Raw genomic sequence first — 68,423 nt, 5'->3', positions numbered from 1 at the left:
AGTGTCTACTAACTACTCCAATGTTTTGTGAGACATGTGAGATAAATAAGAGAGAAAAAATAGGAAATATAAGAGGAGATTAGGAGAGAATAAATAGGAATGAAAATATGAAAAAATAAATAGGGAGAAAATCATAGATCGTTAGTTAGTTTTTAATTAGGATTTAATTTTTTATTCCTTAAAACTGGGGATTAATGGTAACCATCAGATAATGATTAAGAATGACATCTATACCCATCATCTTTATTTCACATGTGAAGTGAGATAAACAAGGAGAAAATGTAAGACAAATCTAAATTTAAAAAATGGGGCGGGGGGCATGGCCCCAGCCCCAATGTGGCTTCGCCACTGCCTAGGAACAACACTATTCCTAGGTAAAGCAAAGTCCAAAGAGCTTGTGGGAATCATCAACAAGATGAGGTCTAGATTGGCAACTTGGAAAGCCTCAACACTCACCTTTTTTTGACGATGAATTCTACTCCAAGCTATGTCCTTGTATAAGACATAGGGCTTCAAATTCCTAAGGTTTTGCAGGAAAAATTGACTCTCTATGCCAGAAGTTCTAGTTAGGGAGTCCGCTCAAAGCCAGACAAGCAACCTTGATCTTGTGGGATAGATGTTGCAAGCCAAAACGTACGGGAGGCTTGGGTTTCAAGAGGATGGATTAATACAACACAACTGATCTATTATTAAAATAGGGTTAGAGGCTTTTGAATCAACAAGTTTCACTTTGGGTTCAAACCATTACAACAAAATATTTTCCGAAGAAATCAATCTTTGACCCTAAAGTGAAGGAAAAACCTGGATCCTTAACATGGAATAGCCTACAGAGCACTCTGCCCCTACTCGAAAAGATGGTATTTAGAAGTGTCGAAAATGCCCTACAAGAAAAGACACAATTAGCGAACCTTTTAATTTTTAAATAGTGTTGGTATTCAAAAAACCATCACTAATAAACCATAGATAGTGACAGTTTTATGTAAATCATCATGAATAGATAGAATCTCACGAAACAAATCCTGATATGATACTATAAAACAGAATACAATATTTGTTTACTTAAATTGCGTCTAAGTATAGGTTTATTAAAGCGCAATCAACTGTTGAAGTTTAGTGGCGGCTTTTTTTATTTCGCCGCCTTAATATATTTCGTATTGAACTGAATGAAGGGGGCCTGTCTCTTGGATTAGTAGCGGCGGTTTCTTGTAAACCACCGCCAAATAGAAAGAAAAGGTAGCGGTTTTTTCTAAAACGCTTCAAAATGTTGATGTTTATTGGTGTTTTTTTGTTACCACCCTATATGTATTGAAACCATACACTCCCACCCAACCTTGCCGCCCATTTGTCACTAGGAAGACGAAGCACTCTCTCTTGTTTTGAACTCATCACTTTCCCCAAATTGTTTCTGTCCCTTTCTTTTCTTCTTCTGATGAAATCCCTTCCATTTCTTATGGTACTACTCAATTGCTCTCTCATTTCATGGAGAAATGCCGAACGCCGTAAAAGATCAATCTGGAGTTTGAGCCGTTGCAGGTTTTGGTGATTATGCAGTGGAATTGATACCGCTTCTCTTGTCAATTGTTCTGGTTTGAAGGCTTTTGGCTTAGGAGAAAATATATTTTCACTAAAGAGTAGAGGCAAACCTAAATACTTTTGTGAAAAGCGCAATCTGGTTTGGCAATTTTTCCTTTCTCCTTCTTCAACTCCATTTTTTTTTTCTATTTATGTATAAACAATGGGTCCTCAGATTGAAATTATTAGGGCTTTGCTTCATTCTGCTAAGTTTTCACTTTCCCTGTCTCCATTGCTATGTTGTGCAGGTAAGTTATATTGCTCCCACATTTTTTCATTTTTCATTTTTTTTTTTAATCTTCTCTATCTGTTGTTTCTTCAGTTTTAGTTGTAGCCGGTCCTCAACTCCATCAGATTAGTTGTGCAAATGGCTTATTTACCTATTATATAGTTAAATTAGTTGGACATTGATTTTGTTTACTCTTTCATTGATCCCAATCCCAATGTTTGTTTTCTGTTGGATCCACCAAGATTTATATTATTTATATAGTAATTAAAGCTTGTGTTATGAATATAATCACAAAAGCATAGATAAATACCTGTCGTGTGTTCTTGTTGTAGATCCTCTTTTTTACTCTCCTTGATTCTTCCGAAGCTTTTCACTATTTGGAATCCTCCGCTTGAGAGTGTGTGGAAACAATCTAAAACCCAAATATTTCATGTGATGGTTACGGGACCCAAAAAGCTATTTATAATATAAAACCCTAACTTTTAACCACTCCCACAATAATAAAGTTCAGTAATACCCTTGACTTAATAACTTGAATGAATATGAACTTAGATAAAAGACCAGTGTTAGTTAAGCTCATAGCCCAACATCCCGTTTTATAGGAAGATTTGTGGCAAGTTGCATTTCCTATAGAGACAGAGGTCTGACTGGAACTTTCCTTCTACAACCCCACCGCCCACTAGACTCTCTCTTGCAATCTCTCTTCCTACCCTTTTTTGCTTAGACTGTACTTGATGGCTGAGGCTTCTCCTCGAAGAGAAGTTGCTCGTCTCTCTCTATGAAGCTGTGAGGGTCGCCCTCGCCTCAGTCTCCTTCAATCAAACTTTCAAATCTGTGAAGGTTTGTGATACTCTTTGGTCATCCTCTATTCCCTTTCCCTCTATTCAATGTCTTGTTCTCCATCAGTCTCTATCTCTATCTTACATTTTATTTTTGTTGTTGTCATTATCCTAGTTGTTGGAATTTATTAATTTGATTAATAAATTAAATGCCCAAGGGCAATATTGGAAACTCACTATTAGGGCGGTTACAAAATAGGGTTATATATTTTGGTAACCACCACATTAGTGAGTAAGTAACTGAGTGATTCATTCGCACGAGCGAATCTCTGAGAAACGGCGGCTTCATCTCTCTCTCCCTCTCTCTTAGAATCGCAGGCTTAGAAATTCTTCTTTCCTAGTATTTGATCTTCATTCCATTAATCCACGGCATTTGGGTTGTGGATATTATTCTCTTTCCCTATGATTGTGGAATCTCGCCGGTAAATCTTTGGTGGTGGAACGAGAACGTGGATCTAGACTTCCGCTGCGAATACTTCAAGTAAGGGAAAGCGAATCAAAGTAAGGAATTTTTTCCCCATCAATTAATTGAATTGAATTACTTTTGATGTATTACCAACATTGGCATCAGAGCCATTGGTTCCCACGTTTATTGTTCATCCCCATTGTTTAATTTTATTGTATGGATCCAATGGGAGGATCAAGGGTTTAATACGAAACCCATGGGAGAATTGATAGGGTTTTTGGAAACCTTTAATTTTGATTCGGATCCGAGTGGGAGATCCTTGTGGATTTCCCTAATGAAGATTTGCATGAATTGATAATCCATGATGATAATTTTTTGTTTAAAAATTTTTTGTTGGATTTTTTTTCATGTGTTTTTGGATGATTTTTTGAGTGAAAAAACGTGTTTTACCGTTTTTTTTCGCTCAAGAAAAATTGAAAAATCGCCGTTTTTGGTCACTGTGGACCAGACGGACGACCGTCTGACTAGACGGTCGTCCGTCTATTATCAGAGTGGTCACAGTGACCCAGACGGAAATTCCGTCTGGGAGACGGTCATCCGTCTGGACCAGACGGTCGACCGTCTGGTCACAGAATGCCAGACGGAATTTCCGTCTAGGCAGACGGCAGTCCGTCTGGGAGATGGATTTTTTTGGATATTGGTCTGTCCAGTTCAGAATGTGTTTCTAACTTACTGGACACCAATGGCCCGACAATCTGTGTGATGTTTGGGCATTGAGGGTCTATTGGGGCCTAGTGGGAGCTAATGAGGTAGAAGTGTTCTGTGTGAACCACCTCATAGTTTTAACATGATTGCATGTTTTATTTAATAAAACTATTTTTTATTTATGGGTCTATCAATCATGTTTCTTGCACAGAATGAAGCTAGTATATAAGTCTTTGTGGGTTTGCATGAGAATTTGATTGAATGTTTTTTTAGCATCTCTTTTGGTTTAAGTGCTTATCCCATAGGTTGACTATGCTAGTGTGATTTTGTTGCATGAGTTGTGTTTTATGCTAGATTTATTGAACTCATTCTTGTATGTAATATCTCTAGAAAAATGGCTGCTACCAAGAGCATTGTTGCTGACCTCACTAAAGGAGATAAGCTGAATGAGAGGAATTATGACCTCTGGCACCGAAAGGTGCAATATCTCCTGGAAGAGCAGGATATGCTGGAGACCATAAACCAGACCATGAACCCACCTGAGGAAGGTACCACTGCACAGCATCGCAGGGACCTTGATATATACAATGCTTGGAAGAGGAAAGACGGGTAGCCGGGATTACAATCCCGAGATCCATGAGGGATGACCTGATGCTTCGTTATGAGAAGCATAGGACTGCAAAGTCTTTGTGGGAGGCTGTGAAGTTCCAGTATGGAGGGACTTCCACCATAAGAGGCCGCCAGCTCGGACTCACTTTTGACGGTTATAAGATGCGTCAGGGTCACACCATGAGGCAGCATATAACCATCATGTCTAACATGATCGGTGAGTTGAGCGCATGTGGGCGCCGAAGACCGATGAGGAGCAAGTCTCCGCAGTCATCGGTCATTGCCAAAGACTTGGGAGCATATGAAGATCTTCTTGACTCATGCTAATGAGGTCAAGACTTTCGATCAAGCTGCCAAGCACCTTGAGCTTGATGAGGATCGGATGTTGGCCGACACCCCTCAAATTGATGTATTTGCTGCTGAAGCTAGCACTAGTAAGGGTGCAGGCTTCAAGCGCAAGAGAGAGAAAGCTCAACCTCAGCGGTCCAAGCAAAGTAACCGGGGTGGGAACAAAAACAAGAGTGGGCCTAAGCGTTCAAGGGGGACTAGTGCTTGGCAAGAAGAAATCAGCTTTGATTTGCTTCAAGTGCCGAAAGCTCCGGTCATTTTGCTCGTGATTGCACCGAGCAAGAGGTATGTCTTGTGTGTTATACCTCATCTTGTTATGTAACAAGTTCTACTATGCTTGCTGAACTAAGTGGATTGTTGATTCAGGTGCGACAGAACACATAACAAGGGAACGCTTGAGCTTCGTGGAATACCGTCGTATTCCAAGAGGAAGCAAAAGAATAACGATGGGGAACAGCTCAAGCGTGGAGGTTCATGGCATAGGCACATGCAAATTAGTTTTGCGAGGTGGCCAGACGTTGTTACTCCATGATGTGCTGTATGCTCCAGACATTCGGCGAAATCTTGTTTCTGTTATTTATCTTTTAAGACATGGTTTTAGAGTTGTATTTGAAAACAATTCTTTTGTTTTGTATCTGGGTGATACAGTTTATGGTTATGGTTTTCTTGATAATGGTTTCATTGTATTGGATACAATTGATTATTCATTTAATTCTAGTAATGCTTTTGTTTGCCAAAATACTGTGTGTATTGATTCTAATTTGTGGCATGCTAGACTAGGACATATTGGCTTAGATAGGATGAACAGGTTGGCAAGAGAAGGTCTCTTAGGCCAAGGTTCACTATCTGATTTGCCAACCTGTGAATCATGTCTAGCAGGAAAAGCAACTAGAAAACCATTTAAAAAGGCTTTGAGAGCCTCTCTTCCTTTAGAACTTATCCATTCAGATGTGTGTGGACCCATGAATGTGCATACTAGAAAAGGACAGTCTTATTTCATCACATTCATAGATGACTATACAAGGTATGGTCACATTTATCTAATTTCTCATAAGTCAGAAGCTCTGGAATGTGAAACCCAGCCCTAACCTTGACCCGGAAACCTTGTTATGTGTAGGTCCGATGACCCGAAGTAAAGTAAGAAGTCAGCTTTGGGCCATCCCAGTAGAGGACTTGGTGTCTGGCTTTGAATCCATGAAGGTTGATGATGAGGTTCTATTTATGGAAACAGAATCCTGATGAAGATCTAATTAGTTGATGGACTTGGAGTGCTCTCTATCTTGGTTTGAAGGCATTTCTACCTACTAGGTAAGTCACTTGACTTGTGTGCAAAACCCCTTTAGGTTTGGATGTGATCTGGGCCTTCAATTCCCTGTTTTGGCCTTGCTGTCTGCATTGGTCGACTGATTGGTCGATGGGCCAGTCGACCAATCCACTCGACCAATGGGTCTTGTCTTTGGCAATTAGGTTGATTCTTGCTCTATTTAAGTCTAACCTCGAGTCCACTTCGTATTTGCTGCCTCCAAACCCTCCCGGAGCGAACCAAAGACCTCTCGCAAGTCATCTCTCTTGCATCCTTGGAGTTTTCTTGGCGGATCTTCGTCGGAACTCTTCTTTTTGCATCAAAAGGTATGTCTACTCTCTCTTCTTCTCCTCCATCTTTGTTTTTCTTTCCTTTTTGAGTTGAGACAGTAGAAGAGATGCTGCATCCTCTGTTGCAAACATCTCGAACATGTTCTCATGATCATCCTAAGGATTTAAGGCTAGAACAATGATCTTAACCATGATCATTGCAAGCTTTTGAAGGATTCATGATCAAACCATGATTTAATCTCTGTTAATTTCCTAATCTGAATTCCGATCTCTTTGGATCTTCTTTCATTGATCATGTTAGTGGTTAATGGTTGTGTTTTCTTTCTATGATCCATAATCCATAGAATTCTAGTTGTTCTCTTCTACCTTACTATGTGTTCTTCATGATGCATGATAGTACATATATGGTAGGTTTTATTTCCTTATTTAGATTTATGCTTCTAAGCCTTATTCTATGAAGACCTATGCATGTTTTCATGTTTTCATTACCGAAAGCAATGATCCATCCTCCTATAGTTCTTGTCCTTGTTTTCTATTTCAAAATTCATCAAGATCCATGTTTGATTTATTTATGGTAACTTTTTGTTTCCTAATTTGGATCTTGATACCTTGATTTGATTAGTGTTTTGAGGTCCCCTATATGCTAGAATACTACTGATGTAGTCTACCCCTTGATTAGTACCCTTTTGAACCACCAAATTCGGATTTCATATCTCAAAACTACGATTTTATAGGCTATCGTCTGCATTGGTCGACCGATTGGTCGACTGGACCACTCGACCAATCCACTCGACCAATGAGTACAAGCAACTCCATTGGTCTGTTTTGAGATGCTTTGCTATATTTTCTGTTAGGGATCTTTCCTAATATGTTGTATATACTTGTTTAGGACCTTCTTCTCAAGTTTGCCAAGATCTTACTTGATTTCTTAGGATTCTTTCGAAGTTATAAAAGGTAAGGATGGTTATTTCCTTAATTACATAGATAGCATGAATCTAGTTTCTATATTTGAATATCATTAATATGTTTCCTAAATTAGATTCTTACAATGATATTCTACTGTTGCATAACTTTGATTACAGTAGCATTACTTATTCATATTGAATTGATTCATGTATGATTTACTTACCAATGTTATACAAATGATTGTAAATATTGATTTCTTTCCATATATGGAGTTACCATATATGTGATGATATGAATTGATGCATGTGTATGCTTACGTATGGTTTGGAAAGGAGAGGTGTCCTTTTGACATTTCTGTCCTTGGACTACTACGGGAATATTATGGGATGTTTCCGGAGATGCCCTCTGGACACCTTCCTAAACCGTTGGATGACATATATAGGATTGTCTAGTAGTGTTTGGCTAGGATGTCCTGTTATGTCGACCCTAATCGGAGGGGTATTGAGACCGAACGACCCGTGGTAGCAATGGGGATTCATGGGCGCTCAAGACCGGTAACCAACCCGTGAGAGGACAGGAATCACATTGTGGGGGCCATTTATTGGTAGGGTTGCATATGGTTAGACTTGGGCTCACGGGCGCTTAAGACCGGTAACCAACCCGTGAAAGGACGTGAGAGCTTCCCGTTTACCATATGTGGATAACCAATAGGGTTGATGAGTCCGTAGTCCGAGTTGGTCGGTGCCATAGGATACGCCGACTCTAGTGTGAAGGATACCGGAAAGGATCGTCGGGGACGAGGAATGGAAGTATCCGGATCCGACTTGATGTAACCAAGTAGAAGACTTGCATTTGGCTAGGTATTACCCCGACATGCGCCAGTACTTATACCAAATGGTTGTGAGAGAGTGTGTTGACTTAACCCCCCGCCAAGGTTTGTCCCGAGGGATGAAGGACCCATTACCAAACGGCTGCTCAAGACCGGTGAAATGATCCAGTGAGAGAATCCAAGATATCTTAAATGGTTGAGGATGTGAGTGGACTTTCCTAAAGAAGTACGGTGCTATGACTTAAAGCATGTCTGCCAATAGAGACCAGCATACATAGAGTTAGAAACATTCATTCATTGTTTGTCTCATATCATATTGCATTTATGTTTGTTCGGAATTCGCCATTTATGTTATTATGGATTTTAATCGCCTTACCGAGTTTCTTTGAAACTCATTCCTTTATTGTACAATGTTGTTAGACTATCCTGCAGTACGGAATACTATGACGGTCCCTATGAAGAAGCGCAAGGCGAAGAGGCATATCTCCGGGAAGGTGATTGCGGTTACCACAATTACTCGAAGATTCCACGGGTGGTTATGCTCCGTACGATGCTTAGTCCGACCATTGAGTGGAAGCGTCCTTGTGCTATTTATGAGATCTACACCTACAAGGATGTCGTCTACAAAGTGGAGAATAATTTAGTTACCCAATGTACTTGCTACTGGGATTAGCTTTTATCTAGTTTATTCTTTCGAGCTACTTTTCCGCTGGATGTAAAGTGGGATTTTTGCTTCACTTTACTTATCCGTTTGACACTCGATTATATCTATTATTCCATTTCGTTTATGATTCATTCTTTCATTATTGGATCTATGATTTATCTTCCGCACTCTTGTTATGGTTGTTCATGATTATGTTATTGTTTATGTGGGAGGTTGATCACTCGATACCCGATCTTCGGGCTGTGAATCACACTCTCGGGTATGCCGGATAGGGTACCGGGCCGGGAGGGCGGATGATTGGTATCGGAGCCCAAGGTTCGAGGAGATCCTAACCACAAAAGGCAACAAACTGAACATTCCCGAGTCATTGATCTGAAGTGACTCTTCTACTCTTAGAAGTGAATAATAGAACACCGAATTAGAAACTTGAACTTTGAGGCATAACAGAACATTTCGAATAACATACCATAATTATACTTGAACAAATGACACTAATGCAAGGAAAAGAAAAGTGCATAACATACAATAATTAAAGAGAAACAAAATGAACTTCATTAATTTCAAAAGTTTTTACAATGATTACATCTGAAATGCATAAATGGGAAATCCTAAAGTACGGTCTATCTAGGTGATCTACTCGATCTCTATATGCTCGAACTCCTCTCGCTAGCCGAGTCACCCGACGCTCTATCTCGTCTCGTCGAGACTCCATCCTCTCGTACATCTGCTCTGTCCGACCTCCATCCTCTCTAGCATGGAAGTCATCGATCTCATCTCGTGCACCAAGATCTGAAGTCTCGGAACCGCATGTGAAGGGCCACCCGCCTCGAAGAAGTTGGAAGAAACGAGAGAAGGAAAGGGCGTGGGGGGGTGGCGGGGGGCGGGGAGGGAGGTTGGGGGGGGGGGGGGAAGGAGGGTGGGGGGGGGGGGGACCCACCCCCCCCCCCCCCCCTGGTGGGTGGGGGGGGGGGGGGGGGGGGGGGGGGGGGGGGGGGGGGGGGGCGGGGGGGGGGAGGGGGGGGGGGGACCCCCCCCCCCCTCACCAGCAAATGCAAGTGCAAGTGCAAGTGCGAGTGCAAGGCCTTTTGTTCGAAGTCCTCTGTTGCAGCCACCCCCGTTGGATCCAAGAATCCTGTTTGCTTCTACCGCAAGCAAGCTGGTCATTTTGCTCGTGCCTGTCCGGCGGCCCGCCACAGCCTGCCCCGGTGGTGAAGAGTGCTCCTGCTCCTCCCTCGGTAGAGTTTTCAGTATTTCGATCTTGAGCAGGATCCAAGCCATGATGTGATTACGGGTACATTGTTAGTCGCTTCTATTTCTGCATTTGTCTTATTTGATACGGGTGCATCTCATTCGTTCATGTCATCCATTCATCAAGAAGACTAACCTAATCCCGAGAAGTTGTCTAGTTGTTTATTGATTAGTACACCTACTGGTCTGTTGTGAAACTAGATAAGGGGTTATCTAAATGTCCTGTGTTGATTGGTGAGAAGAACTTGGAAGCCAATTTTGTGATTCTTGACATGAAGGACTTCGATGTTATTTTGGGAATTGATTGGCTGACACCCACAAAGCTGTGTTCCTTTGTTCCTCAAAGAAGATTCAGTTCCATATTTGTGGAAGTCCGGTCTTTGAATTTCAAGGTGAAAAGAGAAGGGTTTGTAAGAAGGTGTCGTCTCCAGACCGATGCAAGTCTATGCCCTAGTGGATGATGCTTCATCTGAAGGCAAGGGTATAGTGGAGAAAAGAGTCGATGAAGTCGAGTTGTCTGCGACTTTGTTGATGTCTTCCCGATGATCTATCGAGAGTGCCTCCGGACAGAGATGTCGAATTCTCTATTGATCTCGTCCCGGTGCCGCTCCGGTATCTAAAGCTCCGTATAGGATGGCTCCTACTGAGTTGAAAGAGTTGCAAAATCAGTTGAATGAGCTCATCGATAGAGGTTTCGTACAGCCTAGTGTGTCACCTTGGGGAGCTCCGGTCTTGTTCGTCAAGAAGAAAGACGGTAGTATGCGCTTGTGCATCGACTACCGTGAGTTGAATAAGTTGACTATCAAGAATAGATATCCACCGCCAGAATCGATGATCTCTTCGATCGGTTGAAGGGTGCATTGTGTTCTCGAAGATTGACTTAAGGTCCGGATATCACCAATTGAAAGTGAAGTCTAGTGATATCTTCAAGACAGCTTTCCGAACGCGGTATGGTCACTACGAGTTTAGAGTCATGCCTTTCGGATTGACCAATGCTCTGCGGTGTTCATGGACCTCATGAACCGAGTATTTCATGATGTGCTTGATAAGTTTGTGATTGTTTTCATTGATGACATCTTGATCTATTCGAAGAGCGAAGAAGAGCATGCGAGTCATCTAAGTTTCACTTTGCAAAGGTTGCGGGAAAAGAAGTTGTTTGCTAAGTTTAGCAAGTGTGATTTCGGCTTAAGAGAGTGGTTTTCCTTGGTCATGTAGTTTCAGCCGAAGGTATTCGTGTCGATCCTGAAAAGGTCCAAGTTGTGGCTGATTGGGAGAGACCGAAGTCAGAACGGAAATAAGAAGTTTTCTTGGATTGGCGGGTTACTACCGAAGGTTTATTGAGAACTTTTCTCGGTTGGCTGCTCCTATGACTAAGTTGACCAGGAAAGAAGAGAAGTTTGTTTGGTCTGACGCTTGTGAGAAGAATTTCCAAGAGTTGAAGGATAGATTGACAAGTGCCCCGGTTTTGACTATACCGATAGTTCCGGTGGTATGACAGTTTATACCGATGCGTCAAAGATTGGTTTGGGTTGTGTACTGATGCAACATGGCAAGGTCGTAGCCTATGCTTCTCGGCAATTGAAGGATTATGAGCGGAATTACCCCACTCACGATCTAGAACTTGCCGCCGTTGTCTTTGCTTTGAAGATTTGGAGACATTATCTTTACGGTGAGAAGATTGCCATTTTCACGGATCATAAGAGTTTGAAATACTTCTTTACCCAAAAGGAGTTGAACATGAGACAAAGGAGATGGTTGGAACTAGTCTCCGATTATGATTGTGATATTCAGGATCATCCTGGGAAAGCAAATGTTGTTGCCGATGCTCTTAGTAGGAAGAACCGGAAGAAGACTTTGGATTTAAATGCTTTGAGTTTACCATTGTGGTCTTCTATTGAGAGTTTTGGTTTGGAAATCGTCCCCGAGAATTCTGATTTTATTCTTTCGCCATGACGGCAAGATCTGGTCTTAGAGATAAGATTGTTGCTCTGCAGAGTTCTGATCAGGAGTTTTTGACCAAAGTTGAGAAGATTTCTTCGAATCCTGAGTCGGATCCCGACTTTGGTATATCCATGGATGGTGCTTTGTTGTTTAGAGGAAGACTGTGTGTGCCTGCAAACGATGAAGTTAAGAAAGAAATATTGAAGGAAGCACACCGTCGGCCTTCTTCTGACACCGGGAAGCACCAAGATGTACAAGGACTTGAAGGAACATTTTTGGTGGATTGGTCTAAAGGCGGATGTTGACGATTTTGTTGCCAAGTGTGAGACTTGCCAACGTGTGAAAGCCGTCCGACAACCTCCATCTGGATTACTTCAACCCCTTCCTATTCCTAGTTGGAAGTGGGAAGATATCTCCATGGACTTTGTGACTAGCTTGCCTCGGACAAGTAAAGGCAATGACACTGTGTGGGTGATTGTTGATAGGTTGACCAAATCAGCCCATTTCATTCCTATGAAGATCACTCATACTCTGGATAAGCTAGCCAGGCTTTATGTGGATAATGTGGTTCGTCTGCATGGTGTGCCTTTGAGTATTGTTTCGGATCGTGATCCTAGGTTCACCTCAAGGTTTTGGAACAGTTTGCAGAAGGCCTTGGGAACCCAATTGAACTTGAGTACAGCTCATCATCCACGGTCGATGGACAATCCGAGCGGACAATTCGGACATTGGAAGACATGCTCGGATCTTGCGTGGTGGATATGGGTGGTAATTGGGATGAACACCTAGCTTTGGTTGAGTTTGCCTATAACAACGCTTATCAAGCAACAATAGGCATGGCTCCATTCAGGGCTTTGTATGGTAGTACTTGTAGGACACCTTTGTACTGGACTGAGACAGGTGAAAGAAAAGTCTTAGGTCCTGAGATGATTGAAGCTACAAGTGTGATGAAGGAAACTCGTGATGCACGGGCTCAGCCTCGCGCATATCTGTATCATCTCCGGCCGATCATCACTATCGGGACCGATATCCTCTCCTCCATCCTCTCGATCCCTCATCCTCATCCTCCGATTCATCATCATCCTCACCCCTCCGGACCAGGAGATCTCTCTAACCGATGTAGTCTCATCCGTCGAATGGTCCGAGTCCCAATGGGGTATCCCCGTGATCTAGTGTCCATCGGTGTATCCTCGAAACTCACCCCGAAATGCCCGAAGATCAAAGTCGAAGCCTCCCATAGCAAAGGTTCCGCATGCTAGGCCGCAGAACTAAGTCCAGCATGACCTGCTGAATGATGTAGGAGAGATCGATCTCGAAGCCCATGTAGATGCGGTAAATGACCAAGGCCTCCATCACCGTGACCCGATGGTGATGTCCGGCTTTCGGCATGATGTTACGGCCGACTATGCGACCGATAATACGTGCGAACCCGTCATCCGTCCGCTAGTCCACGGTGTGAAGCATCGGCGGCTATCCCATAGCGTAGAGCATATCTCGCGAAGCTCGTACGGCATCGGATGGCTGTCTGTGTCCGCTCCTGCAGGTATCCACACACACCGCCGAGGGTAGTAAGGGACCTGCAAGATCTCGGCCGTGTCCGGTAGAGAAGCGAATCCGAGTCCGGTGGACCCCGCTCCCGAGGACAAGTCCGAGTGGATGTCCCCGGCCCCGAGCCTCCTTCGTGTAAGTAAGGTTGCTGAAGAACAACCTCACTAGCTCCGGGTATACCGGCAAATCCTCGGTGAAGAGGTGAGTCCACTGTAAAGTGTCGAACCTCTGCCGAATCCTGAAGGCTCTGAGCTGGCGTAAGTGAAGTAGACGCCCCATCTCGATGTTACAATAGCTGAAGTAGGCCTCGTACAGAAACTCGGCCTGAGGTGTGTCAAATAGGTCCGGTCTCCTAACCTCCTCTCTGGGCTCGAAAGGAACCTGACCTCTGCCCCTGAGAGCACCTACGATGCGACTAGAAAACCATTTAAAAAGGAAAAGCAACTAGAAAACCATTTAAAAAGGCTTTGAGAGCCTCTCTTCCTTTAGAACTTATCCATTCAGATGTGTGTGGACCCATGAATGTGCATACTAGAAAAGGACAGTCTTATTTCATCACATTCATAGATGACTATACAAGGTATGGTCACATTTATCTAATTTCTCATAAGTCGAAGCCTCTGGAATGTTTTAAGAAATTCATGAGCTTGGTTGAGAATCAGTTAGATAAAAGGATTAAAACTCTTAGAACGGATAGAGGAAGAGAGTATCTCTCCGATATGTTCAAAGGGTTATGTGATGAAAAGGGGATATCTAGACAACTTACTATTCCATGGACTCCACAGCAAAATGGGGTTGCTGAGAGGAGGAATAGAACCTTGCTAGACATGGTGAGATCCATGATGGCGCAGGCAAATCTACCCATCTCTTATTGGGGAGATGCTTTGTCGATCGCGGCCTATATCCTCAACAGAGTTCCAACCAAATCGGTTCCTTCCACACCATATGAGTTGTGGACCGGAAGGAAGCCAGATTTGAGTTACTTGCGCGCATGGGGATGTGCAGCATATGTTCACTCTACTTCTCACCAATATGGAAAGCTTGGACCCAGAAGAATAAAGTGTATCTTTGTGAGATATTCTGAACCCTCAAAGGGCCATGTCTTCATTGGACTAGATGAGAGTGAGAGTAGAACGGAACTTGAGTCTAGGGATGCAACATTCTTGGAAAATGATTTTCCATCTCTTTCAGGAGTTAACAAAGAATCATTGGAATTCTTTGAGATACAAGATAGTGGTCTTGTCACTCCGAGGATTCGGATTTCGGATAATGAACCCGGGGTTCATCCGGAAGATCCTAGTGGGAGTGGGAGTGCAGATGTGATAGCTACCTTAGACGGTGAGCAATCTGACATGCACTTGCGCCGTAGTGGGCGCGGGCTAGTTCCTCGTCGACGTTTCGACATTGAGGATGAAGCCTACATGGTAACTCTTGAAGAGATCGACTGTGAGATGATTTCAGTCGATGAGCATGAACCAAAGAGCGTGCAGGAAGCTCTTGCGGGGTCAAGCTCAAAGGAATGGTTAAAAGCAATAAAGGAAGAGTTGGAGTCGATGAAAGTTAATCATGTTTGGGACTTGGTTGACTTGCCACCAGGCCGAAAGGCGATTGGGAACAAGTGGGTTCTCAAGATCAAAAGAAAGGCGGATGGATCTATTGAGAGATTCAAGGCTCGTTTAGTGGCTAAGGGCTACACCCAACGAGAGGGCGTTGATTATGAGGAAACTTTTTCCCCTGTTGTTAGGTTTGCCTCAATTCGCCTCATACTAGCCATTGTTGCTCAGTTGGACTTGGAGCTTTATCAGATGGATGTAAAAACTGCTTTTCTCAATGGAGAACTTGAGGAAGAGATCTATATGGATCAACCTCAAGGCATTGAAGCACATGGACTTGAGCGCAAAGTGTGCAAGCTTAAGAAGTCCATATATGGCTTAAAGCAAGCATCTAGACAGTGGAATGTGCGCTTCCACCAAGCTATGATGGAAAATGGTTTTTCCATGCTTGAGGAAGACCACTGTGTTTACACCAAGAGATCTAATAATAATTATGTCATTCTGACACTATACGTAGATGACATACTTATGGCTAGCAATAGCAAGGAGCTATTGGAAACCATTAAGAAATGGTTGTCCTCCGTATTTGATATGAAGGACATGGGTGAAGCAAGCTAGGTGCTTGGTGTCAAGATTGTTAGAAATAGGCAAAAGAGATTACTGGGTTTATCTCAAGAGACCTATATTGACAATGTCTTGACGAGATACGATGCACAACTCGCAAACCAATTGATACTCCAAGGAGAAGGGTTTGCACTTGAGCCTTGATATGGGTCCTAAGACTCCAGAGGAGAAAACCAAGATGGAAAGAGTTCCATATTCCAGTGCAGTGGGTAGCCTAATGTACGCTATGATGTGTACTAGGCCGGATATTTGTTATGCAGTGGGTTTGGTTAGTCGATACCAATCAAACTCGGCATAGAGCACTGAAAGCGACCAAGAGGATATTGAGATATCTCGGGAGGAACGAGTAACTACATGTTGTGTTACTAAGGATCGGATTTGCGGTTAGTTGGCTATAGTGATGCCGACCGGGCTGGAGACATCGATGAGTGCAAATCAACCTCTGGATATGCTTTTTGCTGAATGGCGGGGCCATTTCGTGGTGTAGCAAGAAGCAGGCTTGTATATCCCTCTCGACCATGGAAGCGAGTATGTGGCATGCTCAGCTGCGGTTCAAGAGGCTGTTTGGTTGAGGAGATTCCTTCGACATACTGGGATTGTGATGACATCCAAAGAGGCTGCCCTTGTCATCGTGATAGTACAACAGCTCTTAGCTATGTCAAGGACCCCAAGTATCATGGGAAGACCAAACATATACAGTTGAGATATCACTTTGTTAGAGACATTACATCAAGAAAGAAAGTTGTACTTAAGCACATATCTACTAGTTTGATGGTAGCTGACCCTCTTATCAAACCTATAGCTAAGGATGTTTTTATTTCTCATGTAAAATCCTTTGGGCTTGCGAGATTGTGACTTATTTTTGTACCGAGACTTTCTTATTAATGAGTAATATGAGTTCATTCCAACATTTTTTTTTATTCACTTTCTGTGTGATTGTGTTTTGCTAGCATAAAACAAGATATGTCAATAGGCAAGAGAATGGCTCACTCACACGAGCATTCGCCTCGGCGCCTTGGAGGCGAGCAGAGATGAGACAGATTGTGAATGACTTTGTGTAGGTCAATTCATAATCATGATGTCGCCTTGATTTGGAATCAAGATGAGTTTCTCTATTGTGAAGAGAATCGACATGAATGTTCCCACTATTTATGTTGCCTATAGGAGCCAAGTGCGAGTACTTTATGTGGCACTAGGGTGGCGACAGTAAAGAAACTCGGGTTAGGCGCAAGAGGTTGCGACTAGACTAAGACCTGTATGGTGTTGAGATGGACATACGTTCTATTGTATATAGAATGCTCCACCATAGCACGTATATCATACTATGTGTGCTTAGCGATCATTGGAAATGAGAGGATGGATCCCCGCTCCCTCTCATTGTGTGAGTCCTGGACCTTATGGTCCATTAGTGTTCTTAGTGACTTTCGACGACATTATGAAACGAAGGGTTGATGTGGCTACTTTGGGGTGTTACCTATGGTCATGATTGATTCGACCTAAAGGGGCACTACCGGGAAAGGAGTCAATCCTAAGTGTAGTGATGGTCTGGGCGAAAGGAAAGGTTTGATTCAACCGCACCCTAAAAAGTGTTTGTCTGGCGCCAACTCGTATGTGTTACGTGAGTGAACATTTTAAGGACAAGAAGGTGATCTCTCGGAGGGATCGAGATACCTTTAGTCCGGTGAGTTTGAATAAACCTAGGACACCGTGTTATACTAATGCTTATTTGATTTGTTTCTATGAGTGATGTGCCATTCTGGTCTTCCGGGAAGGTTTCTAGTTTGGGGCTCACGTGTGTGTGTGTATATCACCGGTCGCACAACCCATTTTGCCAGTATGACTTGTGGATATTAGTGTCTAGGACACAGGTGGTCTATGTATCTGGGATACATAGTGAAGAGATCAATATATATATATATATATATGTATATCTGGGACACAAGAGGTCTATGTATCTGGGATACATAGCAGAGAGATTGAATGTGTATATCTGGGATATACAAGTGTGTCTGGGACACATTGAAAGATTAACACTTGCCCTTGTGCAAGTGGGAGCTGTTGGAATTTATTAATTTGATTAATAAATTAAATGCCCAAGGGCACTATTGGAAACTCACTATTAGGGCGGTTACAAAATAGGGTTATATATTTTGGTAACCACCGCATTAGTGAGTAAGTAACTGAGTGATTCATTCGCACGAGCGAATCTCTGAGAAACGGCGGCTCCATCTCTCTCTCCCTTTCTCTTAGAATCGCAGGCTTAGAAATTCTTCTTTCCTAGTATTTGATCTTCATTCCATTAATCCACAGCATTTGGGTTGTGGATATTATTCCCTTTCCCTGTGATTGTGGAATCTCGCCGGTAAATCTTTGGTGGTGGAACGAGAACGTGGATCTAGACTTCCGCTGCGAATACTTCAAGTAAGGGAAAGCGAATCCAGGTAAGGAATTTTTTCCCCATCAATTAATTGAATTGAATTACTTTTGATGTATTACCAACACTAGTAATATTTAAAACGAAAACTCTAGCTTCAACTTTCAACCTTGTTAATCTATGAAGTTTTCGTGCTTTTTGGGGACTAGTCTGTGTCAAGGTATTTTGGGTTCAGTGGTTATTTGGTTATCTGATTACTAAGTTTCTCATCCAGCTACTATTTATGGGACTTACGATGCTATTAGGTTTAATCTTGAGTTCCTGGTCTTAGTAGTGAGGTATGATTTACTCTTATTGCAATGAACGTTCCATGAAAATGGCAATCCATTTTAATATGGTTCTAAACTAATGTAAGTTCTGGAACACCAAAGGATCCCTCTGAGTTTTTAGCGGTAGTTCTTTTTGTTTGTTGTGATGTGGATGCGAATGCTTTCTTGTAGATGATATAAATTGATTGCAGCATATAAAGGCTACACCGAAGCGTGTCGGTCATCTTTGAATAATGTTTAATCACTCACACCATGAACTGTTGGGTGATGTTTAATCAATCACAAGTTGTCACAACATACTCTATATAGGTGAAGTGCTAGGTTTTCAAAATGAAAGGTCCAAGCTTAGATGGGTTGAGCAAGATCAAACCAAAAATGGAGTACTGGGTGATTTACAAGTGGTTCAGTTTAGATAGATGTTACGCATGTTTTGTTTGATTTGGGTTGATATTACAGTGTGCCTGAGATAACTTTTTGGCATATACCAAGTGCAGCTTATAATCAGTGTTATTCCCAGATTGACACTGAGAGGGGGGGGTGAATTAGTGTCTTCAAAAATTCACTACAATGTGGCTGGGCCTACCAGGCAGTGTACCACTCGTAGCTATCAACTGCACAAGGACACGTCCACCACACACCACAATGTGGCTGGGTCTACCAGACAGTGTACCACCACTCTGCAATCAAGGCACTCCAATATGTGCAACAAAGAAAAATAAACAAAAAACGCAATGCATCAGAGTTTACGTGGTTCGGCCAAATTGCCTAAATCCACGAAGTAATACCCTACCTAGGGTTACATATATTACTCAATACACTCCTAGATATTTTGACTGCTACAACAGTCCAGGAACACCAATCCCTGCTATAGTCTAAAATGCAATTCAGACAAGGGCACCAACCCCAACCCCCTAGACAAGCTCCAACTTGCTAGGTCAAAATGTAAACCAATAATTCAAGTTCCCCAAATTACATTCATGATCTAGGTTCTTCATCATTAAACATAACCTAGAAAATAATAGACAATAACTTGTGAATACGGGTTACCTCAACTTGTGTAAAATGCATGGTAACAATACTTGTTTCTCTTTTTCTCCAACTCTTTTTTTCTCTTTTCAATCTTTTTCAGTTTTCTCTCTTTAAAAAAACCATACAACCATGTTCCCTTCTTTTCTTCTGCTGCTTCTTCTTTCTTCTCTTTCACTTTCTTTCTTGTTCAGCAAAACAAAAGACTTCTTATTCCCAAGCTTCAGATCTCCAAAGCCAACCAACGTCTTCTGGTTTGACCTCCACGCTCTTCCCAAGCTCCTCAAAACGTCCTTCCTCTTCGGCTGGAGTTTGCTCTCCTTTTATAGATTAATTTAACTCAGAGTTTGAATCAAACTCAGAGTTCCTATCTGACTTAAACAAGGAGTATTTTAACGTACAAATCGGACTAACTTAGAGATCTCCAATGAACAATCCCACCGTTGGATTTGAAGATCAAGAAGTCTTGAAGCTCTCCTCCAAAAATTGGCTCAATCGGACACTGGATGGCTATCCGATGAAGAGGTTGATCAAAACTGGACTCAGAGTTTGAATCAAACTCAGAGTTCCTATCTGACTTAAACAAGGAGTGTTTTGACGTACAAATCGGACTACCTTAGAGATCTCCAATGAACAATCCCACCGTTGAATTTGAAGATCAAGAAGTCTTGAAGCTCTCCTCCAAAAATCGGCTCAATCGGACACTGGATAACCATCCGATGAAGAGGTTGATCAAAACTCGACAGAGACCCTCAAAAACGGGATTCTTGAGTTTTCTTTAATTGAATTGGATTCTTTCTCTCGGAACCTTTTTCTGTGTTGCTGTACCATATCAAAGCCCACTTAAGTTGCCAACAATGACAACACCTTCATTTTAGGCCAATGGAACAACAATCTCCCCCTTTGGGATTGTTGGCAACTCAACCTCCTTTTCTCTTTTCTCTCCCCCTTTGACAACAAGTACAAAGGGTACTTTGTGCTCCCCCTACCATAGAGCTCCCCCTACATAGACTCTTCCATAGGAGTGCCCACCGCACCTTCCTATCCTATGGAGAGATGATGTTTATGTATTTTCTCACTTACTCCCCCTTGGAGCCACAACCCCAAGCTTTACTCTTAATCTCTCAAAACTATGTTTGGACAGTGGTTTTGTGAAGATATCAGCCACTTGATTTTCTATGGGAACAAACTCCAAGCTCACTTCACCTTTTATCACTTTTTCTTTCAAAAAGTGATATCTTATATCAATATGCTTGGTCCTAGAATGTTGCACTGGATTCTTGGAGATATTATAGCACTCATGTTATCACACTTGATAGCTATAGCTTTATCACATTTGATGCCAAAATCAGAAATTTGTCTCTTCATCCAAATCACTTGAGTACAGCTGGTTGCAGCTGCTATATATTTAGCTTCTGCTATAGACAAAGATATAGAATCTTGCTTCTTACTATGCCAAGCAACCAAACTTCTCCCTAAGTAGAATGCACCTCCACTAGTGCTCTTTCTGTCATCAATGCTTCCGGCCCAATCTGCATCTGAGAAGGCTGCAAGTGTGAAGTCTTTAGACTTAGGATACCATAACCCATATTCCACAGACCCTTTTAAGTACTTGAAAATCCTTTTCACTGCTTGTTGATGAGTCTCCTTTGGGTTTGCTTGAAACCTTAACACAAGACACACCGCTTGTAAAATGTCCGGGTCCCGATCTTGTTAGATATAAGAGACTCCCAATCATAGATCTATAGTGAGTTTGATCAACTGAGGGGGACTCATCACTTGAGCTCAACTTGCATCCAACCACCATAGGAGTTCCCACTGGTTTGCAATCTTCCATCGCGAATTTCTTTAACATTTCCTTAACATACTTTATTTGAGATATGAATATGCCACTTGCCATTTGATTTACTTGTAAACCCAAGAAGTAGGATAACTCTCCAAGCATGGACATTTCAAATTCTGTACTCATCTTCCTTGCAAAACCTTGACAGACTTCATCACAGTGACCTCCAAAGATGATGTCATCTACATACACAACAACTACCAATTTACTACAATCTTCAGCCATGACATAGAGGTTGCAGTCCACGGTTCCTTTCCTTAAACCTAATTGTAGCAAGTAAGTGTCAAGTCGTGAATACCAAGCTCTTGGAGCTTGTTTCAAACCATATAATGCTTTCTTGAGTTTGCATACCATATTTGGATCATCACCTATTTCAAATCCATTCGGCTGCTCAATGTAGACTTGTTCTTCTAAATCACCATTTATAAAGGCTGATTTAACATCCATTTGATAAACTTTAAACTCCTTAAAGGCTGCCAAAGCTAGGAATATTCTAATGGATTCCAACCTTGCCACTGGAGCAAAAGTTTCATCAAAATCTATCCCTTCTACTTGAGCATATCCCTTACACACCAATCTGGCCTTGTTTCTGACAACTTGCCCTTCTTCATTCATTTTATTTCTAAATACCCACTTGGTGCCAATAACATTCTTATCAGTTGGTCTAGGAACTAGTTCCCAAGTGTTGTTCTTTTCAATTTGGTCAAGCTCTTCATTCATTGGTTTCACCCAATTTTCATCTTTACAAGCTTCATGGACTGACTTGGGCTCTTCTTGAGATATCAGTGAGAAAGTAGTCTTCTTTTTCTTTAGCTTTCTTATTTGTATCCCTTCATCTAATGTGCCAATGATTTGATCAGGAGGATGCACTTTGTTCCATTTGTTATCCTTGGGTCTTCCATCTCTTTCTGGTTCAACATCAGACTCATGTTCATCGGACTCTACTCCATGTGGAGTCTCATTTTCAAACTCTTCATTATCTTCAACATTGTCCAAGGTCGAGTCCTCAGTTGCAACAAATTTGGGCTGAGGTATATTTTCATCTATCTTCACATCTGAGCTTTCTACAACTTTTCGAAGTCTTTTGTTGAAGCACCTGTATGCCTTGCTCTTAGAAGAATACCCCAAAAAGATACCTTCATCAGCCCTGTCATCAAACTTTCCCAAATTTTCTTCCTTTCTCTTGATGAAACATTTGGACCCAAAAACTCTAAAATTCTTCACAGTTGGCTTCATGCTGTACCACATTTCATATGGAGTTTTTGATTTATTTGGTCCCACCATGCACCTGTTTAAGATGTAGACTGAACTGTAGACTCCTTCTCTCCAAAACATTTTTTATATATTACTTTCAGAGAGAATTGTTTTTGCCATCTCTTGAACAGTTCGATTCTTTCTTTCCACTACTCCATTTTGTTGTGGAGTCCTAGCAGCTGAATGTTGGATTTTTATGCCATGCTCACTACAAAATTATGAAAATTTTCTCCATGTATATTCCTTACCTTGATCTGATCTTAGGCATTTTATAGTCTTCCCTGTTTCATTTTCAACTAGCTTCTTGAAAGCTATAAAGCTGTCCAATGCGTGTGTCTTCTCTTTTAGGAAGGATACCCAAGTCATTCTTGTGCATTCATCAATGAAAAGCATGAAGTACCTTTCTCCTCCATAAGCTTCTGTTCTCATAGGACCACATAAGTCAGTGTGAATTAAATCAAGGGAGCTGCATATGTGATACTCCTTGGGCTTGTGAGTGGCTCTAGTTTGCTTCCCTTTTTGACATGGACCACATACATGATTTGAAGGCCTTTTAATCTTTGGAAGATCTCTCACAACTTCCCTTTTACTGAGCTTGGCAAGATTCTTGAAATTTATATGCCTCAATCTCCTATGCCATAACAAGCTTTCATCCTCTTGACTCACCATGCACCTGTTTGATAAGACATATAAATTTCCGGTTGTTTTGGTTCCTAAAGCCACTGCTTTGCCATTTTTTGGCTTCTTAATTCACAACCTTCTTTAGTGAAAAGAACTTCATATCTACCATCACAGATTTGGCTCACACTAAGAAGATTGTGTTTGAGCCCACTCATATATAGAACATTATTGGATTTTAACTTTCCTTCATCCAATTTAACTGAGCCTCTACCTTCAATCTTGGCCCCATTATTGTTGCCAAATCTCACTGAACTACCTTTCACTACATCAAGGCTTGAGAACCTATTCTTGTCACCTGTCATATGTGTGGAACACCCCTATCAAGAATCCAAGGTGCCTCACTACTATAAGCCTTGAAAGCTGTTTGAACTACCAAGGAATTTATCATTTTTCCTTTTTGTCCTTTCTCAACCCAAACTGCTTTATCTGATACATCAATAGGTTCCCTCGGTTTTCTTTGAATTGTTTGTGCATGTCTTTGAGCTAGCTTTTTGGGAAGGTTTAACCTTATCCAATGGAGCAAATCTGTTTATGTTGTTGAATGCCACAACCTTGTTTTGTCTTCTACAGTTTGCCACTTTATGTCCAAAGTTGTTGCATCCATAACAATACCCATTAAAGCCTTGACCATTAAATGTTTTATGATAAACTCCAGTATAGCCTTCTTTACTCATCTTTGGCTTGGTCTTCCCAATATATGGATTCTTTTGGTGCTCCTCATCAAGACTCATTGGATTTGTTGTATTTCTATTTCCTTTGGTCTTATTTACATTTGAACATTCTCCCTTTGAGTATCCAAGACCAGTTTTAATATAATGTGACCTTTGAACACTCAAGATCTCATCTAGTACCTTATCTCTTCCCCAAGTAGAAATAAAATGAGTAGTCCCTGTCACTTGATTTTCAACTGTCTTGTCCTTAAAGTTCAATGTAACTGGAGTGGATGATGTGGTAGCTTCTAAATAACTCCTCTTTTGTTCTCCTTCAAGTTCTGATCTTAACCTTCCAACTTTTTTCTCAAGTTCTTCACACTCTTTACACTTGAGAGAGAGGCAAGATGATGAGTCATTTATAACATGCTCCAATTCACTAATTGTGACAATCAACTCCTTGATTGTTATCTCAGAATTTTCAAGTTGGTTCTTCATTTCTCTATTTTTCTTCCTTTCCTTTTTGAGATCAAGCAAGGCAGAGTACAACTCACCAACATAATCAATTTCACCTTCAGTGTCTTCATTATCATCAGACTTTTCTTTAGTTTGAGGTGATTTATCATCTTCAATAGCCATAAATACAACCTCATCAATTGAGTCATTGTCTTCATCTAATTCTTCTTCAGAGGAGTTTACAACCTCATTTACTTTGACCATGTAGCTGTCTATGTCTTCTTCTTCAGTCATCTTAAGACTTTCAAATTGTGCTTTGAAGATTTGCAGTTTGGCTTTCTTAACTTTGATGTCCCCTTCATAGATGCTTATCAACCTTGTCCAGACTTCTTTAGCTGTATCACAGTCTATTACTTTAGCTATGACTTCTTCATTCAGCCCAGACATGATAGCATTTAACGCCCTAAGATTGTGTGCATAAGCCATTTTTGCCTCATTGTCTATAAGCGGAGCTACTAGTTCCTCATAGCCATTAATCACAAATTGCCATACATCATACCCTAGAGACCCAATGTACATCTGCATTCTTTTTTTCCAAAAAACATATCTTGTACCATCAAAAATAGGAACTTTCCCAAAGTCTTTGGAGTTGCCTTCACTTCTGGCCATTCTTACAAACTCTCTGATCAAATCTCGAAGTGGTTACACTTCTCTTCACGGGAACCTGGCTCTGATACCAATTGTTATTCCCAGATTGACATTGAGAGGGGGGGGTGAATCAGTGTCTTCAAAAATTCAGCACAATGTGGCTGGGTCTACCAGACAGTGTACCACTCGTAGCTATTAATTGCACAAGGACACGTCCACCACACACCACAATGTGGCTGGGTCTACCAGACAGTGTACCACCACTCTGCAATCAAGGCACTCCAATATGTGCAACAAAGAAAAATAAACAAAAAACGCAATGCACCAGAATTTACGTGGTTCGGCCAAATTTCCTACATCCACGGAGTAATACCCTACCTAGGGTTTCATATATTACTCAATACACTCCTAGATATTTTGACTACTACAACAGTCCAGGAACACCAATCCCTTCTATAGTCTAAAATCCAATTCTGACAAGGGCACCAACCCCAACCCCCTAGACAAGCTCCAACTTGCTAGGTCACAATGTAAACCAATAATTCAAGTTCCCCAAATTACATTCATGATCTAGGTTCTTCATCATTAAACATAACCTAGAAAATAATAGACAATAACTTGTGAATACGGGTTACCTCAACTTGTGTAAAATGCATGGTAACAATACTTATTTCTCTTTTTCTCCAACTCTTTTTTTTCTCTTTTCAATCTTTTTCAGTTTTCTCTCTTTAAAAAAAACCATACAACCATGTTCCCTTCTTTTCTTCTGCTGCTTCTTCTTCCTTCTCTTTCACTTTCTTTCTTGTTCAGCAAAACAAAAGACTTCTTATTCCCAAGCTTCAGATCTCCAAAGCCAACCAACGTCTTCTGGTTCGACCTCCACGCTCTTCCCAAGCTCCTCAAAACGTCCTTCCTCTTCGTCTGGAGTTTGCTCTCCTTTTATAGATTAATTTAACTCAGAGTTTGAATCAAACTCAGAGTTCCTATCTGACTTAAACAAGGAGTATTTTAATGTACAAATCGGACTAACTTAGAGATCTCCAATGAACAATCCCACCGTTGGATTTGAAGATCAAGAAGTCTTGAAGCTCTCCTCCAAAAATTGGCTCAATCGGACACTGGATGGCTATCCGATGAAGAGGTTGATCAAAACTGAACTCAGAGTTTGAATCAAACTCAGAGTTCCTATCTGACTTAAACAAGGAGTGTTTTGACGTACAAATCGGACTACCTTAGAGATCTCCAATGAACAATCCCACCGTTGAATTTGAAGATCAAGAAGTCTTGAAGCTCTCCTCCAAAAATCGGCTCAATCGGACACTGGATAACCATCCGATGAAGAGGTTGATCAAAACTCGACAGAGACCCTCAAAAACGGGATTCTTGAGTTTTCTTTAATTGAATTGGATTCTTTCTCTCGGAACCTTTTTGTGTGTTGCTGTACCATATCAAAGCCCACTTAAGTTGCCAACAATGACAACACCTTCATTTTAGGCCAATGGAACAACAATCAGGATGCTCCAATGTCTACAATACAAAAGCGTTGCTGTGTGGATTCCATTAACTTAGAGAGGCAGTTGCTCCTCAAAAATCGAAATGGGATGATGGATCTTCTTGGAAATAGAACTTCTGTCAAGGCAACTGATAAAATGTCTCTGTTTAATTTTAGCCAATTATCGGATGCGTGTTTGTTGGTCACAACCATCGATTAGATTGATGTTGCCCCTACAGCAAGCTTTGGTTATGCCTCACTTTTTGAGTTTCAGCTCAAAACACGCATGTTAAAAGCCTCAAAATTAGATAGGTAACCCTGGGCATCTATGCTTACGTTGTGATACCCTTGTAAATAGAAAAAGGTAAGTGAATTTTAAAGATAACCTTGTAAATAGATCTTTCATGAACTTCTGATTTGGTGATTTGAGAAGAGAACTGACAGTAGTCATGTTGTTTCAATTGCCAAGAACAAACCGTGGAGTCTAAATCAATGGGATATGATGGATCCATCTTCATTGGTTTCTAGCTAGGAGTAGTATGGTTGTTTGAGTCCTTTTTTACAGTTAGTTGGGGTCCTAGATTGGTAAGAGTTTATTTGCACGGTGGCGAGGACAAGATTCCTTTTCAAGAACTCTTGTTTAACAAGTAGTTGGAGTCTATAAATACCAATCTAGCTCGTAAGCAACAACAATTTTGATGAATAAAAGTTAATTGGTTATTCGAATGCGGAGTCAGGGAACCCTAGGGGAACCTGCGGCTGGTTTGGATTTCAGAGGTGCTTTGAGGCCTGCGATTGTGAGTAAGAAGCTATTTCTACTACTGCCGTATTCCATTCCCCCTTCTGCTGCTCTCGGTTCTCACGTCTCAGGCTAAATTTTGTGAGTTCTCTTACATCTTTTCAAATCTCCTCTAAGTTGTCAAGGCAGCAGAGAAGGACTTCTCATAATTGACACTGAAGAATCTGCAGCCCAGCCATGAAGTTACATTATTTTCTCTGAACTGAACTCATTCTGGGAATTATTGCCGAAGAACTGTTGTTATCAATTGCATTTTAAGTGGTTATATTTAAATATTCACTGCGATTTTTCTTCTGGTGGGTTTTCTAGTTTTGTTCACTCTATTGATTTGAAGAATGGACCCTTTGGCTAGTATTTAGGTTTGTTATGGTTATGTACTCAAAACTCTTTGATCAAACATATTCTCTTTTATTCATTCTGGAAGTCGACACTAGTGGTTTTTGATTCCTCGGAGGTCGGTCAATGTTGTTAGGATAGAGTTCCTTGTTTCACGAGTATAATAGCTATTGTGGTTCATATGTTTTTCCCTTGTTTGGTCAAGATGCTTTTATTTTGATACTAGAATGATTTTAAGAAAAATTTTGTGTTATTTGTTATTGAAGTTAATTGCATTGCTGAAATGAGTTTTTTTAGTTCTGTGCTTGTGTATGTGTATGGTATGGGTAAATGTGTCAGGGGGGACCAATCTGAATTGAAGCACAGTTCTATTGAGTTGAGTGTCAGTAAAGTCCTAGCTATATTCTGAAGTGGTTAGCCTTACACTACCTATAACTGGTTAGCTGTTAGAAATTTTTTGGTTTTTCTCATACAGGTGAAGAATTTCAATTGATGAAAGACCTCAAAGTAAGAGCATTTAAAACAAACAAGAATATAACAGCCTTTCTAAAGGGCAAATCCTATTTTATGACTGATGTTTCATGCATATTATACAAAATTAATTTGGGTGTTTCTTTGGGTTTTATAGGATTCTTGATGTTTCAGCGAAGGCTCTAGAAAGATTATTTATAGAGGAGTTGGAGGTTTTGCTTCAATAGTCTTTCTTGTGTCTATGTGTTTGTTATTGGTATTCAGGTTAACAATGTAGTATCAACTAAAGTATATTTTGTATTTATTTTTCTTAAATTTATTTTCAGAAAAACTTTAGCCTTTTTGGATTTTTTGTATCTATGTATTTTAGAAATAAAGAAATACAGTTAAAGCAAATAAATAGGGTGACGGCTTTTAAAAAACTGCGGCTAATTATGTCTTTGTAAGAGAAAATATGTAGGATATTTTTTTTTAAACAAAAAACCCACCTAATTGGTGGTGGTTTTCCGAAAACCCCCACTAATTGGCCATTATTAGTGACATTTTTTTTTCACCACTAAATATGAGTTACATGCGCAGTACCAAAAACCACCACTATTAAATAGCTGCAGTGCATATTTCGTAGCATATTTGTGGTGGTTTGAAAACCACCACAATTTAATGTTGGCAATTTCTAGCATAATTAGTGGCGGATAAAACCGCCACTAATACCCCCTTTTTTGTAGTGATGGGAGAAGGACATAATCTTAGTTCAACCCCTGGGTAAGCCTATCTAGGGATTAGAAGGTGGGAACACCGAACTTCAATCAATAGCCCAGAGAAGCAATACTTGCACAAGTAGTAGGAGATTTCACTCAGGGAAACATGAGACCCTCTCTTTACTCATTCACTCTCCTGTTATTCTCATAAATCTTTCTCAATCCTCCAACTCTTGGAAATCATTTAGACCCCCCAAATGGGATTTCTTTGACAAGACTTGTGTGGGAAGCCCTACAAAGAATTAATCTCGCCCCAGAGCAAAATGAGAATTCAAAATGGTGGGGGTTTTTTTTCCATCTGAAAATTACAAATCCACCAGAGAAATTTGTAAGTCTTTTTTTTTTTTTTTTTTTACCAATTAATGCCATTCTCTCAAAATGGACGACACTTAATCTTGCATGAAATCTATGTGGTAATCAAGAGTCCCTATGGAACTTATTTGTGGATTGTGATTGGATTAAGAGGATTTAGGTGGCGGGGCCACTTGGGATAAGAATTGAGGCTATAACACAGGAATCATTGATGGAATGGTGTAAAGCTTTACTTAGTGATCAGACTATGGGTAAGATTAGAATTCAATGCAGGGTTGGTAGAGTGGTAAGACTCATACTTCTCAGTGGTGAGATAATAGGTCCGACCCTTGCGGTCGGACGGCATATTAATTATATTAAAGTCTCCCCCTAAGAATATAGTTTACTATCCACTATATACTCTCACCCCAAACCAGACCAAAAACATAATTAATTCCATACAACTACATTAGATTTGGAGAATATTAACCAATATGTTTTAATGCATGTGTAGGGGTTTTTCATCAATAACGAAACTTAACTGGATGGTGCGTATGCAGGCCTTTTCTGGGAATGGAAATTCCATATATTTTGTTAGAAGTGCTGACGTTTTTGATGGCTTGCTAGAGTGTCTAAGATATGAAGTGGATCGTGCACGGGGAATCACCACACCAACACATGAGATATGGTGTAATGTGGAAGAAGTCTTTGATCAATCTCCCACCAAAACCAAAACATTTGTGGCCCCTAGAATTAATTGATATAGTATCTGTAGTACAATGTCAAATAATATTTTCTATAGTTTTAAGTCTGAGTCCTTACTTTTTCGGGTTTCCCAGAGAAGCTGATTCTACTAAAACCATTCTCATGCAATTACCAAAGTAACACCTATGTGTACCTGTGGTTTAAGCTAATTCAAGTTTTTCCTTTTATCACCAAAAAGAGAAACTGATGCACGTAGCCTTGATCAATATGAGCATAATACTTGAAGTAGATGTGTCAATTTGGACCGAGACCAACCCTCCCAATATATTATTTGACAGATCTGATCTCAAGATCTTGAGCCAGTAATTAAGCTTATTGATTTGAATCTGATCTTGATGCTATAGAACTAGAACTAAAGAATAGATCAACAGCTTAAAGCAGGACCAACCCACTTCCTCTATGGTGAGGATGAACTGGTTTGGACCTAAATTAGATATTTTTATCGCAGTTGATAGGAACAATACACTTACACTTATAGCATTTGAGAATAATTACCATGCAGCATATAAGGGTTAAAATTTTAAAAATAGTTTCTAAGTTTTATTTTATTTTATTTGTTTGGAGTTAAAAAGAGATCTTAAGTCTTCCAGTCGCATGTCAAGTTCTGTTATTATCATTAGAGTTTGTCACATGAAAAAACATGCATCCATGATTCCATTTTAAATTCCTTACACTTTAGTTCACCTCTATTGTACATTCAGAGGAAGCTTATTATGTAAGATCTCAAAGGTGGAAATGCATCCTAACATATGCTATCCTTGATGAGCGAAGCTGATCCAAGTTTTGAAATTTGAATTCCTCAATATAAAGCATTAGTCTTAGTTCTCAACATAACCTACATTTAAGATAAAGTTGGGGTTTCCAAAATAGTGAGCACTATGAATGGATCTCTAATTAGATCCTATCACATTGATTTGGAGATACGGTAGACTTTTCTATCAGTACTATTCTAAAATTATAAAGCTTCTTATTTTACTAATCTCTTAACAAGTTCGATTGCGTTCAGAGTCATTGGTTTTCTGGGTTAGTTTGGTTATCGGAAAATGCATTGGTACTTGGAAGTTGGATGCAAAAAAGGTCATACAAGAGTTCTCTTTAAATTTAAAAAGATTAAGAAAGTTCTAATAAAATAAAAAGATTTATATTTTTCATTTTACACCGTCAAATCAATTTAATTATGTATGACGTCCTCCCAACTACCAAAAGATAGATACGCATGCAACAACAATTAAAAATCACAAATAAGAGAAAGGATTACATGGACACACAGAAAACACCATATTGTGGAGTCATACTGTTTGGATTTAGTTAACCACCAGATTTCCATATCTAATCTTCCTATTGAGATCATTCTCATCTGACTAGATAGTTCAAAACTAAAACAATCCTTTGATTTTTGTTAATTTTGTTTTGTTCTAATTAGAATTTCGTTTGAAAGAGAATTCTTCCACATTAATTCATGAGTACATTTGAATTTGAATTACAACTTGTTTACAATCAAACTCTACAACTTGTTGACACCTTAACAATAATTCAAAGTCTTCTTGATCGGTCGGAGATAAGATCAATCGAGGATAGAGTTAGTTACGGTGGATTTGAATTTGAATTTGAAGCTTATCCTTTACAATTCACTGCAAATTGTATAGCAAACACCTCTTCCAAAAGTTGACCTTGTCAGTTGAATTTCCAACTAAATGGTATTTGTCCAATCTTTAGCTTCCTTAATTATGTAAAGCAGATGCTTATGAAAGCTCTTATCTTTTTTCTTATCAAAAAAAGAGAAAACATGATAAAAATGGTAAGAGATCTCTTGAATTGGCTTCAAATTAGTCTAGTGGTTGAAACAAGATCATATCACATTGATTCTAGGAAATCAGGTGTTAAAGACCCGCCCTCCCACGGGGAGGTCTTGGGTTAGTACCCACTCGGTGGCATATGTATGTTAGTAATTTAGTTCCCACCCCATAGTAACAAGCTACCTTTCCAAAAAAAAAAAAAAAAAAAAAAAAAAAATAAAATAAAATAAAATTGAGTACTTATGCTTTAATTTTTTTTTTTTTTTTTTCTGTTTATGTAAAAGCTAAGGGACCACAATTACCATCTTCAATTTTATAAGCACATTTAAAACAAGAGATTCCAAATGCGTTTTTCCACTAGTTTTGTGGTACCAAACATTGATGTGTTTACCTGCCATCTCAATGCCTCGTAAACTCTCTATACTTTGGTAGATAGAATCTGCACTATATCTAATTATATAATCTAGTGAAAATTGACGTAGGCAAGGAAAAGATAAACTATCTTGGGAAATAAGAAGCGTGAACATGCACATATATATAGAGCATCAGCATTAATCCTCAAAACAACATTCAAGCTAAACCTAATGATGATGTGAAAAGTAACAAATTCATGAAACGCATGCAATTCCCAGCTTTGAACTTTAAATTCCTCTTTATAATCAGCATTAATCCTAAAAACAAGATTAATGCTAATCCTAGCTGTAATGTGAAAGTAACAAATCTCATGAAACACAAGCAATCCTGGCTTTTAACTTTGAATTCCTCTATATAAAGCGTCAGCTTCAGTACTGATGAACATAACTAGATTTGAGTTCAAGCTGAGGTTTCTGAAAATGGAGAGGAAATCAATGGAGCTTATTGCGAATGAGAGTGGGGAGGAGTTGTTCAATGCTCAAACTCATATATGGAACCATTTATTCAGTTTTATAAACTCTATGTCACTTAGATGTGCAGTTCAATTAGATATACCAAATATTGTTCACAATCATCACCAACCCATCACCCTCTCTGAACTAGCCACGAAGCTTGCCGTCCCAAAGACCAAGACTGCTTGTCTATTTCGCCTCATGCGCTTGCTGGTGCATTCGGGCTTCTTTGCAATTCAAGAGGATGAAGGATATGTGCTCACACCGTGTTCTAGGCTCCTACTTAAGGATAGTGATAAGAGTGTGTCACCCTTCTTGCAAGCAATGCTTGATCCAATCTTGCTGACACCTTGGAATTTCCTTGGCACATGGTTCCAAGGGGATGGTCTTACTCCATTTCAGACTACTCATGGGAGGGGCCTATGGGACTATGCAGGTGAAGACAATGAGCTCAACAAGTTTTTCAATGAAGGAATGGCAAGCGATGCTCGACTAGTGATTAGTGTGGTTGTTACAGAGTGCAAGGTAGTGTTTGAGGGATTAAGTTCATTGATTGATGTTGGAGGTGGCACTGGAACTATGGCTAAGACCATCGCTAAAACATTTCCAACCTTGAAATGTTCGGTGTTTGACCTACCACATGTGGTTGCTACTATGGAAGGAAGTGACAATTTAAACTATATTGCAGGTGATATGTTTGAGAAAATCCCCCAGGCAGATGCAGTTTTGCTCAAAGTAAGTGAACCCCATTATTATTATTATTCTTACTTGGACGTTTTAAATGTTTGTTCCTAACATTATATGAATTTTGATATGTTGACAGTGGATTCTACATGATTGGAATGATGAACAATGCATAACGATATTGAAAAGATGCAAAGAGGCAATATCTGGTGAGGGCAGGGAAGGAAACCAAGGAAAGGTGATCATCATAGACATGGTGGTGGAAGACAGAAAACTAGACCACAAATCAACAGAAACACAACTGTTCTTTGATATGTTAATGATGACTTTGGTAACCGGAAAAGAAAGAACAGAGATAGAATGGAGAGAGCTTTTCTTGAAGTCTGGATTTACTCAATACAAGATCTATCATGTCTTGGGTTTAAGGTCTCTCATTGAAGTCTATCCTTAATTAGTTACATGAATTGGTTCAAGGACGGTGACCTATGTACGGTTAGTTTTTACTGGCTCCCACCTTGAATGGAAGAACTCTGTTTGCTTGTAATATTTCTATATTTGAAGTCATAAAAGGTTTAGTGGTGTTGGTTTGTGTTTATGCTTAATAATGTCGTAATGCAAATTTGAGGAGTCGCCTATGAAATTTGTGGAAGATTAGACCTTCATAGGAGTCGCTTATGAAATTTGTGTAGACAAAAAAGGACAAGGATTGTGAAGATTGAAAAGAGAAAATAGCAGATCTTCATAGCTTGTTTTCCTAGTGGAAGCAGATTGATTCTATCTTCTCTTCGGTTGTGCTTCGGTCATTATTTAATATAAATACTATTCATCTCAAAAAATAATTGATAAGAGATTAAATATACAATGGCATCATCATGTGGTTCCTGAATTCCATCCATCTCCTCCTCTGTGAAGACTATCTCTTTCATCTTTTTTATTCTTTTAGGAATAACATGAGATTCAACAGCATTTACATACCTGGCATGTGCCTTAGACTTTGAAATTTAATTCAAATCTAAAATTCCCAAGATGGTCATGACAGGAGACTGCTTCTATTAAACTTGCTGGTTTTCCTGATGCTTAGCATTTTCATCTGGAGAGTTATATTGAAAATCTCCCTTCGGCTGATCTTCCCTTGCTGGTGGCTGGTTATTCCATCTTCTTGACTGATCATCAACATTTCTCCGGTTACCTCCATTTCTCCTTTGAACATAATGATCTAGTCTCCCCTGACTGATTAATCGTTCAATCTAATTTTTTAAAATTCTGCAATCATCAGTATCATGACCATGATCCCTGTGATATCTGCAAAATCTATTCGGATTCCTCTCATCTGCCTTTGCTATCATTGGTAATGGCCACTTTACAATTCCTTGATGTTGAATTCGCATCAGAATTTCCGACCTTCTAGTATTGAGAGGAGTATAATTTTCCTGGAATGGTCTCGGAATATCCCTTATGAATTGACGATCAGGACCATTTCTTGGAAAATTTATGTTATTCCTTCAATCCCTCTGATCAGATCTCATGACTCTGTCCTCTTTCCTTTTGCCTCCATCGCCATCAGTCTCTTTCCTCGCCTGAAGGATGTCTTTCATATTAGCATATTGATTACAGCGAGTTGTCAACTTGCAATATTTTCTGGTTTGTTCATGATCAGGAATTCTAACAAATGATCATCCGTCAGACCTCTGAACATAGCATCATATGCTACTGCTTCATTCAAATTCTTAATCTGAATTGATTATTGATTGAATCTTTTCATATAACTTCGAACTGATTCTTCTGATTTTTGTCGAATTGCAGCCAAATTATCAACAGTTTTGCTACTCTTCATACTACTTGGAACCTCGACAAGAATATTTTCGTCAAATCTTTGAAATCTCTAATAGAATCTAGTAATAAACTGAAGAACCAAGTTGTTGCAGAGCCTTTCAATGAAGATGGAAAGGATCGACACTTTAAAACGTCAAAATTACCTGCCAGCATCATAACAGAGTTGAACTGAGCCAGATGCTCCATCGGATCCGTGCTTCCATCATACATCGTGAATACCGGAAGTTTAAAATTGCGCGGCAATGGCGTTGACATAATATCTTTAGAAAATGGATTTTGATTTATCACTTCTTCCACTTTTTCTCCATTATCCTTGTTCGCCAATCGCTGAATTTGATTGTCCAGGATACGAAATCTTTTACTGATTTTCGATCCGTGAACTTCAGATATGCTACCTTATGACCTCCTTGTTTCTCTTTTATCTCCCCAATCTCCAAGGCTTCCACTCTTTTTACTTTGAATGTGACTTAATCAGTCATCTTTGGATGATCCTTGGTCTTCAGATTCCAGAGGAATATAATTCGGATCTGCACTTTCTTCTGATCCTTCTTTGAAAATTGATCTTCTTTGGCCTTCTCTTGACCTTTGAATCTGAGGATTCGGAACAAAGATCGTCTCAGCTCGAGAAAGAGTTAGAGATCTTCTAGCTGGTGAGATCGGAACTCTTCCTTCTGGATGAATTCCAATTTGCTTTATGAACGTCCTCATCAAATTTTGAGTTTCTAGGATTTGATGTTGCATACTTTCAAATCGCTCCGTACGTAATTTGATTCGGATCCAGTTCCATATGAGATGCCGCAACGTGTCTACCAGTTGTTTCTCCTGTCTTTCAAACATCTCAGTAGGATGAGGTGAACGATCTTCATTCATTCTGTCTCTGTCGAGTCTGCATCGTCGGAATTTGTGGTACTGGAACTGTTTCTCTTGCTCTCCTTTTTGGATTTACTCTCCTCGGCTCCCACTGGCTTGTTTCTGCCATTTCAGTAGGTAATACCTCCTCTCGCTCAGGCGATTGAGCCATAACCTCTGCTTCAAAATGTTCAAGTTACTGTTCTTCCCACAGCCGGCGCCAAAATGTTGGTGCTAAAATTGCCGATCGCCTTGAACGGTCACCTTCGCACCAAACTCCTTAGATCTCGATCGATCTGGTTGGTTTTTATCCTTTTGTTAGTCTCTCGTTCACTGGAAAAATGAAATAACTGGTTAGAAACGGAGCCGATCATCTTGATCGACGTCGCGTCTCCGACGATCTAGTTAGATTTCTGAAGATAGTTCTTCAGAGCTCGAAGGAGCTCCTGAGGTGTTTCCATGGAGTAAAACTAGGAAAGAATCCAGTGTTCATGATTTGAGAGACTTACCTTCCTTCGAATTATCCTTTCCCTTTTATATGGATTTTCCCGCTAGTAATACTTTCAATCATGACCGTCGGATCATCGCTCCTTTTGAATGGTGTTGATCATCTCTTCTTTATAATCTCGAGTGAACCCATAAGTTCTTTCATCTTATCAATCGAATCCGATTAAGCCTAATTAGACCGGTACAAACCGGAAGTGGATATTTTAGCCACAACAATATACTTGAATTCATAAAACGATTTTAGTTTTGTGGTTTGAGCCTCTGTTTATTAGTGTCCTAACGCATGTTCAGGAAGGAATTATTAATGAAATTTGTGGAAGATTAGGTCTTCATAAGGGCTTTTATTGTGTAAACCAAAGGGATAGGGTTTATAAGATAAGTGGGGTTTCTAACTGTTACCTAGTGTAAGCAAATTGATTGTGTCTTGGGATCTCTTCTATCATACGTGCTTAATTTTGTTTTTGATTAATAAAAATACTATTTAGTCATCCAAAAAAAGAAAAAAAAAATTCAAGAGGTTGGGCATTCAATGGTTAAATAGGGGATGAAGATCTTTTAATGCAACCGCCCATCATCCCCATCTGATTTTTGTATGGATGGTCATGTATCATAATTACTCCATGGAGGTCCCGATCAAGGTTTAGAATATTTTATGATACGATACTAGTCAATACGTATTCATATTGGATATAGGAAAAAGATACAATACAATACCAATATGTGTCTCTATTGGATTGTACTATAAGAGAGTACACTATGAATTGAATAACAAATCCTTAAGATCTCAAATAAGACCTCATAGATATTTATATATGACGAGATGAGAATACATCACATGGGGAGACAATACATCATATGAGTATACTAGACCCTAACATGGGTCAGAGTCCCTAATACCCTCCCGCGAAGTCAATGGTCCTTCAGGTGAAGCTTGAGTTTTGACCGTAGAAAACAAAACCTAGATGGAGAAAGACCCTTGGTTAAGATATTTGCAAGTTGGTCAATAGTGGAGAGAAAGTGCACAAGCAAGTCCTTCTTGGCCACCTTATTCCATACAAAGTGAAAATCAATCTCGATGTGCTTGGTCTATGCATGGAACACTGGCTTGGCAGATAAATGCGTAGCTCCAATGTTGTCAGACCAAAAGGTGGAAGGAGGCGATATACAAATGCCCAACTCACATAAAAGAGGATGTATCCAAGATATCTCAGTAGTAGCAGCAACAAGAGCATGATACTCACTTTCAGTGCTAGAGTGAGCCATGGTGGATTGTTTGTGAGATTGCTAGGAGACAAAGTTAGCACCAAGAAAAATGAGGTACCCGCCTTGAGATTTCCTATTATCAAGGCACCCTTCCCAGTTAGCATTGGTGAAAACCTCAATAGAATAAGATGAGGATGGAGTGATATGTAACTCAAATAAGAGATTGCCCTTAAGTTACCGAAGAAGGTGCTTAAGATCAACCTAATGGATATCCATAGGGGCAACTATAAACTGACATAACTTGTTCATTGAAAAAGATAAATCAGGTCAAGTAAGAGTCCCATATTGGAGTCCGGGTACCATTAGTCTTGGAAAGATGTATAGAGGAGGCCAAAGGGATTGGAAAAGGGCTTTGATCAAAATCATGGTACAAAATTCGGTCGAAAAATGTGAAACGAAACTCATGAGGACAGGGAAAAAAAAAGTCCTCATTTTCGATCGAAACTGTCAAAATTTTCCTCTTGGGTCGAAACATGGTTCAACCAACCTGAACCAGCTAGGGAAACATGGGAAAATTCGAGAGTTTTGATCAAACCTCGAAACTGGTTTAATTATTTAAGTGAGCCGGCTGAACCAGCCGGTTCACTTTAATAAAAACTCTTCTTCTTCGATCGAAACTCTGGGAAACCAGAGTTTCGATCAAAAAAACCAGGCAGAGCAGGGAGGTTTTGACATGATTTTCCCACCTTTTTTCGAGCTGTTTTTCATGATTTTGCATTCCACCACTTTTGAGCACTCCTTTGCTAATTTCGGCCCTTCTTAGTGGATTATTTCACAGTTTTCAAGCTTTGCTGGAAGGTAACCTAAGTTTCCCCTATTTTTTAAATTTTTTTCCCCTTTCTTTCATGATCAAATGGTATTGGAATGTTTTGAAATTTACTATAATGGTCTCTAGTAGGTAGATTAACAAGTGGTGATTGTTGGATTTGATTGCTGTATTGTTCTGCTATTTTTTTATTTTTCTGATTTTTAAAAATACCTAAAAAATTACATTTTTTCATTTGCTTCATGGTCAAAACATATTGGATTGAGTTGATAATATTATTTGTTGTCTCTAATAAGTAGATTTTCATATGTAATTCATTGAATCTGATTTTTGAAGTGTTTTACTATGCTTTTTGATTTTTCTTGTATTTAATTATTATAAAAATATTTAATTAAGAACAAAATTTTCATAATGTTTATATTTACCTTACTCATGTAATTGATTGGATCTGTTTTTTGAAATTTCATAATGTTTTCAGGCTAAGGAAAACACCACTCCTGGTTAGTCATTTAGTTAGTTAGTCTATCTTAGATACTCAATTTGAGTTTTTAACACAATTTATTTTTACTATTATTAATTTGGTTGGTTATGTTTCTTATAGTTGAGTGGAGGCTGCAATACTAGTTAGAATCGGAGTACTTGATTAACATTGCAGTTAGAGTGCTCTCCCAGACATCTTCTACCACCGGCTGCAAGCATAACTAGAGCACATTCAATTTGATACATTCTAAGAGGTGGAACCGTTTGGGGGTGAAGCGGCTAGTGGATCTTATATATGTTTACTATAATATGAGGTTGAGAGAGGAGCACATTAAGTTAGGTCAAGAGCAAGGTAATGGGGACAAGATTGAGTTGGCTGACATCTTTGCCATAGATGATGAGGAGGAGGAGTACCCCCTATTTGAGTGGGTTAGAGAGCCATTGTTGGATGAGGCGGGAGGTCGACCCAGTAGTCAAATTGCACGAGAGATGGGAGCTAATGTGGATGAGTTCTTGGCCACAGATGGGAAAGTGCACACCGAGCCTGACCGTCCCTTTGTACCACACCCCGATGCATCCAGTGTCAATGAGGATAACATTATATGGTCAGATGATGATGATGATGTTACTCAGTCACCCGCTAGTCAGGCATAGGATGATGAACACGATGATGATGATGTTGGACTTGGTAGTGGGGATGACAATGGGAGTGATGATGATGATGGTGGTGGTGATGATGATGATGATGATGATGATGATGATGGGCTTGCTGATCAGGATTCAGTTGAACCACAGGAGAAACCACCACCACCACCACCACCAGAGCCAACAATGACCCCAGTTGAGAGTCAGGGACAAGGAGGGCCATTGAAGTTCATGGGGGGAGACTCAGTTCACCCACGCTACCTAGGATGTCAACCACAGTGCAGGTCGTAGTTCCACTCACATCCGGAAGGGGAAAGGGAAAGAGAAGCAACATGGACATGGGTATGAGGATGACACTTCATCGTATGGGTCTTACCATCCCATTGATGTGAATAGCTTGGCAGGCTCCATGGGATCTATGAGTTTAGATGAGTCAAGAGGCTTCACTGTCGGATGCTGGATACCGGCAATAGCCTATCCCCACTCGTACGAGAGTGGTATGGAGAGTGTTGGATCTTCTTTTGGGGCTTATAGTAATGCATCTTACGGTTTCCTTAGGATTATGGGAGACATAGACTAGTGGAATAGACTAGGATGTATTATCTAGCGTCTGTCGAGAGGACGGTATGTGCACAGGGGTGCAACTTATATGGATGCTAATTCGTGGGCACATACACTTGTGGATCAGATCTTCAGCATGCAACCCCAACCCCTACCCCTTGAGGCTGAATCAGGACTTCCCTATCTGTATTGTGCATTCCCTCAGATCGGATATCTTATGCATGTTGACGACCAGACCTATAGAGTTGCAGTTGTCGATTACCTTGACAACCATAGGCATCACATGTCAGGGGATATCTATATCTGTTGGTCAGAGGAGAAGATGTCACAGGCACAACACTACTCAAGTTATAGGATGGATCCGCCAAGGCAATCCTCTTGGCGCTGATTTAGTGAGTTGTACTTCCCATTTTATTTTTATTACTAGTTACATTGTATCTGATGTTTAGAGTTTATTTGATGTTTTGAATTGAACTTAGAAGTTAGAAGTCATATGTTGAATGTTATGCTTAAGTATAGTTAACTTTATTGTGTACTTCTTGGTCAACTTTACATAAATCTCATGTACTTTGAATGACATATTTACATTGATTTGTTTTAGTAAAATGCATGTGCCAATGTGTTCTTTATTTTCTAATTAGCTTAAATGCAAAATCCCACCTCAAAATACTTTCTAAAACCTGTCAAAACTTGTATGAAAAAGTCCCTTAGTTCCTCAAAATTTCCTAAGTTTCCACCCAAGTTTCCCATTTTCACCCGGTCAAAACTTAAGTTTCTCTCGAATTTTTTACCATGATCAGAATTTGATCTTGAGCTTAATCATGTATTACCACATGGTGAGGATGAAGTGGTTTTGGTTTAAATTTGATACTCTAATCACAGTTGAAATGAACAATACACCAGTAGCATTTGAAAATAATTACCGTGCAGCATACAAGGATTAAAATTTAAAAAATAGTTTCTCAGGTTTCCTCTTTCTTCTTTCTTTCTTTCTTTTCTTTTCTTCTCTTTCTTTCTTTCTTTCTTTCTTTCTTTCTTTCTTTCTTTCTTTCTTTCTTTCTTTCTTTCTTTCTTCTTTCTTTCTTTCTTTCTTTCTTTTTTTCTTTTTCTTTTTTTTTTCAATTCTCCACATAACCTACATTTAAGATAGAGTTGGGTTTCCCAAAATAGTGAGCACTGTGAATGGATCTCAAATTAGATCTTATCACATTGATTTGGAGATACGGTAGGCTTTTCTATCATTGTTCTAAAATTAGAAAGCTTCTTATTTTACTAATCTCTTAACAAGTTTGATTGTGTTCAGAGTCATTGGTTTTCTGGATTAGTTTGGTTATCGGAAAATGCATTGGTACTTGGAAGTTGGATGCAAAAAAGGTCATACAAGAGTTCTCTTTAAATTTAAAAAGACTAAGAAAGTTCTAATAAAATAAAAAGATTTATATTTTTTATTTTACACCGTCAGATCAATTTATTGATGTACGACGCCCTCCCAACTACCAAACTAGAGATACCCATGCAAGAACAATTAAAAATCCCAAATAAGAGAAAGGATTACAAGGACACAAAGAAAACACTATATTGTGGAGTCAAACTGCTAAGATTTAGTTAACCACCAGATTTCCATGTCTAATCCTCCTATTGAGATCATTCTCATCTGACTAGATAGTTTAAGTTTAAAACAATCCTTTGGTTTTTATTAATTTTGTTTTTTTCTAGTTAGAATTTCGTTTGAGAGAGAATTCTTCCACACTAATTCGTGAGTACATTTGAATTTGAATTACAACTTGTTTACAATCAAACTCTACAACTTGTTGACACCTTAACCATAACTCAAAGTCTTCTTGATCGGTCGGAGATAAGATCAATAGAGGATAGAGTTAGTTATGGTGGATTTGAATTTAAATTTGAATTCAGAGGCTTATCCTTTACAATTTGCTGCAAATTGTATAGCAAATATCTTTTCCAAAAGTTTGAATTTCCAACTAAATGGCTTTTGTCCAATCCTTAGCTTCCTTATTATGTAAAGCTCTTGTCACTGCTTGTAAAAGCTCTTGTCTTTTTTCTTACAAAAAAAGAGAAAACATGATAAACATGTTAAGAGATCTCCTGAATTGGCTTCAATTTAGTCTAGTGGTTGAGACAAGATCATATCACATTGATTCAGGAAATCGGGCACTAAAGCTATATTATGCATTTTCTATTTAGGTAAAAGCTAAGGGGACCACAATTACCATCTTCAATTTGTTTGAATAAAATATATGCACATTTAAAACAACAGATTTCAAACGCATTTTTCCACTAGTTTTGAAACATTGATGTGTTTGCCTGCCATCTCAATGCCTTGTGAACTCTTTAAACTCTATTTTTCCGGAAGGAAAACTTTCCAATCCCATCTTTGATAATTTTAACATGTTTAACAAATGATACCATCTGATAATCTCATATGATAGTTTCACAACCATTTCAAGTGGACCTTACCAAAAAGATACCGTTTAAGTGGATCACAACTATATTATACCATGACCTAATTGAGTCGAAATCCTCTCCATCTAAGCAAGCTGTTGAGTGGAGAATATCATTATATACTTTCGTATGTAGAATCTGCACCATATATAATTATATAATTTAGTAAAAATTTGTGTAGGCAATAAGAAGCATTAACATGCACATATAGAGCATCAGCATTAATCCTCAAAACATGATTCATGTTAAACCTAACTATAATGTGAAAAGTAACAAATTCATGAAACGCATGCAATCCCCAGCTTTGAACTTTAAATTCCTCTTTATAATCAGTGTTAATCCTAAAAACAAGATTAATGCTAATCCTAGGCTCCTAGCTGTAATGTGAAAGTAACAAATCTCATGAAACACAAGCAATCCTGGCTTTTAACTTTGAATTCCTCTATATAAAGCGTCAGCTTCAGTACTGATGAACATAACTAGATTTGAGTTCAAGCTGAGGTTTCTGAAAATGGAGAGGAAATCAATGGAGCTTATTGCGAATGAGAGTGGTGAGGAGTTGTTCAATGCTCAAACTCATATATGGAACCATTTATTCAGTTTTATAAACTCTATGTCACTTAGATGTGCAGTTCAATTAGATATACCAAATATTGTTCACAATCATCACCAACCCATCACCCTCTCTGAACTAGCCATGAAGCTTGCCGTCCCAAAGACCAAGACTGCTTGTCTATTTCGCCTCATGCGCTTGCTGGTGCATTCGGGCTTCTTTGCAATTCAAGAGGATGAAGGATATGTGCTCACTCCGTGTTCTAGGCTCCTCCTTAACGGTAGTGATAAGAGTGTGTCACCCCTCTTGCGAGCAATGCTTGATCCAATCTTGATGATGCCTTGGAATTTTCTTGGCACATGGTTCCAGGGGGATGGTCTTACTCCATTTGAGACTACTCATGGAAGGGGCCTATGGGACTACGTAGGTGAAGACAATGAGCTCAACAAGTTCTTAAATGAAGGAATGGCAAGCGATGCTCAAATGCTGAGCACTGTGATTGTTACAGAGTGCAAGGCAGTGTTTGAGGGATTAAGTTCATTGATTGACGTTGGAGGTGGCACCGGAATTGTGGCTAAGACCATCGCTAAAACATTTCCGAGCTTGAAATGCTCAGTATTTGACCTACCACATGTGGTTGCTACTATGGAAGGAAGTGAGAACTTGAAATTTATTGTAGGTGACATGTTTGAGTCTATCCCCCAAGCAGATGCAGTTCTACTCAAAGTAAGTGAATCCTATCTTAATTATTATCATTACTGGCACTTTTTAAATGTTTGGTTCCTAACATTATATGAATTTTGATATGTATACAGTGGATTCTACATGATTGGAATGATGAACAATGCATAGAGATATTGAAAAGATGCAAAGAGGCAATATCTGGTAAGGGCAGGGAAGGAAACCCAGGAAAGGTGATCATCATAGACATGGTGGTGGACGACAGAAAACTAGACTACAAATCCACAGAAACCCAACTGTTCTTTGATATGTTAATGATGACTTTGGTAACCGGAAAAGAAAGAACAGAGATAGAATGGAGAGAGCTTTTCTTGAAGTCTGGATTTACTCAATACAAGATCTATCCTGTCTTGGGTTTAAGGTCTGTCATTGAAGTCTTCCCTTAGTTAGCTAATTGACTTGGTGCATGTTGTATTATTTTTAATATAATAAAATAATAAACATTTCATTTAAAATTGGATTTATAAGTGCGGAAACTTTCCTTTGTTTATTTTAGGAAAGTGTGTTATATAGTCCCACATTGGAAACCGAGATGTCGGAATCCAAGTTAATTAATAGGTACTGCCTATTAACTTTGATTTAATATCAAAAGACATGCCAATGCGTGTGCAGTGTACGAGCGAGGACGGTGTACCGTCCGAGCGCGCTCGAGCGGCGTGGGCAGTGTTTAGGCGTTTTTGGCGATGGAAGTAGATCCATAAATGTCATCTTGATGGTTCAATCTGGACCATTAGATCGTGCGGCCGAACAATCCAACGGCTCAGATCTGAACGTTGGCATTTGTATCCCTACAGAGAGGTGCACCCATACGAACAGAGTCATGAACTGTTCAGTAGAGGCACCTCAATGCCTATAAATCCTCTCTAGTTTCTCGGGAAACAACCTTGAGTTTGGGCTTCTTTGTATCCTGGGAGACGGTTCGCTGGTACCTCATAGCACCTTCCGTGAGTACGTCTTAAGGACAACGACATAGTAACGTGCCTAGAAGCTTCAGCTGTCATACTGTTATCTCGTGCTCCTGATTACACCAGGTTTTACTTTTTCTAACAGTGCAGGGATGGTGACCTATGGTTAGTTTTCACTGGTTAACATTCAATGGAAGAGTTCTGTTGGCTTGTAATATTTATATACTTGAATTAATAAACGATTTTAGTTTTGTGGTTTGAGCTTCTATTTATTAGTGTCGTAACGCATGTTCTGGAAGATTAGTAAAAGATTAGGTGTTCATAAGGGCTTTTATTGTGCAAACCAAAGGAACATGATTTATAAGATAAGTGGGGTTTCAAGATAAGTGGGGTTTCTAACTATTACCTACTGTAAGCATATTGATCGTTTCTTGGGATCTCTTCTGTCGTACGTGCTTAATTTTGTTCTGATTGATAAAAATACTATTTATTCATCTAAAAAAAGAAAAAAATTCAAGAGGTAGGGTATTCAATGGTTAATTAGAGGATGAAGATCTTTTGATGCACTCACCCATCATCCCCATCTGATTTATGAATGCATGGTCATGTATCATAATTACTCCATGGAGGTCCCGATCAAGGTTTAGAATATTTTACGATACAATACTAGTCAATACATATTCATATTGGATATAACAGATACAATACATACCAATATGTCTCTCTATTGGATTGTACTATAAGAGAGTGCACTATGAATTGAATAAAAGAACCTTAAGATCTCAAATAATACCTCATAGATATTTATATACGACGAGAAGAGAATACATCACATGGGGAGACAATACATCATAGGAGTATACTAGATCCTAACATGGGTCATAGTAGTCCATAATACCTTCCCGCAAAGTCAATGGTCTTTCCAAGCGGAACTTGAGTTTTGACCGTAGAAAACAAAACCTAGATGGAGAAAGACCCATGCTTAAGATATCTGCAGGTTGGTCAACAGTGGAGAGAAAGCGCACAAGCAAGTCCTTCTTGGCCCCCTTATCTCATACAAAGTGAAAATCAGTCTCGATGTGCTTGGTGTGTGCATGGAACACTGGCTTGGCGGATAAATGCGTAGCTCCAATGTTGTCAGACCATAAGGTGGAAGGAGGTGATATAGAAATGCCCAACTCACATAAAAGAGAATGTATCCAAGATATCTCAATAGTAGCAGCAGCAAGAGCACGATACTCACTTTCAGTGCTTTTGCTAGATTGCTAGGAGACCAAGTTAGCACCAAGAAAAATGAGGTACCCGCCTTGAGATTTCCTATTATCAGGGCACCCTTCCCAGTCAACATTGGTGAAAGCCTCAATAGAACAAGATGATGATGGAGTGATATGTAACTCAAATAAGAGAGTGCCCTTGAGTTACCGAAGAAGGTGTTTAAGATCAACTCAATGATATCCATCGGGCAACCATAAACTGACGTAACTTGTTCGCAGAAAAAGATAAATCAAGTCGAGTAAGAGTCACATATTGAAGTCTAGGCATCATTAGTCTTGGAAAGAAGTATAGAGGATTCCAAAGGGGTTAGAAACGGGCTTTAATCATAATCTGATCTTGAGCTTAATCATGTATTACCACATGGTGAGGATGAACTGGTTTTGACTTAAATTTGGTACTCTAATTGCAGTTGATACGAACAATACACCTGTAGCATTTGAGAATAATTTACCATGCAGCATATGAGGCTTAAAATTTATAAAATAGTTTCTAAGCTTTTCCTTCTTTTTTCCTTCTTCTTCTAAGCTTTATAAAATAGTTTCTAAGCTTTTCCTTCTTCCTTCTTCTTCTTCTTCTTCTTCTTCTTCTTCTTCTTCTTCTTCTTCTTCTTCTTCTTCTTCTTTTTTGTAGTTTATCTTGTAAGACCTCAACGGTGGAAATGCATCCTGAAAGTAACATAAGCTATCCTCGATGAGCGAAGCAGATCCAAATTTTCAAATTTGAATTCCTCAATTCTCCACATAACCTTTATTTAAGATAGGTTGGGTTTCCCGAAATAGTGAGCACTGTGAATGGATCTCAAATTAGATCTTATTACATTGATTTGGAGATACGGTAGGCTTTCCTATCATTGTGCTAAAATTAGAAAGCTTCTTATTTTACTAATCTCTTAATAAGTTTGATTGTGTTCAGAGTCATTGGGTTTTCTGGGTTAGTTTGGTTATCGGAAATGCATTGGTACTTGGAAGTTGAATGCAAAAAAGGTCGTACAGGAGTTCTCTTTAAATTTAAGAGCAAATTGCACGGACACCCCAAAATGAAAGCCTAAAAGCATTGACACCCCAATTTATGTTTGAAAAACACACAGGTCCTATTTTGTTAAAATGGTTAACTGTACAATCTAAAAGACTATTATACCCTTATGTCTGCAATGACATGAATTAACCTTACGGCTAAAACAGAAACAGGGGAAACTGGAGTAGACTCCTTCACTCAGACCTGCAACAGCCATATCAACCCTTGCAAACCTTCCGCCAAGCCGGTTCCCGCCAGCATATAACCAAAGTGCCTGCAGAGACAGGTTAAAATGCTCGGCAAGCTAGACGGGTTTTTAATGAGGTAGGTCGACTGATTAAGGAGAAAGCCAAGAATGATGTCAAAAAATCTTCTCTGGTTTTTCCAAAATGAGAAAAAACCTAGCAGATATCAAAGAACTTGAAGAAGCGAAAATCGATGTCATCCATGAGAGCTACTTTCTACTAGAATCTTGCAAATACTAATCGAATCTTTAGATGAAAGAAGCTCTGTTGCTACCTGATTTTGGTCCAAAAATCACGATTGAGGTTGTAGAAAGCTTCCGAGACGACATTTATGCCGAGAAGCTTAAATCTGGAAGTAAAATTAGGGAAACCAGCTGTAATCAAAGGCAGTTGGTTTCATTGGAGGCGAGAAGACAATTTCTCTTGGGATTGATTTTGATTCCTAGACAAATAGGAGCATCCAATCTCATAAGAACTTCCCACGACTAGTGATTTGCTGAAGTCACTGAGTTTTGATGAGATTTTTCCTCTCTTGAATAATCCGATTTTGTTGGAAGTTTCTTAGCCATCTCAATAGATTATAAATTCGGTGGCAGATTAGATTTGCCCAAATCTTGTTGTATGATGGGTACAGGGGTTCGGATTCTATCTCTCCATCACACAACAGTAACTACCTAAATTAAGGAGGAAAAAGAGAAGAAGAAGAAAACGGGAAGTGGGAATAATCAGAATCGGAAGTTCTTATCAATTGGATTTATAATACAATATTTTTTTTCTTACAACCTGGTTTGGATTTTCAAAGAGCCACGGTTTTGATTTTTAGTTGCAGTTCAGATTTTTAGAAGATGAACGGAGAGGTGAAAGACATCGCAGATAGGGTGGAGATAATAAAATAATCTCTTATCCAATTAGGGGTAATTTTGAAATTAAAATAATTTAAACAATGATTTAAAGGGGTATTTTTGGAATTAAAGAAAAATAAACAGTGGGTTAACGGATTTACTAACAGAATGGACTATTGTGTTTAATGAATTGGGGTGTCTATGTTTTTTAAACATAAAGTAGGGTGTCAGTGCTTTAAAGCCTCCATTTTGGGGTGTCAGTGCAATTTGCTCTAAATTTAAAAAGATTAAGAAAGTTCTAATAAACTAAAAATATTTATATTTTTCATTTAACACCGTCAGATCAATTTACCGATGTACAACGCCCTCCCAACTACCAAACTAGAGATACCCACGCAACAACAATTAAAAATCCCAAATAAGAGAAAGGATTACAAGGACACAAAGAAAACACTATATTGTGGAGTCAGACTGCTTGGATTTAGTTAACCACCATATTTCCATGTTTAATCCTCCTATTGAAATCATTCTCATCTGACAAGATACTTTAAGTCTAAAACAATCCTTTGATTTTTGTAAATTTTGTTTTGTTCTAGTTAGAATTTCGTTTGAAAGAGAATTCTTTCACACAAATTCGTGAGTCAAAAATGTATATTAATATCATTTGAATTACAATTCGAATATTTGAATTTCAATTCGAATATTTGAATTTGAATTACAACTTGTTGACACTTTAACCATAACTCAAAGTCTTCTTGATTGGTCGGAGATAAGATCCATCGAGGATAGAGTAAGGTTACCGTGGATTTGAATTTGAATTTGAATTCAGAGGCTTATCCTTTACAGTTCCAACGCTACAAATTGTATAGCAAATACCTTTTCCAAAAGCTGACCTTGTCGGTTGAATTTCCAACTAAATGGCTTTTGTCCAATCCTTAGCTTCCTTATTAAGTAAAGCAGATGTCACTGCTTGTAAAAGCTCGTCTTTTTTCTTACCAAAAAAAGAGAAAACATGATAAACATGGTAAGAGATCTCCTGAATTGGCTTCAATTTAGTGTAGTGGTTGAGACAAGTGTTGGGTTTAGGTGTCTTGTATTCTGTGGGTCCATATAATAATAGTTTTTATTGTATTTGTAATTGAAATTGGATTATGGTCAATTACTAGTACTGAGTTAAAATTGTAATTATATTGGGTTTAGGGTTTTAGGCTTCCCTATAAATTGTTTCTGTGGGATAACCTATAGGATTCAATCTCTACACGGGATTAGGGAACCCATCCTGGGGATAGGGATTAGGCATGGAAGCAAGGGTAACACTTTGTGGGTGTGAGAGTGGTGTGAAGTTTTCTAAACTAGTTGAACTTCTTTTCTCTCGGATGGACGTAGGTAGGGTTTGGCCGAACCACGTTAAATCCCTCTTATGTGTTTTTCTTGTGTTCTTCTATGTTCGTATTTGTGCATCTATTATCCCTAACAAGTGGCATCAAAGCAAGGTTCGGTGGATTGTTATCGGAGGTATGTGAAGATCCAGAAAGGAGATGATAGGTGCCAGGAGAATGGAGAAGACTTCGATGGTACAATTCTAGAAGTTTTTTCTTATCTTTTTTTGTTTCTTATGCTTTGAGCGGAGTGGATTGGATCATCAAAAATAAAATAAAATAAAAAAGAAGAAGAAGAAGAAAGAAGGGAGAAAAACGATCTTGTTTAAGATCGTGGTTAAAAAAAAAAAAGGGCGGTGTCAGACCGTGAGGAAGAACCGAAGAAAAAGGTATTTTTTGAAGTTTTGTTTTTATGGCTTTAATGTAATGCTTATTACATTATTTTGAAGTAAAGTAAAAAAGAAAAAAAGTTGAAAAGTGAAGTTGGAACGTGGAAGAAGGACCGTTTGGAAAAGAAAAAAAGATTCGGTGGTGGTGAAAAAGATGGAATTTTTTTTTTTTTTATTAATTATTGGATAGTACTATATAAGTAGTTTCCATAGAATTTTGTGTGAGGTATTTTATACGGGGTTAATTGTTACTAAGGTTTTTAGGCGTTTTCGAACCAACCCAGTGGAAGTGACGGATCAAGGAGATTTCGCTATGTTAGTATTGATTTTGTGAGTTCTATGAAGATCAACAGTGAGGTTCTTAATTGATTGATGGGTAGGAAAGCCACAGATCAAGTAAATTGTTCAGCCTTGCAGGGAGTGTTGAAACAGGTAGAGGTCTAGTTAATTCTTTGGAAAGGGGTACAAATAGGCAGAATTTGTAGGTTGTTCAGTGCAAAACAAGGTAAATTTGGAAAGAAACGAGTGACTTTCGCTTTGGATTTGGTGAGTGGCATGATCTCTCGGAGCTAGCTGTGACAAAAGGAGAGATAGAGCCACGTCACGTTGTATAGCGGCGATGAGTTGTACAGGACACCCCAGGTGGGGGGTGTGCGCCATGCTAGCTTAGTGATGGCGGTAACAAAAGCGTCATTGGAGGGGATGTGGACCATGAGGCAAGGTGTGGTGGATACACAGAGACGGGTGATTGCAGAGAGACATCATCAACAATTTCTTCAAGGTTTTTTGTAGAATTAAAGCCAAGGTGGAGATTGTTAGGTTTGGGTGCCTTGTATTCTATGGGTCCATGTAATTATAGTTTTTGTTGTATTTTTAATTGAAACAGGGTTTGGGTTAATTACTAGTACTGGGTAAAAATTGTAATTATATTGGGATTGGGATTTTAGGTTTCCTTATAAATAGTCTCTGTGGGATAACCTATAAGAATCAATCCCTGTAGGGGATTGGGGAACCCATCCCAAGAGTATGGATTGGGCAAGGAAGCAAAGGGTAACACTTTGTGGGTATGAGAGTGGTGTGAAGTTTTCTAAAATAGTGGAACTTTTTTTCTCTCGGGTGGACGTAGGCAGGGTTTTGCCGAACCACATTAAATCACTCTTGTGTGCTTTGCTTGTGTTATTCTCTATTCGTAGTTGTGCATCCATTATCCCTAACAACAAGATCATATCACATTGATTCACGAAATCGGGTAAGCTAAGGGAAAGTGAACACAATTACCATCTTCAATTTGTTTGAATAAAATATATGTACATTTATAACAATAGATTTCAAACGCGTTTTTGGACATGACAAATGACAATACCTATCTCCCACACAACCAAACAAAAAATCCACCTAGTTTTGAGACATTGATGTGTTTGCCGCCACCCACCCCTGGGCCCCATCCCCTTCGGTTTTACAATTTCAAAGCACCGTTTTGACATTGTTTTACAATGCTCTTGTAAACTCTATTTGTCAGGGAAGGAAAACTTTTCAATCCCATCTTTAATAATTTAAACATAATTAACAAATGATACCATTGATAATCTCATATGATAATTTCACAACCATTTCAAGTGGACCTTACCAAAAAGAAACCATTTAAGTGGATCACAACTATATTATACCATGACCTAATTGAGTCGAAATCCTCTCCATGTAACCAAGCTGTTGAGTGGAGACCATCTGCATCATCATCATCATTATAATAATATATACTTTGGTATGTAGAATCTGCACTATATATAATTATATAATTTAGTGAAAATTTGAGTAGACAAGGAAAAGATAAACATCTTGGGAAATAAGAAGCATAAACATGTGCACATATGGAGCATCAGCATTAATCCTCAAAACAAGATTCATGTTAAACCTAACTATAATATGAAAAGTAACAAATTCATGAAACGCATGCAATCCCCAGCTTTGAACTTTAAATTCCTCATTATAATCAGTAATAATCCAAAAAAAACAAGATTAATGCTAATCCTAGCTGTAATGTAAAAGTAACAAATCTCATGAAACACAAGCAATCCTGGCATTAAACTTTGAATTCTTCTATATAAAGCATCAGTTTCAGTACCGAACATAACTAGACTTGAGTTAAAGCTGAGGTTTCTGAAAATGGAGAGGAAATCAATGGAGCTTATTGCGAATGAGAGTGGAGAGGAGTTGTTCAATGCTCAAACTCATATATGGAACCATTTATTCAGTTTTATAAATTCTATGTCACTTAGATGTGCAGTTCAATTAGATATACCAAATATTGTTCACAATCATCACCAACCCATCACCCTCTCTGAACTAGCCACGAAGCTTGCCATCCCAAAGACCAAGACTGCTTGTCTATTTCGCCTCATGCGCTTGCTGGTGCATTCGGGCATCTTTGCAATTCAAGAGGATGAAGGATATGTGCTCACACCGTGTTCTAGGCTCCTCCTTAACGGTAGTGATAAGAGTGTTTCACCCCTCTTGTGAGTAGTGCTTGATCCAATCTTGATGATGCCTTGGAATTTCCTTGGCACATGGTTCCAGGGGGATGGTCTTACCCCATTTGAGACAACTCATGGAAGGGGCCTATGGGACTATGTAGGTGAAGACAATGAGCTCAACAAGTTCTTAAATGAAGGAATGGCAAGCGATGCTCAGATGCTGAGCAGTGTGATTGTTACAGAGTGCAAGGCAGTGTTTGAGGGATTAAGTTCATTGATTGACGTTGGAGGTGGCACTGGAACTGTGGCTAAGACCATCGCTAAAACATTTCCGAGCTTGAAATGCTCAGTATTTGACCTACCACATGTGGTTGCTACTATGGAAGGAAGTGAGAACTTGAAATATATTGTAGGTGACATGTTTGAGTCTATCCCCCAAGCAGATGCAGTTTTACTCAAAGTAAGTGAATCCTATCTTAATTATTATCATTACTGGCACTTTTTAAATATTTGGTTCCTAACATAATATGAATTTTGATATGTATACAGTGGATTCTACATGATTGGAATGATGAACAATGCATAGAGATATTGAAAAGATGCAAAGAGGCAATATCTGGTAAGGGCAGGGAAGGAAACCCAGGAAAGGTGATCATCATAGACATGGTGGTGGAAGACAGAAAACTAGACTACAAATCAACAGAAACCCAATTGTTCTTTGATATGTTAATGATGACTATGGTAACCGGAAAAGAAAGAACAGAGAAAGAATGGAGAGAGCTTTTCTTGAAGTCTGGATTTACTGAATACAAGATCTATCCTGTCTTGGGTTTAAGGTCTCTCATTGAAATCTTCCCTTAGTTAGCTAATTGACTTGCTGCAGGGATGGTGACCTATGGTTAGTTTTTACTAGTTAACTTTCAATGGAAGAGTTCTGTTGGCTTGTAATATTTATATACCTGAATTAATAAACGATTTTAGTTTTGTGGTTTGAGCTTCTATTTATTAGTGTCCTAACGCATGTTCAGGAAGGAATTACTAGTGAAATTTGTGGAAGATTAGGTTCATAAGGGCTTTTATTGTGCAAACCAAAGGGACAGGGTTTATAAGATAACTGGGGTTTCTAACTGTTATCTAGCGTAAGCAAATTGATTGTGTCTTGGGATCTCTTCTGTCATACGTGCTTAATTTTGTTACCGAAGAAGGTGCTTAAGATCAACCCAATGGATATCCATATGAGCGACCATAAACTGACATAACTTGTTCACAGAAAAAAATAAATCAAGTCGAGTAAGAGTCACATATTGGAGTCCGGGTACCATTAGTTTTGGAAAGACGTTTAGAGGAGGCCAAAGGGGTAGAAATGGGCTTTGCATCCGATAGTCAAGCCGCTCAAGTAGTATGCAAATATACCACTGATGAGATAAAAGAACCCCAGACTTCATTGGAATCAACTCAATCCCAAGAAAGAAGCTTGCATGCCCCAAGAAGCTTGCATGCCCCAAATCCTTGAGAGCAAATTCTGTTGCCAGGGTGGAAATCAAAGTATTGATTTCTTGTGACAATGGGCCCTTGAATAATATATCATCAACACATACCAAACTGTAGAGAGGTGCAAAAGAACCAGGGCAAAAATAATAGTGAGGAATATGTTTTAGGGCCAACAAAGCCAAGACCAGTCAAAAAAGAACTAAGCCTTTGAAACCACGCCGTTGGCGCCTATTTCAGGTCATAAGGAGACTGTTGTAGCTTGCACACATGAGTGGGATATTGAGAATCTTGATATCCAAGGTTACCTCCTCACTAAGGGTCTCATGATGGAAGGCGTTGTTGACGTCAAGCAAAAGCATGGGTCAATGAAAGGAGATAGCAAGACTAAGAATAATCCATATAGTCGTGGATTAAAAGTTTCTTCAATGTTTGAACCATATTCTTGGGTGTATCCCTTGGCAACTAAGTGAGCCTTGTACCACTCAATAGTACTATCAGACCTCCTCTTGGTACAGAATAACCATTTACAACCACTTATATGACCATTCAAAGGAGGTGGTGTAAAAACCCAAATATTATTAGCAAGCAGAGCATTAAATTTGGTATCCATGGGAAGATTCCAAATAGCATGCTTATGGACCTGACTAAAACACGTGGGCTCAACATCAGTGAAACTAGATGCAATGAAGGTTTTGGGTAGAGTATAAATGTAGCCATAAGGTCCAAAGGAACCTTGGGCCTATGCACACCATCCTGAGTGCATGTGACCATCAAATGGGTACGGCCCAATGAAGTCTAGGCAGGGGCAATAGGTGAACCGATTTCAACAGAAACATCCAGTGGATTGGCCTCGCAGGACCAGCAACGGAGGTCAGAGTGGGCTAAGTTGAGATAACAACATCAACAAAAGGGACAGTGATGGTAAGTCCAGATTCAGGATTACATTTTGTATGTGGGGAGACAGTGACCTAGAACTAGAAGGCAGCATAATAGGCCCAGTGAGCACATTAGGCAACTCAGTTGGCATCAATAAAGGAAATGCAGTCGGTAGAGGAACTGACGCTGGAGAAGAAGGTCAGGATTGTCGAAAAGGGAAATTAACCTTGTCAAAGACGTCATGTCTTGAGACAATGGTCTTGCCAATATTCAAATTTAAACACCCGTAACCATGATGACAAGGGTTGTACCCAGTAAAAATACACGGTGTTGATATATAATCAAGCTTATGAGCATTATATGGCTTGAGAAGGGGATAACACTGACACCCAAAAATGTGCAAAAATTATAATCAGGCATTCTCTTGTAAAGCCTAGGCCCAATGCATAGTCATACGGTCGATCTCTTACTACATATGGTCCGGATATTATTCTTCAATGGAAGACATCTGTTGGTCCAATATTCTTATCCACTTAGAAATGGGATCCTTAACGGGAGGTATTTGTAGGATTCCATTTCTTAACCATATGATCATCCACATATAATGGATAGGATGTTCTCATGTCCTTTGATGGGTTGGTTACCAATCTTGAGCATCCATCTTATGATGGCAGTTGGCATGTTTGATGCTCACAAGACCCAGCCACTAACATCACGGGTTAACTGGCTTCAATATCCCTACCAGAAGGATAGTAGTACTCATGGGGTTATCTAGCCAAATACCTCTAGACATCTAACATTTATGTACTTAGGTCTAAGTTTAAAATAGAACAAGTATAAACTAACATTACCTCCCATTCACACAAAGTCACACTAATTTATAAGAGATTACAAGATATTAAAATATTGAAGATTTAAATAACTCATCATTCATACAAGATATGGTTGAGTATATTCCTCACCTTTCAAGTTTATATAAATCTCCAAATCCCAAAGCAATCCACCAAAAGAGAGTGCAGTTGACCTAAAATAACCCTAGAAACATAAGAAATTAAATCAGCAATAATCGGGAATCATCAAAATAAAACACACACCCAACAGAGGGTAGGGGGTTGGGGGCATACAACATATATACAAGGCCGGTCGACCGGTCCTGGTCAACTACTTAGTGTAGGGCTCTGGCCAAAAACCTTAATTTCGTCCCCCAAAGAACTCAACTCAAAACGGAACTTTGCGATCTTCAATTTGATAGTATTAGGGTCCCCAAACTACCTTTCAAACACCTCAATTGGTTCTCAAACAAAAACCCCCAATTAGGCTGTCAATGTCTACCCACGGGCCTCTCTAAGAGGTTCAAATTGGTTTTGAATGCAATGGATTGCATAAACCAATTCTCACAAAGATTGGGAAGCATTAATGGGGCATTATGAAGCATTCAATGTTACCCAACAATGAAAACTATCAACACAATGCAAAATATTTTATCGTAATTGCATTCAGAAGAGAGGTTGTGAATTCTTACCTTTTCACGCGATTTCCTTTCTTCCTCGCACTTCGGCACCACCCAAGGAATGAAGAAACTTCAAAATCATGAGCTCTTCTTCTCTCCCACTTCCTTTGTGCGTAAACAATGCATTTATGGGGTTAGAGAATCATAAAATAGGGTTTTAAACCCGAAATACCAAATCTACCCCGAAATTGGGTAGGGGCAGTTGGTCCAACCGATCAACCGCCTTCGACCAATCGGCCCTATATCTCCTTCTTTAGAAAGTCAATTATGACAAGATTCAGAGGGTAAAAAGTTCATTTCAAGGGCTGATCATTAGGATACTTTACCTCCAATTTCGAGTCCTCTAGCATTGGTTTACGAACATGCCAAAACCTCCATTTTATGCATTCTAGACTGACTTTCTCTCTTCTTTTAAAATCCATCAGAGTGATCGGGTCTTCATCATAGTCATCCACCTCCATAGGTTTTATTTTCAAACACCCATGCTCAACTCGTATTGTCTAGAGCATAGGAAAAAATTCAAGGGAAACTCAAGTTTCAACCAGATGAAAATGGGAAATCTAGGTGGGAAACTGAGAAATTTCGAGGAAACTTAGGACTTCTTCATGCAAGTTTTGACATGAAGTTTCGACAGTTCTTAGGGAGTATTTTAGGGTGAGACTTTGCATTTAAGCTAATTAGAATATAAAGAACACATTGGCTATATTTTGGTATAAAAAATCAATGCAGATATGTAATTCAATGTACATAACATCAATGTAGAGTTGTTCGAGAAGTACACTATAAACTTAACTACTTAAAGTACATAACATTCAATATATAATTCTAACTTCAAAATATCAAATACAAAGTAACTAACAATAAAAGGAGAGTACAACTTAGTGTCAAGAGTGGATCCATCCTGTGAACTGAGTAGTACTATGCCTGTAACATCCTCTCTTCTAACCAACGAACATAGACATCCCATGACATTTATGTCTATGGTTGTCAAGGTAATCGACAACTGTAACTTTATTAGTCTGGTCATCAACATGCCTAAGATAACCAGTCTGAGGGAATACACAATTTGGATAGGAAAATCCTGATGGAGGGGGTATTTGTTGTGGTATTTGGGGATACATGAAAGAAACAAAAAAAAATTGAAAATTTGGGAAAGCTACAAAACTTGGCAGAAAAAGTCCTAGGTTTTCATGAAATTTCCTAAGTTTTCATGAAATTTCCCATGTTTTCCACGAAATTTGGGAATTTTTTGTTTCTCATTAACTAGCTAGTCTAGGTAGGTTGAACCAGGTTTCGACAAGTTTCAATAAGTTTCAAGGTTTCAACAAAATTTTGACTATTTGGATCGAAACTTGGGATTTTCTTTCGGTCCCCTAGTTTTTCGTTTCGAGGTTCCTAAAATGGGAAATTTAGGTGGAAATTTCGCAAGTTCGACAGAATTTGTTCTATGGTCTAGAGTTGTTGCTTATTTGTACTCCAGGTTCGCGGTCTTGAAACCAATGGGTTAAAGTGTCAAAAATTCAGGTGATTTCACATGAGCTAATATGGCCAACCCCATTTCTACTATTTGACGATGTCGTCACTCAACACGACCATTCTATTCCAATGTGTGAGGACAACTAAGTCGATGAACTATGCCACAATCAGTCAAAAACCTAGAAAAACTTCGACACTTCCCCCCCCCCCCCCCCAATCCGATTGAAATTGTTTAAGAGAGGTAGAGAATAAGTTCTCAACCATAGCCTTGAAAACTTGAAAGATGCACAAAGCATTAGAGTTCTGTGGAATGAGATAGATCCTTGTAAATCAAGTGCAGTTGTCAGAAAATAACACATAATACCTATGCCCTTTAGAGGAGGGTTCAATGGCCAACCCTCAAAGATCAGAGAAAACTAGCTGCAATGGTGCAGTCATGCGTGAAGTGCAAGAACTAAAAGGTATGTTGGGAAATGTCATGTCAGCATTGCCACAACAACCTCCATTTGTTTTGATGATAACAAACATGAATTAATAGTGGCTATATTGAGTTGTGTTTATATGAGAAGCAAGTGGACCAAATCCAATTCAACGCCGAATGCCTAAGCCCAAGTCAAGGCCAAGACCAAGCCAAGATGAACATGAAGTCTAAATCAAGATGAGCATGAAGAATTGAGTGTAAGAAGACTCAAGAACATCAATGATCATCAACTCAAGCTCAAGCAAGATGACTTAACAAATTAGGACTTAAGCCACTTCATGTACACTCATATGTAATTGCACTTGATTGTACACATATCATGTCATTATACTGACCTATGACATGTTTGGAGAGTGTATAAGGCTTAGGGTTGGCTAGAAATCCCTAAAACCCCTTTAAGTCCCTATGTTTTCCTATAATAGGCATTTTGTGCTTCAGATGGAGCTCCGTCTAGCACCAGATGGACGTCCGTCTAGTCATAGAAGCTCAGATGGAATTTTCGTCTGAGAAGACGGACATCCTTCTAGTTAAAAATGCTCCAACGGCTATATTTTCATACGGACGTCCGTTTGAGTCAGACGGACAACTGGGCTAAAATTTGTCAATTTTCTATCTGTCGGGGGTTGGGCTAAGGCACTTGAAGGCCATCTATGTAAGCCAAAATTCACCCCATTTGAGAGCCTGAACTTTGCCAATTGATCAACAACTCTCAAACTCTCAAATTACAAGAAATCAATTGGGTTTTGCCTCTCATCTTCACTCAACCTTGAAGAACATACCAAGGTGTTAAGCAAGCTTGTGGAAACCAAGCTTGAGGTGATTGAAGGCGTTGGTGGTGCATTCATTTCCATTTGAGCATACACTCTCATTGCATCGCACTCATACTAGAAGTAAAGTGTCACACCTTTTATTAGGTAACATCCTTTTCTTGTATATTGTTTGTCTTCAATTCTAAGTCTCTATAAATTAGAATTGGTTTTGGGTGCTCTTGCTCATTTAGAACAAAGATTGTAAAGGGTGCTCTTGCTCTATTGAATATAGATTGTAAGGGTTTTATCTCTACCCATTGTATTAAAGGAGAATCACTAATGGAAATATCTTTTGAGGCTAAGAGATGAGTGGACGTGGACTTGCAAAGTCGAACTACTAGAAATTCTTCTGTTGCGGTTGATTGCACTATCTTATTATATTGAAATTTACAATTCATCTTAAATTTGCAATCAAACCAAAAAATTGGGTAATTCCTCTAGTTGTAACATATTCACCCCCCCTAGGTTGCCTTAACAAGGTAGTTTGTGTGCCTTTCCCAATTGACAAGGTCACACACAATCCACTTATTACATTTAGAAAATGAAAGTCCAAAATAATAAATAATACAACTAACAATCTTGTAGTTAACATTGCCAAGTCTAGAGTGCCACACAACGAGAGTAACAACAATTGCAGAGAAGGCAAGCACAGAAACAAGAGCAGCCATAGCATCAGAAAACCGATATATACCATCTCTAAGTGCTCCTTTCAATAGGACCTGTCCTAAGGAGCAATCCTTGACATCGTGGATGGAATTCAAAGAAACTGAGTTGGCATTGGTAAACTGACTCATAGACGAGATTGTATGATGCATAGGGAACATAAGAACATTCTTCAACAGAAAAACTAGAATTGCAACCATGAACACTAGTATTCCCAACATTTTTAATTACCATATATGGGTCATCACCAATCCTTACCGACTTTGCACCAAAGTATTCAAAGGGATGACTAATTGCACCAAGATTATTAGTAAGATGATGAGTCGCTCCTGTATCAAGAACCCAATTCACAAGTCTAGTAGAAGCATTATAAGCAAACATAGCAAAAGAACTAGTAGATTGAGCTTGAGGAGAATACAAAGAATTGGTAGAGCCAGAGCCATCTCTTTGATAACAATTCTTCACATCACAAAGCTAACAAAAAATACCACCATTGGAGAAACAACCACCAGAATGAAAAGAATGACCGACACAGAGCCAAATATGCCTCTAGAAGCTCGAGAGGAGTGAGTAGAGGAACTCTGAGAGATAGAAGATGTTGCTTCCTAAGCAAAGAGATAGGAGATCTCCTAACGAACATTGGTGTGGCGGATTTCCTCATAGACAAGTAGACCGTGCAAATCAAAGAAGTAGATCAAAGTCTCTCACATAGTGACCGAAGTCACAAATGCCTAATAATCGGTTCCAAGACCAACAAGAGCATATATATAACACAAGATCACAATCTAAAATTAAAGATGATGCCAAAGCTAGGTCATCTACAAGTTGTTTGAGTTTGAAGAGACAAGTCTGCATCAAATCGGAGCCCTTGCAAATGGAATGCAGTTGCATACAAAGTTGCATAATGCGGGTTTGGGAGGGAGAATCATAGGTTGTAGCAAGAGCCTTCCAAATTACTTCATAGGAAGGCAAACCGACAATCTTAGAGTGGGCCAGTTCAATCAAAGAAGAAAGAATCCAACTTAAAAGAACCTGATCATGCTTTTTCCAGACAAAAACTTTGAATTTGGAGTCAGATTTGAGAATTCAAGATCAAGAAATGAAGATGGACAAGGTTTGGTTCCATCAACAAAACCGAGCAGGCCCGAAAATTCAAGAGAGGAGTGAACTACAAACGCTAGATCAAGTAATTGGATGAAGAAAACTTGATGGAAAGATAATGATGGATGTTAGTGTACGAGATTGAAGGAAAAGGCTCAATAGATGAGAGAGTAGATGAAGAACCCAAAGAAGTAGGGGTCTCAATCGCCATGGCCAAAGAAAGAGAATATCCAAGATCAAGAACACGAGAACCAAGAAAAACCCTATTTGCGCAAATCACGAGGACAAAGAACAAGTGACATGGATTGAACCCATGAATGATACCATATAAGAGAGTACACTATGAATCAAATCAAAAAACCTTAAAACCTCAAATAAGACCTTATAAAGATTTATATACGACAAGATGAGAATACATCACATTGGAAGACATTACATCATAATACTATACTAGACCCTAACATGGGTCAAAGTCCCTAATATGTACTAAGATACATTGGTTAGTACTATATAATACTCAAGATACGTCTTTAAAATCACTTGACCAATATGATACTCAATACCTATACGTTAAACTTTAGTCTAGGGAACACTCCAATCTAACAGTTTTCTCTCTCTTTCTTTCTCCCGATGAACGAAATTTACTTGGCCGTCGTTTGAGGTGGAGAGATTTGCCTCTGCAGTCTCTCCGCATCCCCTGCTCCTTCTCCGCCTCCCCTCCTCCTGCTTCCCTCTCCTGCCTTCTTTCCTTGCTTCCGTCTTCTCTCCCTGCTTCCACCTCCCGCCCCCTCTCCTGCTCCCGCCTTCTCTCCTTGCTTCCACCTCCAGCCTCCTCTGTCTTCTGCTTCTGCGGCTTCTCCCCTTAGATCTTCTCCACTTCCTCTTTCCTCCTCGGATCTTCTCTCTCCTCTCCTCTGATTCACTTTCCTGTCTTCTCCCTCTTTCCCGTCTCCGTTTCCCTCTCTCCCCTCTCTGCTTAAATAACCAGATCTGGGGTTTCCCCTTAGATCTTCTTGTTCTTACTGTAGATCTGGTTGTAGTACTTTTTTTCTTTCTTTTTTTCGTTATCAAATAACACATCACTTCTCTGGTTGCAGCTTTTCTTTGGTGCACACCACAGAACAACTCCAGATCTGGGTACCAGCTCTTTTGCGGCGAGCTTGACAGGTACGCCTCTAAGGCAGAGCCGAGTGGCAGGTCTGAACCTTCTCCGCACTTTTGATGCTACCATCGCCACAACCGCATGAGTTTTGTGTCCGCCCTTGAGGCGTGTTGTTTTTCTTTACTGTTGTAGTTGTTTTTCTTTGGGCTTGACCCAACCATTAGCCTAGATGACCCAGTCTATTGCATGTACAACAGTTTGGTCACTTTCCACTCCTTGGTTCGGTTCGAACCTTGTGTGTTCATGCAGTTGTGTCTATACTTTCTTTAGTTATCTGAATGAAGTGTTGTTTACCAAAAAAAAAAAAAAACTTTAGTCCTGGGTAATTATCATTACCGACCTTGTCCATATCAGCTATAGGAACTTTTTGGCTGAGCTTCTCTTTCCAACCACATCACTAGTGGTATATGGCGATGGAGAAAACATTGACATGTTTACAAGGCATTGATTTAAACAGTTTAATTTTATTTTATTTTTTTTGGGTAGAAGAAAGAGGGGATGCCGTAGTGGCAACCCTGCGCAACATTGCATAGTCGGGAGTGCAAGGTGGCCACTACTAAACAACTTGATTTCAATGAACACATAGAATGTGTTCTTGACCCCACAAAACAAAACAAAACAAACAAACAAAAAATGAGGAAAAACTAAATGACAAACAACACATCAATGTTTGGTACCACAAAACTAGAGAAAAAACACGAGTGATAATAGGAGTTTGTTTGACTCCATATTTTAAAGGTATATACTCTAATCAAATTGTGGTCCCTTTTTCCTTTCTTAGCTGTCAAATGCAGCATTTGAAAAAAGTACTGGTAGAGTAGTAAAATCTATACTTTTTAGTGGATAGGTCATGGGTTCAACCCTTGTGAACGACAAAGCTTTCTCAGAGGATATAATCGAGGTGCTTGCAAGCTGTTCCGGATGAACGTCAAACACCACAAAAAAAAAATTTTAATTAATTAATTAAATTAAATAATAGTACTGGCAGTTGAGGCCATCATTCTTTAAGAAAAATTCTACTTGAGAATAGGCAGCGTTAAAATCACTAGTTTTCCAAAGGCACCTGGCATGGACATCATGTGGTTGGCATGTTTCTCTCACACTACACATTTTATAGGGTCACTTTTAAAAACTAATAAGATGGACCAGAGATAGTCCTTATCTCCTGAAGATGTTGTGGTGGAAGGGTGTCAGGAGAACACAATCTTCTACTTCGAGTAGAGGATCCCAAGCCAATGAGTAAGAGTTTGGGATCACATTAAGGTCAAGTCTTGGTCAAGACTAGTTCGACCTATCCTACTTCTTGTAGGATATTTTGGTAAAAGAATAACAACAATATAGAATTATGCATTATTCATTTAATTTGTCATAGGATCAAGATTAGGGGTAAGGCAAGGTCTGACATGTCGGACTATGTCGCCATTTCGGTGGCTGGCAACACCACCGACACGATGACATTTTGCCGACATGTCGGCACCAGGGTGTCGATAAAAATTTGACCCTTGGTTTCGGAGGGTGTTTAGGGTCGTTTTAGCTTGAATTTTGTCGTGTAACCTAATTTGAGACTAATAAACATACTGAGAACATTATTTTGGCTTGAAACATCACTTAATCTAAAGTTTCTGATTGGCACATGTCTAGCTATATGCGGGCAAAACTGAAAGTTTGGAAAATTCATATAAACTAATGTAAACATGCAAAGAAAACACAAATACACAACTAGTGAAGAGATGTACTAAAGTTTATAATTCATTATACAATTTTGTTGAGTATGGCTCATGATTCACATTTTGTTGTCGACAAACACAGGGTCCCGCTCCCCGGTGAGCGGTCGGGTCCAGAGAGGCCACCCGGCAAGGTGTGGGGGCAACACCCCTGGAGCCTGTAGAGGTCTTATGTCACTTTGCAAAAATCAAATGAAAAATCGATGAAAAACCAAATGAATATTAATTAAATATGGTGAATTTGGCGATACATCGCCGAAAATTCGACTTTTCGCGACATATCGCCCATTTTTCGGCAATAAATCATTGACATTATGTAAATGTCATATCGTTGGGGGGAGTTGTGTCGCCCCATCGATAGAACGATATATCGCCCTATGTCGGTGATATATCGCCAACACTTTATACACTGGGGTAAGGCCAAGGTTAGGTGTCTAACTTGGCCAACCCAACCCAATACTATCAAACCCTAGGTTAGGTTAACTGTTAAAAAAATAATAAAATAATAATAATAATAAATTTATAAATAAATAAATAACCCTAGTCTTATTATGAATTCATAGTTATCGGATATTAAATTATATCAAATACCTTCTCATATATATATCTTAGATTAATCAGCAAACCAAATTAAAACCCAAATCATAGATGGAAGATATACTTCAAATCTATAATTTACATCAAGCAACAATCGATACCTCTATATCTTGTAGATTAATCAGCAAACCAAATTAAAACCCAAATCATAGATGGAAAGTATACTTAAATCTATAATTTACATCAAGCAACAATCAATAACTCTATATCTTGCTGAAAATATGGGTACTAGGACGAACCAAAACAAAAGAGAGGAACAGAATATGAGGTCATTTTTCTTATCACAACCAATTTCATGCCATCTCAATTGTTAGTTCCATGAATCAAGAGGTTAATATATATAAACAAAAGATGTGAAAGCCCTCTACAATTCAAATCAAAATGACGAAATGATGAAGCAAGACTAGTATTATATAACAAGCTAGCCATGTGACCCAAACGTATTATGCATGTTAATGATAAGACTAATTGACGAGTTACGATCAAGGTTTAAAGTATCAATATCGAGTATCGTATCAAGTCAAGTGACTTTAAGAGATTTATTGTCTTGTATCGTACTTGCCAATGTATTTTAGGGCAATCCAATATAGAGACGTATTGATATGCATCATATAGGTTGTATTCAATATGGATATGTATCAGCTAATATCATATTGTATTTCAAGATACTTTAAACCTTGGTTAAGACTCTCTACCCTTGCAACTAGAGGATGCGCTCCCCCTCTACACTTCGCGGATAGAAGAATGATTTCTGAGAATTTGGCTACAGCCCATCTGGATGTAGGGCCCATAGTAATAGATATAGTCCATTGGGTTTCATGTTTTGAGTCTTGTGTGTTTATAAAACATTCCTAGGTCGAGCTATATGGTTGCTGACGACCTAGCTAGGAGGGCCTAGTCATTGTCAAAAAAGAAAAAATGACCTAGCTGGGGAAGAAAAAATGACCTAGCTAGATGTGTTTATACCCCTTCCCCAGTTTTGCTTGAATAAATGATTTTTTACCAAAAAAAAAAGATCACGCATTTAGGAGAAAGGCCCACCTCTGACATACTTTCTTTATGCTCAAAAATAGTTCTCTTAAATGCGTGGTGAAAGGAGCACAATCTAAAGGGTTAGAAGGAATACACTTAAAATCGACACCCCTAGAGCCAAGAGAGGTAAAGGCATGGAAGAGGGCTCCTTCAAATAGAAAAAAGTTGAGAAAAGGGATACAAAAGCAAGTTGGGTTGGTCGGCCCATGTTGGAAACTCAAGCCGAGCATGAGGCTGCTGATGTCTAACCAAAGCCCGACCTACCCAACAAAACCTTGGGCTATGACATAGCCCTAGCCCATCAGGTTTAATCCAATCTGAACTTTTTGGAAAATGATCTACCAAAAGTTCCAAAAATGTATCTGTTAATGACTAAAATGGTCATTCTATATCTTCCGGTCTGAACCCGCGGTTGCACGATCCGACCAGGTTCATTACCTAGTAAGGTTCGACTAGGCGGTTCATGGTAGGACCGACCATAATGACAAGCACATTCGCCTGGCAGGATGAGGGAACCTGACAAAGGTAGACTCCTATCATTCAACAACTGGAGGAGAGAGTAAGTTAGGTAAAGAACTCTTTATTGAGTTACTTTCCTAGAACAACTCATATTAGAGTTACATTCCGAACACAACTCTATGATCCTACGCTATATAAACACTTCAAATAAACACTATGGGGTAAGCATTCATATTTTGTGTGATCAATTACCTGAATTCTCTATTGAGTAGTTGAGATCATATCATTGGTACTGACTTCTTAGTCGGAGATATACCTCAACCACACAAGGTCGAGCACGTACTTTGCAGGTTCGTGATAGGGAAGGACGAGCGAGATTCCGTATCAACAGTATCTAATTAGCAGAATATTTGATTATATTAATTCAAATGAAGGAAAAGCTTAGGTTGAACCTACACCTAAAGGTAGTATTGTAGTAGTTAGGATAAGGATGTCAATTTAGTATTGAAATTGTCTACGGAAATTGAAATCGTCCATGTAAAACCATATTATCTCGAACCATTTCAAGAATTTCAAGAAGGAATTGAAATGATTTTTTTGGGTACTGATAATTTAATACAAAGTATAAATTTGAGGGAACCTTTAAAAGCTACTTTTGCTAGACGGAAAGGGAAAGGGAAGGGGAAGGGAATAATTACTAGGACAACTTCTCAAGAGTGGATCACAGAAATTGGTAAACGAATGGAGATGGCCACCTTATCTTGGGGAGACTCTTCAAAAGAGATTTTGCTGATCTGAGTAAGGGAAAAAGAGAAACTAGCTAGAGTATGTTTCATTAAAATGGGTATATCAGATGGGCCCAAGCAGAAGATCATGCATGTTCGACGTGTTGTTACAGATAAAGATTGGGTAAACTCTTTATAACTCCCAAACCAATTTCTATGTTAAAACCGAGATTAGGAATCTAACCAAAAGTCGATGTTAAATCCACAATTTTATGTTCTGAAACTAACATAACCAAATCCAAAAAGTTAACAGTTGTGAACTTCAATAGTACTACTAAGAAATCCAAATTTTCGCTGTAATTCTTTTAAAATGGCTGGAACTCACTGGAGACAGCTTTGATACCATGAAATCTGAACTGAAACCATTAGACACTCCCGAGTGGAAACCTTTTCTAAAACCAACCCACCAAATTAGCAAGAATTTAGGACACAGGGGGGGGGGGGGGGGGTCGGGGGAGGGGGGGGGGGGGGGGGGGGGGGGGAGGGGAGAGGAAGAAACCAAAATCCTCCTTATAAAAAATTTTTATTAAAACTTTTAAAAAAAAAAAAGCGGTGGGGGGGGGGTGAAAAAAAATAATAATTTTTTTTTTTTTTTTTTTTTTTTTGTTGAAGTTCAAACACCGACTTGTAGGTCGGCAAACTCAAAGTCGGTTCAGTTCAGAAGCTTCATGAAGATGGTAGAACACTGCAGAAATTTCAAGAAGATTGTAGAAAGAGATAGAGGTGGCTGTTGAAGAAGATTGTAGAAGTTGGTAGCAGCTTCACGAAGCTGGTAGAAAGAAATCGAGGCGGTTTCAAGAGTCGGTCCAGATGAACAGAAATATTGTAGAAGTTTGAAGAAACAGCAATGGCGGTCTTTATGTCTATATAAAGGAAGCCTAGTCATGTTGTGTTGTACGGTGGTGTGTAGTTAGAGAGAAGAAAGAAAGTTAGTGGGAGGAGAGAAGGAGAGTAAGTGGATAAAGGTGTTGAAACACCTTTATCATACGTGAGCAACAAAAAGGAAGAGTGGAGAGAGAGAGCATAAAGGGCAGCCATTAAAGGTGAGGAGAGAGAAATAGAAAGAGAGAAAAGTGGTGTAGCATTTTGTTTGTAAGCTTTTTTATTAGAGAAGTGATTTTTGTGGTGTTTGTTTTTTAACACCTCTTCTTGTATACACTGTGAGTGGTTACACCATCACCCGCGCACCAACACGTGGTATCGAGCCCTGTCGATTCTAGTTGATCGAAGCATCAACTTGATACGAGATGGCAAATATGATCCAGCCTCGGATTCCTAAATTGACGAAGTCCAATTATGATAATTGGAGCATTCAAATGAAGGTACTACTCGGATCTCAAGATCTATGGGAGATTGTTGATGAAGGCTATACGAACCAGCACGAAGTGGCCTTGTCCGATGCCCGAAAAGTGCGTTGAAGGATTCAAGAAAAAAGATAAGAAAGCTCTCTTCCTCATCTATCAAGGAGTTGACGAATCGGTGTTCGAGAAGATTTCGAATGCCATATCCGAAAGGCATGGGATATTCTGGAAATCCTACCAAGGCGTGGATAAAGCAAAAAGGTACGCCTTCAAGCTCTAAGAGCTGAATTTGAAACTCTTAGAATGAGTACATCTGAGTCTATTGCTGATTACTTTAGTCGAGTTCAGACTATTAGTAATCAAATGAAGAGAAATGGAGAAATATTAGATGATGTCCGGATTATGGAAAAGATCCTTAGATCCCTTGTTCCAAAATTTGAACATATTGTGGTGGCTATTGAGGAATCTAAGGATCTATCCACAATCTCTACTGATGAGCTTATGGGTTCTCTCCAAGCTCACGAGCAAAGGATAAATAGAAATAAAAGTCCTGGTGAAAGTCTGGATCAAGCTCTACAGAGTAAATTATCCATGAAAGATGAAGGTTCAAGTAGCAGAAGTCAAGGACGAGGACGAGGAAAT

The 68,423-nt window shown here is 39.2% G+C and overlaps 2 protein-coding genes and 1 pseudogene across 2 annotated transcripts; all 3 read left to right on the top strand.

Moving 5' to 3' along the window:
* Nucleotides 1–32,416: 32,416 nt before the first annotated feature.
* Nucleotides 32,417–33,584, top strand: LOC149007729 (putative O-methyltransferase 3). Its single transcript, XM_089165953.1, has 2 exons — nucleotides 32,417–33,184; nucleotides 33,273–33,584. The coding sequence occupies exons 1-2, from the start codon at nucleotides 32,417–32,419 to the stop codon at nucleotides 33,582–33,584; spliced, it is 1,080 nt and encodes a 359-aa protein (XP_089022079.1).
* A 9,427-nt stretch (nucleotides 33,585–43,011) lies between these two features.
* Nucleotides 43,012–44,180, top strand: LOC149007728 (trans-resveratrol di-O-methyltransferase-like). The gene is made up of 2 exons (XM_089166292.1): nucleotides 43,012–43,779; nucleotides 43,869–44,180. Exons 1-2 carry the CDS (start codon nucleotides 43,012–43,014, stop codon nucleotides 44,178–44,180), a joined length of 1,080 nt encoding a protein of 359 aa, XP_089022418.1.
* A 7,826-nt stretch (nucleotides 44,181–52,006) lies between these two features.
* On the top strand, nucleotides 52,007–53,175 carry LOC149007727 (trans-resveratrol di-O-methyltransferase-like; annotated as a pseudogene).
* The last annotated feature ends 15,248 nt before the right edge of the window (nucleotides 53,176–68,423 follow it).

This window comes from Hakea prostrata, chromosome 8, assembly GCF_041222555.1.
Source record: "Hakea prostrata isolate BN-2017 chromosome 8, UWA_Hpros_2, whole genome shotgun sequence".
Classification (NCBI taxonomy): Eukaryota; Viridiplantae; Streptophyta; class Magnoliopsida; order Proteales; family Proteaceae; genus Hakea; species Hakea prostrata.
This window is presented reverse-complemented; position numbering and strand designations above follow the sequence as displayed.

Coding starts and splice junctions, on each gene's coding strand:
- LOC149007728 (XM_089166292.1), top strand. CDS start 43,012: ATGGAGAGGAAATCAATGGAGCTTATTGCGAATGAGAGTGGTGAGGAG. Junction 43,780..43,868: donor CAGATGCAGTTCTACTCAAA/GTAAGTGAATCC, acceptor ATATGTATACAG/TGGATTCTACATGATTGGAA.
- LOC149007729 (XM_089165953.1), top strand. CDS start 32,417: ATGGAGAGGAAATCAATGGAGCTTATTGCGAATGAGAGTGGGGAGGAG. Junction 33,185..33,272: donor CAGATGCAGTTTTGCTCAAA/GTAAGTGAACCC, acceptor ATATGTTGACAG/TGGATTCTACATGATTGGAA.